Source organism: Phodopus roborovskii, unplaced genomic scaffold (genome assembly GCF_943737965.1).
Source record: "Phodopus roborovskii unplaced genomic scaffold, PHOROB, whole genome shotgun sequence".
NCBI classification, from domain to species: Eukaryota; Metazoa; Chordata; class Mammalia; order Rodentia; family Cricetidae; genus Phodopus; species Phodopus roborovskii.
This window is the reverse complement of record NW_026126599.1, coordinates 4,897,868-4,969,568: the sequence shown is the minus strand read 5'-3', so window position 1 is coordinate 4,969,568 and position 71,701 is coordinate 4,897,868. Positions and strand designations below refer to the sequence as shown.

The 71,701-nt window shown below is 47.6% G+C and overlaps 2 protein-coding genes across 2 annotated transcripts in view; one reads left to right on the top strand and one right to left on the bottom strand.

The window, feature by feature from the left end:
• Positions 1-18,544: 18,544 nt before the first annotated feature.
• On the bottom strand, positions 18,545-52,163 carry Wipi2 (WD repeat domain, phosphoinositide interacting 2). The gene is made up of 12 exons (XM_051205536.1): positions 51,875-52,163; positions 43,460-43,542; positions 31,534-31,703; positions 30,762-30,858; positions 29,817-29,914; positions 29,336-29,428; positions 28,001-28,071; positions 25,470-25,577; positions 23,807-23,971; positions 22,795-22,902; positions 21,996-22,153; positions 18,545-21,357 (listed from the first exon to the last, which is right to left on the bottom strand). Exons 1-12 carry the CDS (start codon positions 51,946-51,948, stop codon positions 21,245-21,247), a joined length of 1,338 nt encoding a protein of 445 aa, XP_051061493.1. The 5' UTR covers positions 51,949-52,163; the 3' UTR covers positions 18,545-21,244.
• Positions 52,164-70,116: 17,953 nt separating this feature from the next.
• The window catches only part of Mmd2 (monocyte to macrophage differentiation associated 2), a 43,838-nt gene continuing 42,253 nt past the window's right edge, over positions 70,117-71,701 (top strand). The window contains exon 1 of the mRNA XM_051205537.1: positions 70,117-70,478. Within this exon, the coding sequence (XP_051061494.1) occupies positions 70,132-70,478 (347 nt within the window). The 5' untranslated portion in view covers positions 70,117-70,131. The remainder of the gene's footprint in view (positions 70,479-71,701) is intronic.

Genomic DNA, 71,701 nt, shown 5'->3' with positions numbered 1-71,701 from the left:
CTCTCTCTCTCTCTCTCTCTCTCTCTCTCTGCTTCCTGACTGGTCTCCTTCATCCCTACCGCCCTCTTTCATGCTGTCCTGCTTTTCCTCAGACCCAAGGCAAAGGAGCCTGCTGAGTCTGGACTGGATTTAATAGGTTTCAGGCTTTCCAAGACAAAGCCCCTTCCCCTTCCCCACTTGAAGTCATTTCCCTCAGGTATTTTGTCACAGTAACCAACACAGGCAGAGGAGAGGCTTGGCCTCAAGATAGATTGCAACAAGAGTCCCAGGTGACCTTCTGTGCCCCAGAGCACACACACTTTCTGGCTTGCAGAACCCTACACCTCCCAGACAGCCTGGCTGTTCTCTTCTGCTTCCAGTGTGCAAGCAGTGAAGAGGAGGGCCGGGGGCTGGGCAGGGAGCTTTGCCCAAAAAGGACTGTCTAGGAGGGTTGGAGGCCCTGTGCTTGGAGTAATGGAGGACTGCCCTGTAGCATGAACCATTCATTCTCAACGCCTTTCTGGGTCAATCAACCATTTCACAGTGGTCACCTAAGACTATCTGAAAATGCAGACATTCACATTATGACTCATAACAGTGGCAAAATTATGTTTTTGGTTGGGGGGGGGTCACCGCAGCATGAGGAACTGTATTAAAGAGTCAGCATCAGGAAGGTTGAGAATCAGTGCTCTAGAATGTTCTTTCGAGGAAACCTAGAGTCTGAGGTTTAGGGGGAACAAGAGTCCGGGAGTTTAGTGGGAAATGGAGATGAATCTATTCTGGTCTCTTTGATCCTTATCTGTATTGTCAATTCCATGACAACAGTAGACAGCGCTTTTATGTCAAGGGTGATTTTTCAAACAATGGCAGATTTTTTAAAAATCTCTGTAGACAGTCCCAAATGCCCCTTTTCTCGGGGTGTGACAGGCACGGCAGTCACTCCAGGGTTTTGATTTCTGGGCCCCTGGGGTAGTGGTTGGACAGGCCACTTTGGATCCTTTCTGTTTCTGCTGCCTCCCGCCATGTCCTTCCTCCTCTCCAGTGGTCTTTTCCTCTTGAAGGACATTTGAGAGCTCCCGAGAGCTTTGTGGGAAAGCATCACCCGGGCTCTCACTGACACTTCAAAGGATCATCTTCAACTTGAGAGGCCACAAACAGTGAGGCAGGCCCCTCACATAAAGCTCAGAGTCACATGGGTACAGAATAGCATACACTGAGTTACACACAGACACACTAACCTAGTTGCAAGCACAAATGACACACAGATACAGGGACACACACTGATTCACATGCATGCAGTCACAGTGACAGATATACACCAGATACGGTGACACATATGTATACAGTGACATGTGTGCACAATGACACACCAATACACACACACACACACATTCACATATACATAAGTCAAACACATGCACAGGAATACAGATTGACTTAAAGGCACATTATCACACATAAATGCACATCGATACAGTTTGATTCATACGCATACATTTTCACACATAATAAATCACATGTACAGACACATGTCTGAATACATTTTTATACATACACACAATCATAAACAGAGTATTGGCTATTCATACAAAAATAGCTCTCCCTCTCACTTCGCACGCAAGGGATACAGGCCTGGGTCCTAGGGTTAGGGTTAGGGGCATCAACCCCCTCCCCCTCCAGAAGCTATTTCTTAGCAAGCTTCCTACTGGCTTCCTGTTGTCACAGGCCTTCTGTCTGCCTTGGCTTGTCACAGCATCTCTTGACCTATGGCCCCTAGGACTCAGAGGCTGTGTGGCCAGATCTGGCCCTATGAAGGATGGGCTCCCTACTGAGCCCTTCAGGGCTGTCACCATTCTGCTGAGCCTTTGATGGAACACAGATTTCCTTCCAGACATCTCAAGTTTCATGACATCAGAGATGTATAGCATTTGTGTGTAATTTTCTGGCAGGTAACTTTTTTTAATTGATTATTTTTATTTTATGTACATTGGTGATTTGCCTGCATTTGCGTCTGTGATGGTGTCACAGAGGATCCCTTGGAACTGGAGTTACAGAGTGTTGTGAGCTGCCATGTGGGTATTGGGAGTTGGACCTGGGTCCCCAGGAGCAACAAGTGCTCTTAAATGCTGGGCCAACTCTCCAGCCCCAGGTAAGTGGTTCTTAGCAGATTTTCTCTCTCATTACTATTTTTTAAAGAGAGAGAGAGAGAGAGAGAGTGTGTGTGTGTGTGTGTGTGTGTGTGTGTGTGTGTGTGTGTACCACAGAGTTCAGAAGAGGGCTTTGGATCCTCTGGAGCTGGAGGAATAGGTAGTTGTGAGTCACCTGATATGGGTTCTGGGATTAAAACTCAGGTCCTGGGGGAATGGGATGGAAGGGTGGTTGGGGGGGGAGGGAGGAAGGGAGGGATATAGGGAAGAAGGGAGGGAGAGGGAACTGGGATTGATATGTAAAATAAGAAAAAAATAAATGGATATGATAAAGAAAGGAAGGAAGAAAGAAAGAAAGAAACAAACAAACAAACAAACCTCAGGTCCTCAGAAAGAGCAACAAGCACTCTTAACATCTGAGCCAATTTTGCAGCCTATCATCATCATCATCATCATCATATCATCTCACCATCATCATCTTCATCTCACCATCATCATCTTCATCTCACCATCATCTTATCATCATAATCTTCATCGTTACCTTCATTATCTTCATTTCATCTTCATCATCATCATCTTGAGACAGGGTCTTACTCTGTAACCCAGGCTGGCCTCCTCCTAACTCAGTCTCCTGAGTGTTTGGATTGTAAGTGTAAGCTCCACATCCAGCTCCTACTGGATTCTCTAAGGGACTCCTGATCCAAAAAGAAGATTGCACAGTTTTGCCTCCCAGGGAGAGAAGGGTTACTGACTGCACAAAAATAACTCCAGTTTTCACAGCCTGAGAGGTGAGAGGGCACAGCCCCAGGGCCAGGCTGGGGCTCTGGACTGTTCCCTGCCAAATTGCTGAATAAACCTGGGTAGGTCTGTCACCCAGGAAATAGGGAAAAGTGTGTGTGTGTGTGTGTGTGTGTGTGTGTGTGTGTGTGTGAGCGTGTAGGTGTGCCCAAATGTGTGTATATGTGTGTGGTGTGTGTGTGGGTATGTGTGTGCATGTATACACCAAAGGTCAACCTTTAGTGTCATCCTCTGGAGCCATTTATCTGATTTTTCCAACAGCCTCTCCCTAAGACCTGGGTTTTGCAAATTCAGCTAGACTGGCTGGCCAGCAAGCCCTAGGATACTCCTGTTTCTGTACCCTAGTTCTGGAATTACAAGTGTGTGCCATCATACTTGGCTTTTTTATGTCATGTGCCATGAGTGTGAATCAAATTCATATCTTCATCCTTCTGTGACAAGGACTTTAAGTCAAAGCCATGTGCACAGCCATCATGGTGATGATAATGATGATTTCACAATTTAATAAATGCACGTGGCACATTTTGGGCTTCTTTCCTGCTACCCCCTCACCCCCTCATATGCCCAGTGAACCCCTCCTTTCTTCCCACCTATCCTCCCTCTCATTTTTACTTATTTTTTATTTTTTATTTTGGTGACCCCTGAGTTTCACTAGGATCACCTACATGAGCGTGGGTGGGGCTATTTAGGAGAGCCTAGGCAACTTGCCAGTGGCTACACCACTGAGGAAAATAACCTCCCTCCCCAGCACCACTAACAGGGAAGAGCAGCTAGGCTGGGCAAGGCCTCATTAGTTCCACTTAGTAAAACAACAGCATTAAGTCCTTCCCTAGGGCATGTGACTCAAGCTGTAGCTGTTGACCAGGGTTTTAAAGGCATGGATTCTCTCCCGTAGAGCAGGCCTCAAGTCCACTCAGGAAGGGGATGGTTACTCTGGCAACAGCCAAGCCACCGTTGTACCAATGGGCACATCTTGCCTGGCAGTTTGGTACTTCACATGGTTCTCATCTAGGTGAGGCAAGATGGTTAGCACCACGAGTGCTAGCCAGCAGGGAGGAAGCTTCTAGCCCAGCTCAAGTGTGATCTCTGCATGTCTTACAATCCAAGTGTGCCCCCCTGGTGTCTCCAAATGATCCCTGGCACATAAAAATTCACTGACACACTACTCTCCACAGTTATATTATCTGCAAACAATGACAAATCTGCCTCCTCATTTACAGTTATTGTTTTAATTGTGGTAAAAGATATGCAACATAAATTTTGCCATTTCAACCATGTTTATGTATATAGTTCAATGGTACCAAGCACATGCACCAGGTGTATCCACCTGGTGACAGAGTATGTCACCATTCCAGACAGCTGAAGGAAAGATGGGTTTACATTGGTTCACAGTCTGAGGATTCACAGTCAATCATGGCGGGTGGGGGGGGGGGGGGAGCATGACGGCAGGACCACGAGGCAGCTGATCACAGGGCATCCACAGTCAGGAAGCAGAGAGGAGGATGCTGGTGCTCAGCTCACTTTCTCCTTTGTATTCCGTCTGGGCTCCCCTCTGTGGAATGGTGCATGCATATGTTCAGGGTGGATTCAGGGTGCATCTTCCCCACTCGTTAACTCTCTCTGGAGACATCCAGAGGTGCTTGCTGCACAAGCGTGAGGATCCGAGGTCAGCACCTACCAATGTGGCTACGTGCAACCTCAGTGTTGTGTGTGTGAGTGGTGGTGTGGCTGGAGACAGGGAAATCACTAGGGCTTGACAGATGCTGGCCAAGTCCCAGGTTCAACAAAGAGACCCTAACTCAGTGGAATAAGGCACAAAGTAACAAAGCAGGACACTTGATGTCCTCCTTGGACCTCTGAGAGCGGCCACCCTACACACTCATGTGTATATTCACCTAAGAGGAGGGGAGGGGAAGGGTGATGTACAATGTCCAATGACAAGTTCAAGTATAAAGTTGAATGACAGCTAAAGAAAACCAGAGGGCCAGAGTTCTGGAGACTTCTGGGTACACGTGCATCCCTTCGCTGGCCTCTTTCTTTTCCCCAGTTTATTTTCAGCACCTCAGAGCATTTGGGTTGCTATTGAGAACCTTCTCTCAGAGATTTTTTGAAGCTAGCCCTCCCCCAGTTTATGCAAATCTCAAGCCCCCACACCCTGCCACTGACAAAGATGGTGAATGCCACAGACCGGTTCTGGGTTTCACAGCCAACAGGAGAGGCAAATGTGGGGCTGGGGGCTGGGTGGGACATGCAGCCTTGCCCGTGATGACTCCATAGTCCTAATCCAGTCATCCAGCGCCTGCTCCTGCAGGGTACGCTCCAGAGACACAGGGTACCCCAGTATGCTTCTTGGCTCTCTTGTTAAACTGAGTGCACTGTGTGGCGATCGCACACACCTTTGATCCCAGCACTCAGGAGGCAGAGGAGGTAGATCTCTGAGTAAAGGCCAGCCTGGTCTACAGAGTGAGCTCCAAGACAGCCAGGGCTACACAGAGAAACCCTGTCTGAAACCCTGCCCCCAAGAAAAAATTAAGAAAGAGAAAATCGGGAGTTGGTGGCACATGCCTGTGGTGCACGCCTTTAATCCCAGCACTTGGGAGGCAGAGGCAGGCGGATCTCTGTGAGTTTGAGGCCAGCCTGGTCTACAGAGCGAGTTCCAGGACAGCCTCCAAAGCAATACAGACATTGCCACATGTGCCCATCTATTGATCCATATCCGTGTCTTCTCCTGCATGTATGTATTGCCCCTCCCTTCAGTTTCTGCCCTGATCTCAACTGTTGTGGCTGTGAGAATGAAGTCATGGTGGCACTCATCCAAATCTAGACCAAATTTGTAAGAATTCTTGCAGCTTCTGCGTCTTCTACTCCTTACAAATGGCCGGTATTTAACTGCTGGCTTGACTAGGTACTGCCTGTAGCACCCACGCTACGATCTGTTCCACGAATTGGGTGAAGGCCTAGAGATTGAAATAAAGAGACAAGACAGCAGTCATTCATGCAATGGCAATGTCGGAATGCCGAATGCCGTTTATTGAGGGGATGGAACAGGCTTAAATACTGACTTACAGCACAGTGGAAAATTACAGGATTTAGGCTTAGCTCCTCCCCACGAGGAGGTGTGTGTTATCAAAACAGGAAGAGTACCAATAACAGTTTGGGGCAAGGAGTCCTGGCTAACAGCTTCAGGCTTGCTCAAGGTGCCTCAGAGGTCCACGCAGAGCCCTACCCCACCATGTTGGAAGGAAGCTGAAGTAGCTGCATGGAGAGGGATACATTTGGGTGTTTCATAGCTATGCTGCCCAAATGAAGCTTTTAAGAAATCATTATGTAGACAGGCAATGGTAGAGCATGCCTTTAATCCTAGTACTGGGAAGGCAGGGGCAGGAGGAGCTCAGTGGGTTCTAGGCCAGTCTGGTCTACAGAGTGAGTTCCAGGGCTGCCCCACCCAACTCCCCCCCAATATAAATCATTGTGTGTGTATGGTGATACATGTGTGCCACAGTGCACTATGGAGGTCAGATGGAGCACTGTGGACTGGTTGTCTTCCATCTTTATATGGGTTCTGGGGACCAAACTCAGGTTGACAGGCTTGAGTGACAAACACCCACTGAGCCATTTCGCTCGTTCCCAAGAACATAATTATTTGTTTGTATTTTGAGACAGAGACTCACGTAGCCCAGGCTGGCCTTGAACTGACTGTGTAACCCAGACTGACCTTGAACTGACTAAGTAGCTCAGGCCAGCCCTGAACCCTCCTCACCCCTCACCCCCACCCCCGTCTCCACATCCCAAGTGTTGGTGTATAGGCATGTACCATCATGCTTAGCTCTACATACTGCATTGAAATAAAGCGTCACTGTTTTCCTGGCTGGGTGTGATCCCTGGTTTCAGGGTCATGGCAAGCTGGGTTTAGATCTTGATGGTGGATCTGTGAGCCAAGTGGCTCTTGGAATCCTGGGTTGAGGCTGTGTCTGGTCAGGGAAAGGATGACTGGTGACCACCTAAGAAGACAGGATAACAGGGACAGCAGAGATGGCTCAGCAGGTAAAGGGTTTGCTATGCAAGGGTGAGGACCATTTAGATCTCTTTCACCTACATAAATGCTGGGTAGGTGTAGCGACCTACCTGAAAACCCAGCGAATGGAAGGCAGAAACAGGATCCCTGGAACATCCTGGCACCTGACTAACTAGCTAAATTGGTGAGCTCTGGATCCAAGTGAGAGGCCCTGTCTCAGTTTGTAAGGTGCAGAGTGATGGAGGAAGATGTTAACTTGAGGCCTCCACATGCAAGTGTACCTGAACAAAGGTATGCATCACACAGGTGTGAATATGCATATATACCACATGTGCAGGCAAAAACAAAAACAAAAGGCAGGACACGGATATACAGGGGGTAGCCACATGGGATAAGAGGTAGAGGTTATTTTGAGATTGCTGTTGGCCAAGAAATGTCTGGAGTCCTCAGAAGTAGGAAAGGATAAGCACGGCAGAACACAGACCTCTGCACCTCTAGTGTGGACTAGAGGCCTCCAGAATGCCTAGAAAGGGAGAGTAAAGGTTTGTTGTTTAAGTCCAATTCATGGTCTTCCTTCCTTCATGAGCCATCTCTCCAGCCCAACCATGCATTTGCTTATAATCAGCCCCAGGACACAGGACACTGACTGACCTAGTTGATTAGTGGTGACAGAGCCCCCATTTGTCACACTAGAGTAGTATGATAGTTACTTCTCTTATTGCTGTGACAAAATACTTAACAAAAGCAACTCAAAGAAAGGAAGGATTTATTTTGGCTCACAGTTTGAGGTACACAGTTCATCATGGCAGCACGGCCATGCACTCAGGAATACGGCATCTGCACTCAGGAAACAGAAAGAGATGGATGCTGGTGCTCAGCTCACTTTCTCATTTCTTTTTAGTCAGGTCCCCAGCCTAGGGGATGCTGCTGCTCATACTTAGGGCATGTTTCTCCCTGTCACTTTCTGGCCGTGTCCTCACAGATGTGCCCAGAGACGTATCTCTCTAGAATCCAGTCAAATTGACAGATGAATTGAAGATGAACACCACAATCTAACACAGTTCCTGCATCCTTCAATGCTAAAAAATAGAATAAAATCTAAAGAGATGGCTCAGCTGGTAAAGTGCTTGGTGTACAAACATGAAGACCTGAGTTTGATCCCCAGCACCCACATAAAAAAGCTGAATGGGGGTGGCTCGTGCTTTAATCCCAGCAGCCAGAGAGAGGGAGACAGACAGATAGATGCCTGGGACTCACTGGCAAACCTAATCGGTGAGACCCAAGTCCAATGAGAGACCATGTCTCAGAAAAACAAGATGGGAGAGCTGGGGAGGAGACTCAGTGGGTAACAGTGCTTGCTCTAGAACTAGAGGTCCTGAATTTGAACCTTCATACCTTGTGAAAACCTGGGCATTGCTGTGTGGGGGGAGGGGCAGAGATGAGTGCATTCTGCAGACTTGCTGACTGCTTAGCCTAGCCTTAGTAATGACTTCTGGTTCAGCAAGATCCTATCTCAAGCCAATAAGACAGAAGGGATAGAAAAATGCTATCTGATGTCCTTCTCTGAGCTCTGTGTGTGTGCACTTGAGCAAAATCCCCCACACATGCACCACACACACACACACACACACACACACACACACACACACACACACACACACCCTGAGAATCAAGCTTTCTTCCTCTGAAGAGTCTTGTGCAAATTTCTCCTCCTTCAAATACTTAAGCATCCACTGTGCAGACGCTGGCCCTGTGGGCCATCCCAGTCACTCTGGCACACGGTGGAGCTGCCCAGGCTGGGAGACAAAGGACAGCCTAGCCATCCAGCCAGGATCCATGTCTGCTGACAGGGAGAAGTGGGGGTAAGGATTGTAGGATGGGTGGATGGCTCAGGCTGGCATCCAGACTGGCTTTTTTCCTCCCACTCGGGGCCAGGTCTAGGCCACAGGGCTGCAGCCTTCCTGCTGTGCCATCAGTGACAAGCAGGTAGCTATGGTCACAGCCGGTGTCTCCCAGGAGGGCCCTGTTAGGTGATGCTTAAGCAAATGATAAATTAGAGGAGATAGGTTTTTATCGACCTGCCCTTGGCCTTGCAAAGAGGAAATTGTCTGATTCTGTTGCCTGCTGGGGTGAGGAAGGGAAGGCAGGGTCTTGTACCCGGAGGGTCATCTCCTAGGAGCTGCTAGCATCCTGACTGCCTGTGAAGGCCCGCTAAGGTCATTGTCGCAGGGGTTGCCTTCTCTGTCTCCACATGATTTGATCAGTGGTTCCAAGCTGTGTGACCAGAACTAAAGCAGTCTTCATTCCTTCACCTTGTGAGAGTTCTGGCCTTGGAGCACCATCCAGGGGGCAGAGATGACTCAGGCATGCCCCCCCCCTGAGGCCCATGTCACATGCTTTTCCTGGGGTGATGTAAACAAATATCTATTCACTCTGGTTAGGCCAACAAGAACAGATTAGGAAATCACTCAACCCAAGGGTAGGTAGCTTGTGAACCAGTGAGTTTACGGGGGGCCTCCCAAGAGATTCTACCCAGGAAGCTGGATGAGGGTTTCCCCACAGAGGCACTGCTTTAGTTCTGGTCACACAGCTTGGAACCACTGATCAAATCATGTGGAGACAGAGAAGGCAACCCCTGCGACAATGACCTTAGCGGGCCTTCACAGGCAGTCAGGATGCTAGCAGCTCCTAGGAGATGACCCTCCGGGTACAAGACTCACTCACAGGAGCTTGAGTGAGGGGTTTCTTCCCCCCCCCCCCAGAGACAGGGTTTCTCTGTATTGCTTTGGAGTCTGTCCTGGAACTAGCTCTGTAGACCAGGCTGGCCTCGAACTCACAGAGATCCGCCTGCCTCTGCATCCTAAGTGCTGGGATAAAAGGCGTGTGCCACCAACACCCAGTGGCCTCAGGCATACCCCACTGCTCAGCCTCCGTCATTTCCAGATCACCTCCTTTTAGTTTGGGTTTTGGCTATCTATCTATCTATCTATCTATCTATCTATCTATCTATCTATCTATCTACTGAGACAGGGTCTCATGCAAGCCCAGACTGGTCTCAAACTCACTTAAGTAGCCAAAGATAACCTTGAGCTTCCGATCCTCCTCTACCGCCCCTTTCTGAGTGCTGGGGCCTCAGGTGTGTGCCTTGCATGCCTTGCACCTGGCTTTAGGCCTTTTTGTCCAATACGTATTTGCTGGAGAGCAGATGGGGGCATGCCTGTAAAATGCTTTCAGCTGGGTGATGGTGGCACAGACCTTTAATCCCAGCACTTGGGAAGCAAAGACAGGTGAATCTCTGAGTTTAAGGCCAGCCTGGTCTACAGAGTGAGTGCAGGACAGCCAGGGCTACATAGAGAAACCCTGTCTCTGGGGGGGGGTGTTGAAAAAAAACTTCCATCAATAATGCAGGGAGACTAGAAGACACCGAGGAGGCTCACGTGGTTAGGAAATCAGTTTATGAATCTGCTTCTGACAGGAAAGCTAACCGGAAGATACACATCGCGGTATTAACTCGTGTCAGCTCTGCTGATGGTGTTTTGGGATAGCCTTTTAGCCCCATCCTTGCTTCTTAACCTCCAGTCCCTTCTTTCTTTTTTTCTCTCCTGGGCCCAGATGTGTTAGCTCAGGCTAGCCTCGAATTCACTACATAGCAGAGGATGACTTTAACTGATCATCCTGCTCCTGTTTCCTGAGTGCTGAAATTTGAACCCAGGACTCTACCGAGTAAGCTACATTCACAGCTACAATGTACACTTTTAAACAAATAGTACATTCACTGCATCGAGCAGCCACCACCTCTACCTGTCCCTAAGCCTTTGTGTCACCTAGAAGAAAACCTTGAAGCCATTGGCATGTCCCCCCACCTGTCTACACTGGTGCCCACTGCCCTGTGGTGGCCTGTGCTATGCTCCTCCAGAGCCACAGAAAACACAGGCTTTGGTGGAGGGCTTTGGCCCTCTGTGTGCACAGTGTACACAGTTCATCTGTTTTGTAGAATGTGTCAAAGCTTCATTCTCTTCTTAAAGCTAAATAATATTTCATCATGTAGATGAACCTCGGGTTTTTTTTGTTTTTTGCTGCTGCCCTGTGACTGTTCAATGCTGCAGAAACATTTGTGTATAAGTCTGAGTTCGGTCCTGTTTCCTGTTCTCTCAGATACACACACAGGGATGGATTTTCCGAGTCTGGTGCACAGGGAGAACGCCACCGTGTCAGCACCACTGTGCGTGGCTCTCCATACCCTTGCCGGCACCTAATGATATGTGCACTTGTTGATTATAGCCATCTCAGAAGGTGGGGAGCACTGTCTACTAAAATGGTAAAGCCGACCCCCCAAAGTCTGGACGTGGGAGGGAGAGATGGCTTAGCAGGTAAAGGCACTTGCCAAGCCACCCTGGTGGCCTGAGTTCCTGCACAAAGTCTGAAGGAGACAATTGACTCTATGGAGTTATCCTCTGACCTTTACATGTACATGGTGGCATGCAGACTCACATACATGAATGCATAGATACAATGCACACTCATAAACACACACACACATACATGTATGTATACATGCATGCTAAAAAACAAAAACAACCCTCCAAACATCTGGACACAGTGTGTGTTTTTGAATCCCAGGGCTCAGGAGCTGGAGACAGGCAAATCCTTGTGACTTGATGGCCAGCCTGTCTAGCCTAGTCAGCAAGGCCCAGGGTCCAGAGAAAGATCCTGTCCCAAAAAAACATTAAACAAACCCAAGGGTGCTCTCTGACCTCCATATGCATACATACATACATGCATCCATACACACACGTGCACACACATACCCATATACATGTAATATAAACACTGTCTTAGCTAGGGTTTCTGTTGCTGTGATGAAGCACCATGACCAAAAGCAAGATGGGAAGGAAAGGCTTTATTTGGCTTAGACTTCAGCATTGCTGTTCATCACAGAAGGAAGTCAGGACAGGAACTCAAGCAAGGCAGGAATCTGGAGGCAGGAGCTGATGCAGGCATCATGGAGCTTGCTCCCCATGGCTTACTCAGTCTGCTTTCTTATAGAACCCGGCACCACCTGCCCAGGGATGACACCACCTCAATAGGCTGGGTTCTTCCCCATCAACCACTAAGAAAATGACCTACAGGCTTGTCTAAAGCCTAATTTTATGGATGTGTTTTCCTTAACTCAGGCTCCCTCCTCTCAGATGACTTTAGTTTGTATCAAGTTGACAAAGGAACTTTGGAGCTGAGAGACTGGGCATGGTGGTGCACACCTATAATCCCAGCACACAGAAGGCAGTGAGAGGCAAGAGGATTGATACAAGTTTGAGGCTAGTCTGGTCTGCATAAAAGGTTCTAGGAAAGCTAGGCCTACATGATGAAAGCTGTCTCAAGAAACAAAAACAGTCCAGTAGAGTGGCGCATGCCTTGAGTTCTAGCACTGGTGGATCTCTGTGAGTTCAAGGCCAGCCTGGTCTACAGAGTGAGTTCCAGGACAGCCAGGGCTACACACAGAGAAACCAGGTTTTCAAAAACAAAACAAAACAACACCAACCAAACAAAAACCCTGCTTTGTAGCCACTGATTAGCACTTAAAACCTGGTGTATCCCCTATCTCCTCCAGATATAGTGGATTTCAGAGATTTGAACTATGTCAGGCTGTGTGGTGTGTTGGCACATATCTGCCATCCCAGCTACTCAGCTGGCACAGGCAGGAGGATCCAAAGTTCAAGGCCTGGTCTGGTATGGTGGCCCACACTTTTAATTTCAGCACTCAGGAGGCAGAGGCAGGCAGATCCCTGTGAGTTCAAGCCCAGCCTGGTCTACAGACTGAGATCCTGTGTGGAAAAACAAAAACAGAAAGAGAGGGAAGGAGGGAGGGAGGAAGGGAGACAGACAGACAGAAAGAAGAGTTTAAGGCATGCCTGAACTACATAATGAGACCAGAAAGGACATTTCAAACCAGGTGGTGGTGGCACACGCCTCTAATCCCAGCGCTCAGGAGGCAGACACATGTTCAAGACCAGCCTGGTCTACAAGGCGAGGTCCAGGATAGCTGGAGCTACATAGAAAGGCCCTGTCTTGGAAAACCAAAACCAAACCAAACAGAACAACAACAAAAGTTCTTAAAAGGTGTTGGGCTTGGGGAGGTGTCTCAGTTGCTCAGTTCTTGTTAGCCTTGCAAGCATGAAGGCCTGAGTTCAGATCCCCAGAACCTGAGTAAAAGGTTCTGCCTGTGCCTCTAGTGATGGGGGATGGGAGGCAGAGACAAGGAGATCTCTGTAAGCTCCTGGGCCGACAGCCAGCCTAGCCTGTGTGGTGAAGACCCAGGCCAGTGAGAGGTCCTATCTCAAACAAAAGGACCAACGCTAGTGGTTGTCCTATGACCTCCGTATATGTGCCATGAATGTGTGCGCCCACGCCTATCCACACACAAACAAAAGAAATACATCAAAAGGACGTCAGGCCGCCCTGGGTTCAGTCCCCAGGATTACACAACAAACAAGCAAACCCATTCTTCCTTGCATGTGGGACCTCCCATCTGTGGGACTCAGATCCCCAGAAGCTGAGCCCTGCCCTAGAGATGAAAGGAAGGGTGGCCCCCTGAACTTGTCCAAGGTACAAGGGAAGAAAGTGAAAAACAAAGGGCCAGGTGTTCCTTAGAACTCAGAACACAGGGCTCGTTAAATAGATCGGGAATAGATCACCCATGGGAAGTGACATCCATCACAGTCCCCCGGCCCTGACTGCTGAGTCCACTTTATGTGAAAGAATGACTTTGCTGGCCACCAAGACACCATATTTCATCTGCCGATGTAATGGAGGGCATAAGTAACGCCTGCTGACAAGAAGCAACCTGAAGGGAGGGGGATGGACACCCGGCACAGCTGAGGCTGTCTTGTGATGGTCATGTCCCTTCCAGGAGCTATTTGTCAGCTTGGTCCTAAGAGTGGTGTTGCAGATGGCTCTGGGCCAGTGTGGGTGATATGTCAACAGTGGGAGGTAGTTCTACAGTCACATCGAGGGGCAGGATGATTCCAGCAAGGGTTTGGCTTCCTCCTGCACCCACTATGGTCCACATTCCAGGATGGCAGCCTCGGAGACCTGACAGAGGCTTTCCCCCAGCCTCCACCACTGTCCTGGGCAATGGGTGTTTAGACTCAAGCCTCCCAAACATTGCGCTTAGAGCGCCACTTAGTAACTGCCTTTGTTTCCTTGCCTAGGAAGGGACCTCACAATTCCACCACTTCTGTCAACAGCTGGGGACCAAATGTTGAGTCTGTTGGGACATTTCATACTACAAGCACTGCCACTGGTTTCCTTGTCTCCCTGGAGGACAACGTAGCCCAGAAACACAGCCTTGACAGCACCCAAGGTGAGTGCTGATGTTATGGAGACCCCTTCTCACCATGTCAGAAGCACAGATAGCTGTTTTTGAGGGCTGCGGTGCCTGGTCCCCATATACATCATACACACACCAAATAAATACGTATAAAAAACCCCAAAGAATTGCTTTGCGCTATATTTGTCTTTGGGATTTTTAGACCAGCCCCCACTAAGGTTCCAGGAGTCCAAGAGTCTGTTTAGCTTCAAGGATGCCCTTCCCTGGCCAGAGAACCCCTAATGAGCAATTCACTTAAGCCCCACAGACACGGCAGTCATGAGACTTGTGCCACCTAGTGGCTGTGAGGACAGGAAGCCAGTCCACTGCTCTTTTTTTTTTTTTTTTTTTTTTTATTTATTTATTTTTACTTTATGTGCATGTTTGTTGGGTCCCCCTGGAATTGAAATTACAGACAGTTGTGAGCTGCCATGTGGGTGCTGGGAATTGAACCCAGGTCCTCTGGAAGAGCAGTCGGTGCTCTTAACCACTGAGCGGTCTCTCCAGCTCCAGTCCATTGTTCTTGAGACAGTCTGACTTGGGGCACTTGCGTTCACAGGTTGTCTCCTGCAGTGTATCTAGTGACTGGGGTGGCTCCTCTGACTTCAGGAGTCAGCTACAGTCAATAAGGGGGGCTACCTGCACAGAACCCCAAGGATGTGCTATGATGAGCATACATGTCCCCTAGCCTGGGATGTCTCTATTTCCAGATGTATGTTTGCTTTTTATTTTTCAAGACAGAGTTTCTCTGTGTAGCTTTGTAGACCTCAAACTCACAGAGGTCCACCTGCCTCTGGCTCCTGAGTGCTGGGACTGAAGGTGTGTGCCACCACCACCTGGTCACATTAGTGTGTTTTAATTATTCAAACTTTTATGACATTTGTGTGTGCATGTCACGACAGAGATGTCAGAGAGCAATGCTCAGGACTTGATTCTTTTATTTTCATGTGTGTTTGGACTTGGTTCACCAGTTTTGATGCCTTGACCTACTGAGCCATCTCACTCCCCTTATTTCTTAATGTTTTGTTTGATGTGTGTGTTTTGTCTGTATGTATGTCTGTTCACCACTTGCATGCAGTGCTCAGGGAAGCCAGAAGAGGGCACCAAATACTCTAGAACCAAAGTTACAGTTTGCCACCAAGGTGTTGGGAGCTGAACCCCGGGTCCTCTGTAAGACCAACAAATGCTCTAAACCACCAACCCACCTCTTCAGCTTTAAAAAAAAAAAAAAAAAAAAAAACAACTTATTTGTATACATGTCTATGGAGTATGTGCACACGTGACCTTCATAGCTGTCACTCTACCATCCCCTCTATATGAGAGGCCTTGTGTTGAACATGGATGAGCTCTGAGACACAGGTGGACTGCAAGACCTTCCTGGAACAGCTGGGAGGGGGCACACAGGAAGTAAGTGTTCTAGTCCAAAGGCAATGGCTAGAGATCGTCAGTGTTATTGCAGGCTCTTCCTAGATAGTTCAGGCACTCCCAGAAGCTTCCAGGGTCTTTAGTACTATTCTTTTGAGTGAACCCCTGGCCTCACACACGCTAGGTATGACCTTACCAGAAGTATATCCCAGCCTTTTCATATCCTCAATAGTGACTTTTAATTATGCGTGTATGTATGTGGTGTATAGGTCTGTGTGGGTGAGTGCAGGTGGCCTTGGGGTTCAGAAGAGGATACCGGATCCCGGCAGCTGGAATTACAGGTGGTTGTGAACTACCTGACATGAATGCTGGGAACCAAACTCTGGTCCTCTGCAAGAGCAGCAAGCACCCTTAACCACCCAGCCAGCTCTAGCCTCGCCTTTTCATTTTGTGAGACAGGGATCACTAGGTTGCACAGGCAGGCTTTAAACTTCGGTATTCCTGCCTCCACCTCCCAAGTACCTGGAGTTACAGGTGTACACCCTAGGTCCAGCTAATTATTGGTTTGCCTTTTTAAACATTAAAACGTGTGTGAGTGTGTGTGTGTGTGTGTGTAGTGTGTGTACACACAGGCCCCGGGGACACATATGATTGCTAGAGGACAGCTTGGCAGCAGTCACTTCTTTCCTGCCTTGTGGAAATTAGGGACCAAATTCAAGTTGCCAGGCCTGCCTGCCTGCCTGCAAAAGCATCTACTTGCTGAGCCAGCTCAATGGCCCTGGTTTGGTTTTTGGAGACAGGACCTTGAATACAGTACATTAGCCTACAGTGGCCTTGATTTAAAAAATACTTGAGGTGTATGAATGTTTTGCTTGCATGTATGTCTGTGTATCACGTGTGCAGTGCCAGTGGAGTGCAGAAGAGGGTGTTAGATTCTCGGGGCCTTGAGTTACATACAGGCGACTGAGAGTTGACTGAAGTGGGTACTGGGAACAGAAACGCAGTACTCTTAAAAAGCAGTATGCATTTTTTTTTGTTTGTTTGGTTTTTTGACAGGGTTGCTCTGTATTGCTTTGTTGGAGCCTGTCCTGGAACTAGCTCTGTAGAACAGGCTGGCCTTGAACTCCCAGAGATCCACCTGCCTTTGCCTCCCTCCCAGTGCTGAGATTAAAGGCGTGTGCCACCAATATCTGGCTCCGTATGCACTCCTAACCACTGAGCCATCATCTCTCCAGTCCTGCTTTGTCCATTTTCGAGACGGTGTTTGTTGAGTATAGGTGTTTGCGCCTACAGGTATGTATGTGTACTACATTAGTGCCTGGTACCAACCAACAGAGAACTTAGATCCCCTGGAATTGGGTTTGTAGATAGTTGTGAGTCACCATGGGGATACTGGGAACTGAACCTGGGTCCTCTGGAAAGGCAGACAGTGCTACTAACCTGAGTCATCTCCAGCCATTAAGACAGCTTCCCCCACTCTGCCCCCCCCAACAGGGTTTGTGTAAAACAGGCTGTCTTTGAACTCACAGAGATCACCTACCTCTGCTTCCTGAGTGCAGTGCTGTGATTAAAGGAGATGAGGTCATAATGTGGTACAGGCTGCTGTCTGATCCTCCTGACTCCACCTCCCTAGTGATCTTAGGCATGCACCACACCTTCCAGCTGATACAGGGATTTGTAATCACTATGGCTTGGACAAAGGCACACACAGGTACAGACACACCGTGCTAGCACCTGTAACAGTTTTCCCTTAGAAGGAAATGTTTTTTAAAAAATGAGTATTTTTAAGTATCTCAGTACAGAATGAGACAGAGGTGAGGGTCAGGACCGTTCCGTTAAACTGAGCTTTAAAAGGTTTATTTATTTTTTTTCAAAATTAGGGGATTGTCCTTGTCAGATCCCAGAGGAGAGCTGATCATACCTCTAAACCCAGAGCAGTTGTTACTTTTTCCTCCTTTGTGCTTCTCAAAACTCAGAATGCACATGGTGTATGTAAGATGCCAAGGGGCAAGAACCCCAACAGCAGAAAAATCCATGTGCTGGGCAAGCAGCTTTCAGTGTGCATTTCCAAGGAACTTCATCCCCCAGCAGACTTCCCACACAGGCTACCACTGGCTTGGACCAGCCCTCTTCACACCTGGGAAATCACAGGACAGGAACCAGATGTTCAGAACAAGTGATCTGGCCATTCCCAGCATGCTGAGGGCAGGAGTCAGTAGGACCATGCATCTTTATGTCAGCATCATGGTGAAAGCTTGGCCGAGGCAGGCAGATATGCTGGCTTGTGCCTGTAACCCCGGGAGATGGGAGGAAGACGCAGGGTGCTTGAGTCCGAGTGCAGCCTGGGCTACACTGTAAAATCATCTCAAAGATAAACAAAAAGCACCACGGAGAGTGGAGTTGAGCAAGGAGTACATTTCTCATCTCAGCTGAGCTGTGACCAAAATATTCTAGTCTTTTCCAAGCAGCCCACCTGCTGTCGAGTCTTGTCTCCAAGTCAAACTGTGAGAATGAAGTTACTAAGCTCGACTTGGTGCGAGTTGCAGCCTTGAAGCTCCGGGGTCCACAAGAGGGGCAGAATGGGGTAGCTCCAGGTGGAGGGAGTTCTACCTGACTGGGCAGGGAATCTGCTGCTGCAGGGGGATGAAGGCCCTGGGCCCCTGCAGTGTATGGTCCATGCCTGATGCCCAGCAAGGGGGTCTCCACACCACCAAACCCCCAAGACTGATTATACTTATCTTTATACTAAGGAGCAAGGCAGGCTAGGACAAACATCCACACACATCCTCCAATGTGACACTGTTTCTGTTTCCCACCTAGCTTTGTAAGCAGAGGGCAGAGCTAAACAAAAACCATGCACTTTACTCTGAAGCATTTCCGTTTTAGTGTTTATTGGAGTCCATTGCTGGCCAGGCCCAGTGCTGGGGCTCCCCTCACACACCTCACAACAGCCCTGTGAGGTAGGGTTCTTCTTGTACAATCCAACCCGAGGCACCCCCCCCCCAGACCTGCCCCTTGTGCATACCATTAGTGTAGGCAGAACAAGGGACTCCAACTTTTGCTTTCACTGTTTTAGAATACAAAAGCTTTGGTCCAAATCCACACAAAATCTTAAAAATTTGGGGGGTTTTAAACTCTCATTCCATTTTTTTTTTTTTTTAAGTCATCATCCTTTGGTTTTTTTGAGACAGGTTCTCATTCTGTAGGCCAGGCTTGCCCAGAACTATAGTCTAGGTTGGCCTCAAACACACAGCAATCCTCCTGCCTCACTCTCCTGACTTCTGGGATTACAGGTACCATACCCGATTCCAAACTTTTAACTTTGGAAAATTAAAAATTAAAAAATGACCATTAGCGTGAGGCCTGGGGGCCAGCAACCACTCAAATGTGTATTCTATTGATTAGGTCCCTTAATTGGCTCCCTCCACTCCCTGCCTCAAGCCTGAGGCCTGCAGGTGGAGTGCAGTTGCCTCTTAGAGGTCAGTAGAGACTGACTGTGTCTATCCAGCCTATAAGACCACTGAGTGAAGGCAGAGAGCCCTGGATACCAGAAGATACCTTTTCTGACCAAAATTTCAAGTGAGGAAACAGGTCAAAAGGGAGAAGCAAATTCCAACCTGTTTTTGGAACACTAAGTTCCAAGAGAAGAAATCGTAGCCGTTGGAGCTGAGTTCCAAACCTACACAGCGTTCAGTTCCAGGGTCAGCACACAGTCACACATGAATCCAGACATTCACTCTTTGGTTCCAGGAAACCCCAGCTCCCAGTCAACCCTGTGCGCTTCTGGTCTTTTCTAGTCAGTGCCTCCCTGGCTGTACCTGGTCCTGCATAGGCCTGGTCTATTCTCCCAGAGAAGCACCCCTTGTGCCAGACCACAGGGCTGGGGTCCCATGTTATCAGGGGTCAGGACAGTCACACACAGTTTAAAGTTCAACAGCCTCATCTTTACCCCTGTCTTATAAAATACACATAGTTGGCTACTCAGATACTTCAGGGCACAGGAGCAGCCAACAGCCAGATCTAGCTGTGGGCATCCTTGTGCCCAACCCATTCAATTAGCTACCCTGGGAGCAGCAAGAGTGGGGGACACCAGGTCTGTCTAGCCACTGGCACTCTACCAGACTTAACCAGACAGCTCCCTATGTTCCTCCTGTCTAGAAGCCTGGCCAGGCTGGTAGAACCTGGTGCCCTGATATTACCCTTATTCCCTGCTTCCACCTAAAGCCATGCTTTTGCAGAAGCAACACCCCAACCTCCAAAGCCCCACTGCTAAGGTCTGTGTTTAGAATGCAGATCTGAGGACCTGAACTCTTCATTCCATAGAGCTGAGAAAGGAGCTAGGCACAGTGGTACCTGTAATCCGAGCTCTCAGGGAGTTGAGGCAGAGAGACTGCTCTAAGTTTGAGGCCAGCGCAGACCAGATAGTGAGCTCCAGGGCAGCCTGGGCTATAATGGTAATCTGTACTTCCCCCAAAGTCACCAAAAAGTCAAAAGCAAACAGAAGTGAGGGCAGCCCTGAAACCTGACATCACTTTCCTGCACTTGAAGACCAAGATAGAAAAGGCACATCACCCCAGGGAGGGAGCTGTCTCCCTGGGGCCTCTCTACCTGTCCCTGCTAACTCTGGGGATGGGAGAGGAGCCTGTGGCAGACAGTCCAGCTCCAGTCCCGACTGATGTCTGATGTAGCATCTTACACCTCTGTGCTTTCTTGGGCATGGGAGTAGCTATAGACTCTCCTTTCAAAACAAAACAAAACAAAAACCCCAAGTCACAGTTATCGAACGGGGACAGTAGGAGACAAGAGCATTTAATGACACAAACGAGATTGCCTTCCTTGGCTCCAGGCTGCCCTGGCACATTGCCAAGTTCACCTGCCGGAAGAGAAGGCACAGAGCAGAAATGGCCTCTCTCCCTCTCATCCCCACGGAGAATGACTGCAAATGACAGTCTCCCATGGAGGAAGCTAGTCCCAGAATGATCCAATCTGGAAAGAGGATAATAAATGGAGGGAAAATGGTCCAGGTGGGGCTGTAGGGCAAGAGGGCCCCTGACAGAGGCCACTGTCCACTGGCTCCCTGCTGGTCTCAGTAGGCGGATGGCCCTGTCCTTGCAGAATCGCTGCACACAGAGCCTTCTTCATTCATGCCCTGCCATGAGACCTGCCGACTGTGGTTTGCTATGGAGTGACCACTAGCTCTCCTATGCTGGCTTGGCACATCATGCATGCAAAGCAAGGGGACTCCACAGACTTCACCAAACAGTTAATTTTGGCAAAAGAAAAAAAGAAAAATAAAAAATAAAAAAAAAAAAAAAAAAAAAAAAAAAAAAATTTAAAAAATAAAATAAAGAGTGAGAGAAAATAAAAAGCTAAAATTCATAAGCAGGATTGAAGTCACTGAATTGAAAACAGTGTATTTTCTCAACAGTATGGATAGACTAGAACTACAATCTCTTTGTTTCAAAGTCTCTGCCATCCTCTCCCTCAATTCAGGTCAAAGTTCATAGCAGCAATGCACAAGTCCTCTGCCAGGTCAGTGTTCTCTTCGTCCAGGCCAGAGTTCACAGGTCAGGATCAGTCAGTCCGGAGAATCATGGGAGGATGTTCACTGTCTTCATCCAGGCGCAGGGCGCTGGCTTCATCCTCCAGGCATGTGCCCCCCACGGCACCCAGGTCATCTGTGTAGGCTGTGAAGAGATAAGAGTGCTGTCTTCACAGCGCCAGTCCAGTTACTGTCCCTGGGCACCAACGATAGGCTGCATCCAGGACATGGCCTCACTTACGAGCTGAGGCCACACTAAGACCTTCCCACCCTGGTCAGAAGAGCGAGGCCTCTACAGCCGCAGCCAGAGCCAAACGATGGCACCCATTTTCCAGTATGCAACAGCACAGCACAAGCCCTGTAAAAAGTGCTAACTAAATGCATAGGATCAAGGCGACTTTAAGGGACTCTAGCTGGAGACACAGTCATGTGCCATGGCTGAGGGGTGCTTTACAACATGGGAGCTAGCACAACCGGTCTTGCAAGAAAACCCCTTGAGTTTAGGGAAAGTCAGCCACAGGGATGGAGAGGGCCATGTCTGAGTGACCTCAGATGTCAGCAGATGATGCATGAAGGACATGCTACTTACAGAGAGGGGTGGTGTGCTGGGTGGGCTCACACACAGCCTGAGTCACTGGCCACAATGACTGCCTTTTCCCCCAAAGCAAGGAATAGAAATTCACATTCACAAGCCTTGGAAGGAAGCTCTGTCCTATGGCTCAGCAGGAAGCGGCAACTCAGTGGCAACATGGTATGGAAGACCTGGGAGCTATGATCAATTACCTTCTAAGTTGGCGTCCTGTCCTTTAGCAAGTCTTGTTGGGGACGAGGGCACATAGGCACCTTTGGCAGCTGCTGCGCCGTACGTCTGTGTTACTAAAGGGCAGTCATGAGATGCAGAGTCTACAATTTCACTGGTCGTCTCCATACTGCCATCAAGCCTGAAGACAGTAAATCAACAGGGTCAGACTCACTGTTCAAGTCGGGTGTGCTGGCTCACACTCAAAGTCCCAGTACTTGGAAGTTGAGGCAGGAGGATTCCCCTTAGTTTGAGGTTACAGAGCAGGATCCATCTCAAGCGTTCCAGAAGACAGATGGACATAGTATGTATAGCACATCCTGGGGCCTGATGTGCTGGTCAAGGAGAGAGTGCCACAGCCATCTACTTCCTTCCACCTGATAGAACACGTCCACCAACACTAAGAATCTGGGATTTCCGCACAGTGATTTTACCATAGTCTGATAAAGCCACACACATCCCAACCACCAACTGCAAATTCCCCACTTGCATCCTAAGGTGAGGTGGCAGGCTCCTTCCTTTCTGTGAGGACACCTTACTGTAAACCCTGAGCCTCAGCAAGGGCCTGGGGGCCACCCAATCGTCATACACATAGCATCATAGCCTCAGGCGCCTTTCCTCCTGGCCAGCAAGGGAAAGTAGAGGTTCTTAGCACCAGAAAAGTGAATTTCAATGGGGAGATGATGCTTGCCAATGACACAGGCTAGCACATCAGCCCTAAGCAGAAGAGAGCACAGACCTACCCCAATGCCCACAGCTGCGGACTGCACAGAGCAGCCTCACCTGTGCTGACGCATCAGAGCACACTCGCCACCTTCCTGCGGGTCCAGGTTGTACATGTATAAATAGCCATCTGATGCTCCTACCAGTAGCCGAGGGATCTTCTGAATTCTAAAGAAAAGCAGCCATATTTTAGAAGGAAAACTTTTTTTCTTCACAAAAGGCATCCAACTAAGTCTACATCTCAACCGAGCTAGGAAGAAACATGCCAGCACTAGATGAAGACAATGCCCGAGGCTCCTCAGGGTGAAACTGGCAAGGCCTATGTGTGAGCACACACTGAATCCCAAAGAGCACATGGTAAAGCAGGGTAGCTGTCAGTTTCTTGGGTCACTAAGGGAGGGTATTTTCTCATATTTTTCCTGTGTGTGTATACATGCACTCATGTACACATGTGTGTGGGGAAGCTAGACGGGGACTGAGTTGTCCTGCTCTGCCACTCTGAGCTTTTTTTTACTGAGCTAGGTGCAGGCTGGAGGCCAGCAGGTCCCAGTGACCACTGTCTCTGCCTCCTTTGTGCCGGGAACAGGTGCACGCGGCGACACCTGGCTTCTATGTGGGTGCCGAGGACAGAGGTGATGCCACTGAGCACTTCCTTTGAGCACCTCCCAAGGGCAGGCATATTCACAAGCTTTCACACATGCTTAGCTTGCTGTAGCAGAGTACTAAACTATACAGTCTTTTAGCTATTCAAGCCAGAGTTGTGATACCACTCATTCTTGTAGACAAGCTTCCCAGTGCTCCATGCCTGACAATCTCAACTGCACAAACAGGATCTGTGTGCTCCCGGACACCGTCACTAAATAGTGTCAATTTCCTAGTGTGACTTAATGTTTCCTATCAACACAAACACCTTGCAAAATGCAAAGGATATTCTGTGGTGAGAATTCCAGAAGACACCCAGGTCCTGGGCCCGGGGGTCTTCCCACTCCAGGCAGTACCTGACACCCAGGCCTGGACAGGCTGCACAGGGTCACACACACCTCTGCAACAAGCACTGTGACTCTGTACTCACGTGGTTAATGAGCAGATGTTTTTATGGCCACAGAATGGTAGGCGGACGGTGGCAAAGGCCCTGCCCTGGTTGAACATTTCTGTTACTTGTGAGGGCAGGTAGCTGGTAGATGCCATCAGCACCTTCCCGAAGTATCCAGTCCAGGTGGTGGGCTCTTCTGGAGGTCTGGAAAGAAGCAGCATCATACAGGTGAGGCTGGATCCTCACTGAGACCTACAGAGCCAGCCCTCCACCACTGATCAACTCTCTACACTTCACAAAGATCAGCTGGGCAGAGCAGAGCACTGTTTTTTCCCCTGCCCAGTGCTGTGGCTGTAACAGTGTTTCACTGGGGGTGTATTCTGGAGCAGCAGCTTCAAAACCATAAGCACACACCCCAGACTCACTCAAGTTCCCACCACGTGTTTCTTTAGCATGTGCAATCGAGAGTATGATGAGGTCAGGACTACTTATGAGTCCTGGGGGTTGCACTCAAGGTGTCTTGCTGGCTGCTGCATACCCCTCTGTTGTGTATCTTGTACATGCTTTTGATGACAGACCCTTGGATGGAACATAAGCTCCCATCAATACTGCCCCCAATGGGATGCTCTTGAACATGATGAGGGAAGAGACAAGTCTCTCTACCATACATCTGTCACAGGGACTTAAAAGTTTAAGATGGAAGCACCCACCTCCTTGATGACTGTGAGCAAGTCAGAGTTGTGATATTCATTCCAGTGGCTGGCTGCTCCCAGGTGCCCCAGTACAGAGGGTGTGGAGTAGGGACACACAGGCACCGATCAGAAGCCAACCTTGGGACCCTGATTCCTGGCCTCAGACCTTAGCACCTTGGCACACCACCACATCTCCTGAGCAGAGATCTCATGCTAAAGCTAGGCTTGGTGTTGTCATCCTCATGCTACAGCCAGACCACATCTGCACCCAGAAACAGTGCCATAGAGTGTCCCTGTGCCATGCTTTTCTAGTGACCATGGACAGGTTATAATTTTGTATACATTTTTTATTTAAAAAATTATTTAAAGATTTTTATTTATCATGTATAAAGTAGTCTGTCTGCATGTATGCCTGCAGGCCAGAAAAAGGTGCCAGATCTTATTACAGATGGTTATGAGTTATGCTGGGAATTTAACTCAGGACCTCCAGAAGAGCAGCCAAGACTCTTAACTGCTGAGCCATCTCTCCAGTCCTTTATAATTTTAAATTAATTACAAATTTTGTTAGGTGTAGTGCACATGCTTGAGTATGCTTGTGGAGGCCAGAGGACAATGTACAGAGTATACTCTCTCTTACCACCTCTTGGTTCCCAGGGATGGAACTCATATTGTCAGGTTTGACACATTTACCCACTGAGCCATCTTATCAACCCTTAAGAGTAGAGACCAGCTAGCACAGTGGCAGCATATTGCTGTAACACTGTTGAGACCAGACCCTAGGTTTGATCCTCAGTGCCTCCCACCCCCAACAAAACATATTAGAAAAGCTCGTTTTTAGCTGAGCAGTGATGACACAATCCTTTAATCCTACACTCAGGAAGTAGAGGTCAGCCTGGTCTATAGAGAGAGAGAGTTCTAGGACAGCTAGGGCTACATAGAGAAACCCTGTTTTGAAACTTCCCCGCCTAAAAAGCAAAAGACAGAAAGACAAACTTGTCTTTGCAACTCACTTTTCCCTCACGGCTTCAAGTTTGAAGATGTGTACAGTTTCTGTGTTGCTGGATGCAGAGAGGAACATGCCATCCATGCTGAAGGCCAGGGAGCAGATGCTCACACACCTGAGGAACAGGGACTGTGAGAGAGGGCCCAGCTCTACCCCCAACAGAACACACTAGCAACAGTTGGGGGTAGGGGCTCAACAGTGCTTTCTAACTGTGGCCAGAGGAGACATTCATGTCAGAGACATACTTGGTCCTATAGAAGACTCTTCTGTTCTCAGGACAGAGAACCTGCTTGTGATAAAACCAGTAAGAACAAAAGAATAAAAGAATTATGTGTTTTCTGAGACAGAGTCTTACTGTGTAATCCTGGCTGGCCTGGCTTTGAAATTGTAATCACTTAAGCTGGGCATTGGTGGCACATGCCTTTAATTCCAGCACTAGGGAGGCAGGGACAGGCAAATCTGTGAGTCCAAGGCCAGCCTGGTCTACAAATCATGTTCCAGAACAGCCAGGCTACACAGAGAAACCCTGTCTCATTCCTCTGCCTCTGCCTCCAAGTGGGACCAGATTACCCCATTCCCCTCTGTAGCCCCTGCCCCTTGAGGCAGGGTCTCATTAAATAGCCCTGGAGTCCTTGAACTCACAGATATTTTCCAGTGTCTGTCTCCCAGTTACTGGGACAAAGTGAGCCACTACACTTCACTGAAAACACACAACAAATAACCAAGACTGTATGGCTGTACGCCTGCAGGTCAAGATCCGTCTCCAGCACCGTGTCCACCAGCACACTGCCACACTTCCCATCATGACAATAACAGACTGAACCTCTGAACCATAAACAGCCCCAATTAAATGTTTTCCTTTGTAAGAGTTGCTGTGGTCATGGAGTCTCTTCACAGCAATGGAACACTAAGACAGTGGGTTAGAACGCAACTGTATCGACTGACCAGGCAGGTCAGTCAGCAGTGCTGGGGATGTTTTAGGGCAATCCCCCAGCACGTGCCTCCGAGGTCACTAAATATTACACAGCCTAAACAAACAAATTTCCCCTTAATCCTTCAAGGTGGGTTAGTACATCCAGTGTGTTTCCACCAGCCCCATATTGATGGAGTGTATGCAGCAAGGGGCACATTCTGGGTTGTCTGAGTGAGTGCCTGCCAATGGGCAGGGGTGCCAGGTCTACCCCAGGAGGGCTGGGCCCCATGTCAGTAGCACACAGAGATGGCATGATTAGGAAGGATGTTGGGGCACAATGAGGGTACAGACCAGAGAGGCTCCTGGCAGACACTGACATGTGACAACACAAAGGCACACACGAGGACCACCTAGCTGTGTGACAGAAGGAAGACACAGATGGAGACTGCAGCATCTGGGCTGTGACTTCTCTCCAGGAGCTAACGTTGAGAGAGTCTTACTGCACAACCCAGGCTAGGTAACCCCGCTACACAGTCCTCCTCAGTCTCCCCAGTGCTGGAAAGAAAGGGGACACCGAGACATGTCTACTTATCTCTGAGGACATAAAAAGGGCAGTGACAACAGACAGTGGCAAATCCTCCAGAGAGGACAGCCAAACATCCCTAAACACTCCTCAGAGTTCCCCATGCAGCTTTAGGGAGGCAGTTAACTCTACTGTGTTCCCATTAGAGAGGAGGAAGATGAGATCCACAGGCTAAGGGGCATGCTCCTGCTTTGTCATAGTCACCATGATGGCTCAGGGGCCTGAACCAAGCCAGCAGGTACCACAGCCCCATCCTGTCCTACTGCGTTCCAGCATCTGCCTTATAGAGCAGTAAAGGAGGAGTGTTAGGCACAGATGCAGGAGGCTGTGGGCAGGCAGGCCACAGAGGGAACTCCTGACCCTAACAACAGCCAAGGTATCTATGTGCCAGGGAAGGGGAATTGGGTAGGTGTTGAGAAATTTAAGTACTTGTCCCTCACAATTCTCTTCCTCCCCACCCAGATGTAGAACTCCTGCGCTCTCAAGGTTGATCAAACAAGGTTGTTCTCATAACTTTCTGGTGTGCAGTGCCTGTGCCTTGGCCCCAGATGTGGGTGATGCATGATTTCTTCCTATGCTTAACCCATCCCCTGGCTTGGGTATATAAGCCCATTACTCTCTAATAAACAGTGGTGGCAGCAGCTTCTTAACTTCTCGTGGTGGTCTGTTAAGTGTTTTCAATCCGACACCCTCTACCAATCTTGGTCCCAGGCCGTGCGGGTGTAGCAGGTAGGAAGGACCTCAGGAGCAGGAGCAGAGAGGAGGGGGAGCCCAGCAGCTGAGGCTGCTGTCCCACACCCTGAAATCTCCTGGTGCTTGGATTCCAAGCCTCCCTTTGGTTCAGACAGGATCACAAACTTGTGAAGCCAAGCAGCTTTCAGTGCAATGCTTTGTCCTGTCCTCCCGTGACCAGTTCAGGAAGTGCTGGGACTGAGCTGCTGGCCTTCCCAGGCATCCTCCAAACCTCCCCTTGCTTGACCACAGGCAATGGAACTGAAGCCCACAGGGATACCCTGTAACCACCCAGGAACTGCGTACTCACCTCTTCACTCCTCTCCGGAACTCGAACAGCTTTTGTCCTTCTGGAATGGAAAATACCCGGATCACAGTCCCCTGGGTCAGACAGAGGAAAAAGAGGGAAGAAAACAAAATTTTAGATAACAAAATAAATAAAAAGTAGACCTTTGTGCTTTTTTTTTTTTCACATCATTCTACATACGAGCAAGCCATGTGGTCTGTTCCCAGGGGAACTGGGCTGAAGGAGAGCTCTGGCCTCCCCTGAGCTTCACTCTGAAGTAGCACACACCCTGCCGCCGCAGGTCAGAACATTCTACCCTATTCTTGCTCACCACCACAGCAGTGCTTAAAGTCAGCCTACTGATCCACACACATGCAGCCTTGAAGCCAGACATGGGAACACTAAAGACCTGCCCCTTCATCTTACTGGAATCACGTGTTAATAATCAGACACATGTTCTTGGGATTTGCACTTAACTTAAACACAACATTACCCAGAATAATATGCAAGAGACAACATCAATGTTTTAAAACAGTGACGCTTACAAATATTACAGCCATTAAAATGTATTTTTTTGAGACAGGGTTTCTCTGTGTAACAGCCTTGGGCTGTCCTAGAACTCTGTTTGTAGACCAGGTGGCCTCAGAGATCTGTCTTAGAGTGTTGGAATTAAACACTTGTGCCACCACACCTGGCCATTGTTGTTTTTAAGACAGGGTCCCACTATGTCCCTGGTTAGCCTAGAACTTACTATGTAGACCAGACTGGCTCTGAATTCAGAGACCCACCTGTTTCTTGAGTCACTACCATGTCCAATGTTTTCCCATTTTATGCCACAAACAAGCACCTTTTTTTTTTTTTTTTTGTAATTATGCTTTTGTGTGTGTGTGTGTATGTTTGTGAGTACACGTATGTATCTCAGTGCACATGAGCCAGACGACAGCCTACAGGAGTCAGTTTTCTCCTACCATGTTTCAGGGACTGAACTCAGGTCATGTCAGCCTCTGTCCTTCTCCACATATGTACATGCACCTGTACATATATGAACATGTATACAAGCACCAACATGTATACTTGCTGAACAATTTCACTGACCCCTGCAGTATGTCAAACAATGGCACACTGCACAGTCTCAAGGTCCCAGCCTGTGGCACTAATGAACATAGTGGAACCTTCAACAGGTAAGGCCTAGAGGAAGTTCATCTAGTCTCTGTTAGAGTGCCCTTAAAGGTAATATGGAGGAACCCCTGAGCCCCCCCACCTCCCCACTCCTGACTACCAAATAACACTGTGTGAACAGCATGAGCGGGGCTTGTGGACACCACTGACCCATGTTTCCTCCAGCCACAGTAGACATACCTTCTCAGAAGCAGTGGCAAGCTTGGTCCCACTTGCATCAAAAGCCAGGGCTGCTAAGGGACTGTCATGAGCCGGGATCATGTTTGCAGCTCTCTGAAAAGGGGAAATCAAGAAACCATGACTCTCACATGACAAGAGTCTTGTCCCCATACTACCACTGGGCTGGCCATCAGGAGGAAGAGGCTATAGGAACACCATTACTAAGGTCAACGTGAGTAGTGTAGCCACGTGGTGGGCAGGCCGTGGAAACACTGCTCAGACTGCAACAAGCAGGGCAGTCGACCCCATTTGCTGGGTTTTGCCAACAAGCACACCCTGCAGCTCAGCACTGTGTGAGTGCTGGTAAGACACAGGCAGCTTAGCCAGACCTACTCTGCCACCTAAGGAGAGCACCAGGAAAGCCATGCTGCTGGGCCAAGGATGCACTCACTGCATGCCTTCCCAGCAAAACACATCTGACAGAGCCTCGCAAGGACCTCACCAAATTAATGGTGTCGAAGACCTGCACCTCTCCAATGGTCGCACTCCCTGGATACGCCAAGTAGCAGTTGTCATTGTTTATTGACAGTGCACACAAGCCTGTGGAAACACATGACAACTGAATGCACATTGAGTCTAGAAGGACACCTTTTAGTGTTAAGAGTGGAGTTAACATTTCTGGAACAAAAACAGAAAGTAGCAGCTAAACCTTCTCTTCACTCTCTCTAAGTCCTGCACCCCAGTTCACCCTGTCTAACAGTTCTGATCAGAGATGAAAAACCTTTGGTTTGGAATTAGTAGGACTGGACCAGGAGGGTAGTTTACAAACTTTATACCTGCCTCATGTGTGTGGACCAGAGAGGATACTCCCACGAAGGGCTATCTTTATTACATTTGTTTATTAAGCATGTATGCACATGTGCCAAGATGTCTGTATTAGTCAGAGGACAACATGAAGGAGTTGAGTCTCTCCTTCCAGCATGTATGTTCTAGGAGTGGCACTTGGGTCCTTCCTTGGGCTTGGCGGAAAGTGCCCATTTACTTCCTGAGCCACCTCATTGGCCCACAGTTATCTTTAAAAGCCTCCCAAAGAAACCAGGGTCTTCTTTTTAAAAAAATAAATTGTAGGGGGGCTGGAGAGCTGGCTCAGCGGTTAAGAGCACAGACTGCTCTTCCAGAGGACTCAGGTTCAATGCCCTGGATCCACATGGTTGATCACAGCTGTTTGTAACTCCAGTTCCAGGGGACCCAACACCTTCACCCAGATACCCCTGCAGGCAAAACACCAACGTATAGAAAATTAAAAAAAAAAAAAAAAAAAAAAAAAAAAAAAAAAAAAAAAAATTGTATGTGGAAGTTGTAGGAGTCAAACTGAGGCAGCCAGGCGACAAGTGCCTTTACCTGTCAAGCCATCACACCACTAAGGATCTTCTTAGCAACGGCTTACCTGCAGGGTTTGGGGGTGTCTCTCGGATGGTATGAAGTACCTTCATGTCCCGGATGTTGTGTATATAGAGCGACTCTTCCAGACACACAATGAGCCTCTAGAAACAGTGAGAACAAAGACCACCTAGCATGAAAAAACACTAAGACAGCATGTGTGTTCCAACTGAGCTGATGCCTGGATCAAGATGCTCTCCACCCCTAGGGCACCACACAGGCTGGAGTACACAGCTCAAGTGTGTGCAGCTGCCTTTCCACTGTCAATCAGGTTCTAGAGCCATTTGCATCAGTTCACATAACTGCATATGCCAAGTATACTACAAATTCTAACATGATGACTTAATTCAGTTCCTTGTGAAGGCTGATTGGGGGGGGGGAGATCTATAAAGGCCAACTGCTTAGAAAACTATGGTGAGGGCCAGGGAGATGGCTCAGTGGGAAATAGCAATTATTGTGTGATGACAGGAATTCAGACCCTCAGGTGTGCAGTGTCATTACAGCAAGATGGAAGTTGGAGATGGTTAATTCCCTGGAAGATGATTAGCAAATGAGCCTGGTGTACATAGTGGCAAGCAAGATACCCTGTCTCAAATAAGGTAGAAAGCTCGTACTGACACCCAAGGCTATGCTTTGGCCTCTACATATTATCTCTCTCTGTCTCTCTCTCACACATACATACCAAAACAAAACCAAACAGCAACATATAGTACCCAGAACTCAAATGTATGGTGGATACTCTACCAACTGAGCAGCTTACAGCACAAGGTGCCACTCACCTGCCTGTTTAGCTTCACAGCCAATATGGTGTTGGAGTAGCTGTAGTTGCAAATCTCAGTTCCTTTCTTAAAGTGGCAAACTTTCAGCTTCCTGGGAGCTTTGAGGCTGACGATAGCCACCAAGCTGCTTGAGAACAATCTCTCTACAATGCACACATCTTCAGTGTCAGCTGGAATGAGAAGAAAAACACATGCATACATCTCTGTAAGGGACACGTGGCCTACATATCCCCAAGAATCACAGGACAGCAGGGGGGATGGAAAGTCTCATCATCTGCAGCCATGGCTGCTGTCACTATAAATACAGATCACACCCTATGTGCAAACTCAGATGCTAAAGAGGAATCATGAAAGCGTGTCTTTAAATACACTCTGCTGCTGGCAGGACTTCAAACACACTCGATACATTTATTTGTTGGTTTATTTATATATTTTTTTTGCGGGTGTGCATGTGTGCCATGAAAAATGTGGAGGTCAAAGGAAAATTTGTGGAAGTCTGTTCTCTCTTCCTACTATGTGCATTCTTGGGTTCCAACTCAGGTTGTCAGGCTTGGCAGCAAATGTCTTTATGCACTGGGCTATCTCACTGGCCCAACTTATTCAAATAGGGCCAAGGAACATGATATTGCAAGGGGGCACAGGCTAAACCTACACTGTATCTGCTGTGGTACTGGGCAGTGACCCACAGCTCATAATCAGTCCCATGATCACAAGGGGAAGGAGCTGTGCTGTTCAGTGAGGTGGGGTGATAAATGCAGCTCTATTTGCAACTGTGTAAGTCAAAGAGCTTTTGTGTTTCTAGTTAAGTACATGGTTTCATCATGCCTGCCTGATCTGAAAGGCAAATGTCCACTAACACACTAGACGTAAGCTAGAACCAGACACACCCCTTTTTGTTAAAAGTGAGAGAATGTGCTGTTACCCACACTGGAAAATCAAGGCATGATCTTATTAAGGTTTTTACAGTTTATTCATGGACATTTTTGGCCAGATGACACAAATCATATTTGTGTCATATTTCCAGAGCAGCAAGCAAGCTTTCATTTCAAAGATCAAAACACAAGTGGCTGCTACCATTGGGGAACGGGCTAGGCAGGTGGGAGCCAGGAGGTGGGTCCTATGCTGCAGAGGCTTTGTCTAGCAGCATCCTAGCTTAGGTGCCAAACCCTGCCCAGATGCGACTGGCAACAAAGGGCACAGATGACACTGCTGGCTCTTGGAGGCAGAGACATTGCAGATGACAAACACTCGAGACAGCCAACCAAGTTGGGCAGACAGACCTAAGACCCAGAACGTCAACTATCTATAGCACGAAGAGCCTCCCTCAAGAAATCCCAAGGACATCTATCATGATAAACTTCTAGGCAGGAAGAGCATTGCCAGTGTGTACCTTAGGTACACACTGCCCTGGGTTGATTTCTAGCAACACAAACTGGGCAAGGTATATATACCTATAATCACATCACTCAGAATGCAGAAGAGTGGATCCATTCACAGTTGCCGAGAATGGTGACACACACCTTTAGTCCTAGCACTCAGGAGGCACAGGCAGGTAGATCTCTTGTGACTTTGAGACTAGCCTAGCTTACATAGAGTTCTAGCCAGCCAGTCACATAGTGAGACCAAGTCTTAAAAACACAAAAACAAATGCTGGGGCTGAGAGGTTGGCTCAGCAGTGAAGAGCTTCTTGTAGAGGACCTGAGTTCAGTTCCCAGCACCCACAACTCTAATTCCATCTCCAGGGGATCTGATGCCCTCTTTTGACCTCTGATGCCATCTGCATTCCTGAGCATGTAACACATCTTTAAAGTGGCAAAAATAAATATTTTAAAAAAGAAATGCTTGTTGCAAAAGCATGAAAACCTGATCTCCAGCTCCCATGTACAAAGCAGGGCATGTATTGGGGAGGCAGGCACACAAGGGCCTAGACAGTAATATGCTTAGCTAGTGCAGAAGTGTTAAATTGTCAAGTTGGTCTCTACATGACCACCTCCCCCAACATACACACACAAATTAGTTTTAAAAGGAAAGCCTGCTGTAGTGGCACTAGAAGCAAGAGGATTTCTGTACATTTGAGGGCATACTGGTATACATAGTAAGTTCAAGCCAGCTCTGAATAGCTGTCTCCTCTTGGCTCTTGCTGTCAGTAATGATAAGGACTGGCTTCAATAGCCTCAAAGATGCAGGAAGGACTAGACTACAGCCAGTAACTGCTGTTTTACCTTTTCTGTCTAAGGTACCTGATTGGTCTAGTAAAAAGCTGAATGGCCAATAGTGAGGGAGGAGGTACAGGTGAAACTTGCAGGCAGGGAAAGTAGGAGGAGGAGGAATTTAGGTGTGTGTGTTGCGGGGGGAGATGGCAGGGGAGAAAGAAAGATGCCAGAGAGACATCAGTGGCTAGCCAGACAGATGAAGCAGGAAAGTAGATATACAGAATGAAAGAAAGGTAAAAAGCTCCAAGGCAAAATGTAGATAAATAGAAACAGGTTAGATTAAGTTAAAAGGGTTAGTAGGATAACCCTAAGCTGAGGCTGAGCATTCATAATTAATAAGTCTCCTTGTTATAGAAAAGCCCAGTCTATATAAATCTGGCTGTGTATGTACATATGTATGTCTACGTACATTCATGTGGGTATAGGGACTGGTCATGGCATGCTTGGGGAGTCAACTTCAAGCTCTGGTTATCCCAAATCTCATTTGTTTGAGTTCCCATATTCCTGGCTTGGGGACAGGTCCTTTTTGCCTGTGTCCTGTGGATCAAAACTCAGGTCCTCAGGCTTGGAAGGCAAATACTTTATCAGTGACTTAGTCATTTTCTTGTGACAAATGATCTGTTAAGTGAATTTTATGTAACTCCACATTGGCCCTTTCAATTAAAGCATGGGTGAAATAACTTTAACAACTTTTCTACAAGCAGCTGTGTGTCACCCTTCACAGATTCGGAATTTGAGAAGCTTCCCGATGCCAATGTTTTAATTCCAGCCCCTGGGGATTTTACTTCACATTTATAGCCATTGCTCGACAGGTAGAATGGTGGAGGGAGCATAATCCTTGTCTTCTGCACATATCCCTAGTGAGGGAAAGTGTGAAAGGGAGGTGAGGGAGTGGAGAAGGACCTGCAGGATGCTCCTGAGGGTCTGTTTCCAAGAACAGACCTGTTTCTCAGAGGAGACCCTCTGTGCTAACTCAACCTGCACTTCAGTAGACACAGGGTCATCAAAGTACAGGGCCATGCCACTTAGTAATAGCAGGAGCAATATAATCCATCAAGATTAATTTTAAACTGTGGGAATCTCTACCCCCTTCTTCCTGAGGAGGGAGGATCCCAGCCAGGTCCAGAGGCCAGTAGGAGGTCAGGTCATCTGGAGCTCCCTGCTGTGAGCACAAAACCCTCTCTGGAACAAGGGTCACCACCAGCTTTGAGGGCAGGGCAGAGGTGGGAGGTTTCCTAAGTGCAAGCCAGCACGTTAACAGAATAGAGAGCCAGCAGCAGGCACAGGAGAGATCCAGGACATCACAGTCAGGGGTGCAAACTCAGTCAACTGGAGGAAAACCACACCAGTGCTACAGAGGCAAACAAAACAACCAGTGTTCAGGCTGCTTGTGATGGCTCACCACTACAGTTGGCACTTTGGAGGCCGAGGCAGGAGGACTGCTACATGTTTGAAGTCAGTCACAACTAACTACACAGTGAAACTGTTTAAAAAAAAAAAAAAAAAGTGGCAGGTGAGGTAGCATAACCTTTAACTCCAGCACTCACAAGGCAGAGGCAGGTGGATCTCTGAGTTTGAGGCCAGCCTGATCTAGAGAGTTCCAGTGCAGGCAGGGCTACAAAGAGAAACCCTATCTCAAAAAAATAGTGTCACACATCTTTAATTCCAGCACTTGTGAGGCAGAGGCAGGTAGATCTCTGTTGAGTTTTAGGTCAGCTTAGTCTACATAGTGAGCTCCAGCATAGCCAGGGCTACACAGAGAAAGATGCTGCCTCAAAAACACCATAAAGAAAAATCTCTAACACCATCTTCAATGGTGGAAATCATAGTTTGCCCTTGGGGACTAGACACAGGACATAAGGCCCCTGCTTCATTCACTGCACATCCCTGTAACAGATCCCACCTGGATCCAAGTCTTTTAGATTGAGGATGCTTTCCCTGCAGAGGGATTAGTCATACCTTATATTCAGTCCAACACCTTCCCTAAGATGCTAATAGTGTTTAGCCCCACAGTAGGGTGGGACATAGGGTCAACTTTCCAAATTACTGCCCTATGTCCTACCTAAATTCATTAATCTGCTAAATAAACAAACCCAAACCAGAAACACCAGACCTGAGCCCAGTATGGGGTGAGCATACCTTGGCTATGGGCAGAGTGGCCAGTATTCATCTGTTAACCCTACCTTTCCAATGTCAGGAAGCTACCTAACAGCTTTATTCACCAGTGGCCAAGGCCATGTTCCTCAGTCAGTCATTTATAGCTATTCTATGAATGGGAACAGGCACCCATACTTCTGCTTGCACACCAATGTGTAGAACAGAGCTATTCACAACAGTCAAGAATGCAAATAGCCCATGTGTGCACGAATAAGTGGATGAACCAAACAGGACAGCTGGAGAGTATAACAGTACTCAGCAATAATACAAAGGAAGGCCTGATACATGGGAGAACAGGAAAGAGCTATAAAAACATTCCATGTGAACAGAGCCAGCCATACTTAGCCGTATTTATCTGCAAAGCCCAGACAGCAAATCTATAGATGCAGAAAGGAGATGAGTGGCTGAGCTGGGCTGGGCTGGGCTGGGCAGAGAGGGAATGAGGAGTGACTGCTAATGGACTCAGGCTTTAACAGATGATAAAAACATTTGGAAATTCCATGGTGGTAGGCTGTTCTCAACTTAGCAAATGCACTGTAAGTCACTCAACTGGATACTTTAAGCAGATTTATGGGCCATAAAGATATAGAAACTATATCCCAAAGAGACTGTTTAAATCACGCTAAAACCCATCTCAGGTAGCCTAGTGCAGCCTCAGGCAGCCCATGAACTTTGGCTGATGTATTAAGACACAAAGCAAGAGGTTACTGACACAAGTGGTAGGGGGCCTCAATACAGGTCACATCACCTGGGAAAAGTGGGCCTTGGGGACAAGACAGAAGCTAAATATAGGCAGACCTTCCAGACTCCAGTCCTTCAGGCAATAGGCACTAGTGTGGCTGTGGGATGTCTCTTAAAACACTGAAGAGATCCAACTGCCACTGGGTTTTCTGGGAGCAACTTTCTATATGTACTTTTTATCTGACTTCCATAGGGGCCAGGAACCAGGAAAAGGGTTTAGCCCTTTGCAAATGGCAGGGGATCATCCTCTACAGTCTCTGACTGACCAGCAGAGCTGACTTTGTATAGACATGTGCTTGTGTGTTGAGTGTGGGCAGGCCAAACAAAGGTCGTTGACAGATACCTTTCTCTGCTGGTCTTACACTCTCTCCCAGTGATGCCAGCCAAAGAGCCGCTCCACCACAGAAGAGAAGTGACTCAGTTACTGGGAAACCTCACAAAATTACTATTCTGACAGGTGCATGGCCCGTCACTGGGAAAAGCATCATTTCTCAGACCTCAGGACATAGGACTATGGTCCATAAGGTGCTCTGTGTTTAGGGAAGGTTCTCCAGCTACCGGGGTTCCAGACACCACTGAGCTACACATGACTTCACTTGGTGGTCTTTGGGAAGTACACATTTTATGAGGTGTGCTGGCCCCATTCTCAGGCTTTTGACCCCACATGACATCTGGAGAAGCTCATTCTAAACTCTGACATTTTACAAAGATCTTTAATGTATTTTATGTGGCAGTGGACACTGTTGTTGCAGTGGCATTTAAGAGAAGAAAGCCATGTATATGTGCATTATGAACTTTGCAACAGTGAGGCATGCCTATGGAAAATGCATGAAAACACATGGGGCACAAACAACAGGCAGAGGACTCGAGTTTTCACAACTTTCCTTACGTTTGAGATCAATTGGGAAAGTGTCTCAGTGGTTAGAATATTTGCCTAGCATTCAGGAAGCCCTGGCTCCACCCCCCAGATCTACATCTAAACCAGTGTAGTGGTGTACTCGGGAGGCAGAGACAGAAGGAGCACAAATTCAAGGTCCAGGTGGTGGTGTTGCATGCCTTTAATCCCAGCATTAGGGAGGCAAAGGTAGGCTGAGATCTGAAGTTCAAAGCCAGTCTGGTCTACAGAGTGAGATCCAGGACAGCCAGAGCTACACAGAGATCCTATCTCAGGAGAAACAAACAAACAAAAAACCCTGAACCAAATCAAACAAACAAAAAGAAGTTCATGGTCATCTCAATCAATAACATTGTGAGTTGGAGGCCAGCCTGGTCTACATAACAAGACACTGTGTGGGAGGGGGCATTGAGAGACTGAGTTTAAAATAATGGAAGGTGTGTTAGCATACACCAGTAATCATAGCATTCAGGAATCTAAAGTGCATGAATTCCAGGCCAGCCTGGGCTACGTAATAAGACTCTATCTCAAATATGAAAATAAGTGAAAAGTCTGTAATTACAACAGCATTGTCAGTAAAGATCCAACAATGTTGCTGGGCAAGGCTTTTGCCTTTTTTGTTTGCTTTATAGAAACAAGCAGTGGTTGGTCTTGTTCCCCAGGACCTGCCTTGGCTCATTCTTTGATAAAACATCAGGGGCTGATGCAAAGATTTGATTTTATGATGGACTGCTAGGAGTCACGAGTGTGCAAGATCTCAAAGTGAAGTCATAAAAAGTAAGATTCTCCACTACTTGCAGAAAGAAGAATGCTAGACAACTTTGACAGCCACTCGGAGATGAACCGGTTTTCCCAGGAGTCATCTGCTCCCATGTGACAGGAGAGGTGACAGCACCTTAGGGACAGAACTCCCCAGCAGCTTCTGGATAGAAGAGTAACTAACTCAATGGAGCAGGACAGATGGCTCAGCAGGAAAAGCTGCTGCACAGGCCTGGAGACCTGCGTTTGATCTTCACAGGCCACACGAAGGTGGAAGGACTGAACAGGCTCCAAGACACTATCCTCTGACCTCCTACATGTGCCCCAGCATACACAAGCTTGAGCACACATGTCATAAATAGAACAAGCTACAAAGCATGAACTGGAATGTTCTGTCTGCTTCACAGTTCACTAAGGGGACACACAAGCTGGCACTACCTTCCTCACTCACAAGATGCTCTGTTCCCACCAGAAGACAGTCAGGAAGTTGCAACAGAGGCAAGTGAGGGCTGCGTTTTGACATTCGTCCTCAGTCTACACACCAAGGAGAACCATGATTCCCACACAGCAGCCAACAGTCACAAGCAAACAGCGCAGGCGAGGCACTCCACTCACTAGAGAACTGATCACAACTTTAGCGACTGGTAAACACTAAGGGATCCTTTTCCTGATGGGCTATCCTTCTGGGGGAGGAGTCCTGCTTCAGATGCCAGGAATGCTGGCCCGCACTCGACATCAGAGATCACTGGGTGATGTCTGCTTTTGTCCCTAGGTCCCATCTCAGCAAGGCCAGAGGACACTGGGGGAGCAGGGAAGAGGAGAGCATGAAGACAGAAAAGACAGGGCAGAGGGATCAGGACCAGGGAGGGGGTCTAACCCTGGAGCCACTCTCCTAGTGGGTGATCACTTTTGAGGCAGTAACAACCAAGGCAACACTGAAGGGTCCATTCTGGAGTCAAGGGCACCTGCAAGATGACTTCGAGCAGGACGAGGGCCCTCTACTCTCCTGGTGAGCAGGACTCTAGAACTCCAATACGGAAACTTCAGTGTCCTCCTTACCGTATGCCAAGGGCTGGGTGGTTGTTAACTGTTTGTTCATTGACTTCCCAGCCTCATGCTTGTTACTTCTGGGCACCTCTATTTAGAAGCGGCTGTCACTAGGCACCTACCATTCCTCTTCAGCAATCAGAATAGTCTTCAAGACTGAATGTTGCTTCAAGGTAGAGAACAGGCAATTTAGGGCCATTCTTGACTTCACAGTAAGTTCAAGGCCACCCTGAGCTACCCGAGACTGGTTTTAAAAGAAGAATGGGCAAAAGCTGAGGGTAAGGAATATTGAACTGCAGCCTCAGCCCTTGGAAGATAGGAGAGTCGAGGCTAGCCTACCTCAAAAACCAAAAGCAAAGTCAGGTTTAGTGGATACATTTTAATAAGAGGCACTAGGAGGAAGAAGCAGGCAGGTCTGTGAGTCTGAGGCCAGCTTGGTCTACATAGAGAGTTCTAGGACAGCCAGGGCTACACAGATTCTGTCTCAACCCTAAAAGCAAAACTGAAAAAGGTGTTCAACACCACCAACCTGAAGGAAACACAAATTAAAACCATGAGACAGCACCATACTGCACATATCACAACAGGCAAGGGGAAAAGTGTACAGTGCAGCTAAGCATGTACAACTCCTCACATTACTGAGAGTGAGGCACAGACAGACACACAGGAAGTCTGTCTGTTCTGTTGCTGCAGATGTAATCTAGTCTGGGCTCAAATCCACTCTCCAGCTGAGCATGAAACTGAACTTCTTCATTCTGCCCTGCCTTCCAAGCCTCGAGATCACAGGTACACCTACCCCACATTTCTTGAAAACCACCACCAAAAACCCCAACCAGCCAACAAACAAACAAAAAACTACACATGTAGTTGCCAAACAAACAACTGTACTCTGGGCACTTACCTCCAAGAAATGAAAATTTATATCCACACAAAAAGCCACCATAGATGTTCACAGCCACTTTACTTGTACTAGTCCAGACCTAGACTCACTGTATCCTTCCATGGGTTAACAGTTACGCTGTGAACTACTGCTCATTAACAAAAAAAAAAAGAGTATACTGTCACAGCTGGTTAACTTCAACCAATCATCAGGCTTTGGCAATGGCTCAACTGGTAAAGCATCTGTTTCAAGTGTGAGGACCTCAGTTTGAATTCCCAGAACCTATGCAAAAGTTCTGCTCTCCAGGAGCTGGGTTTGACTCCTGGTTCTCATTCCACACCTCAGAACCAGCTGTAATATCAGTCCAGGGGATCTGATACCCTGCCCTCACATGCTTACAGGTGCAGCAAAAACAAAGAAAAACCTGTTATTAGGGTTGTGCCCACACCCAGTCTCCTAAACCAACCTAAATAAGTTTGTTCTTACTAGTTAGTTGGGTTTCAGGAAGCTCACTGTAGTGACCACAGAAACAGCCTGACGGATACAACTTTTTTTTTTTTTTTTTTTTTTTTTTTTGGAGACAGGGTTTCTCTATGGTTGTCCTGAAACTCAATTTGTAGACCAGGCTGGCCTCAAACTCACACAGATCCACCAGCCTCTGCCTCCCGAGTGCTGGGATTAAAGGCGAGTGCTACCACTGCCTGGCCTGATACAACTTTCAAACCTGACATGCCTAGCACTCAAGAAGCGGAAGCAGGAAGACTCAAGAACTGGAGGCAGATCAGTGGCTGCCAGGGTCAGACAGTGGGCAGGAAGAAGCAGGGAGGAAGGGTTGTCAACATGAAGGGTTTGTATTTATTAGTTAATTATTATTTTGCCTTTTTCTAGACAAGGTCTCACTCTGCACCCAGGCTGATAGAGAATAACCTCCCCAAGTCCTGGGATCACAGATGGGCCTCTGTGCCTGACTTCAACCTCAAGAGCTTTTCCAGGGCAGCAGTTCTCAACCTGTGGGTGAAGGCCCTTTCGTAGGGTCACCTAAGACCATAGGAAAGCACTGATATTTACATGATGACTCATAGCAGTAGCCAAACTCCAAATATGAAGCAGCAATGAAAATAATGTTCTGGTTGGGGGTCTGTATTAAAGGGTTGCAGTGTTAGGAAGGTTGAGGGCCACTGCCCTCGGGCAGGATAGTGGTGGATACAGGACTCTCCATAGGTGTTCACACATCACACAAGAGGATACAAGTGAAACTAGAGACATGTGAAGAAAGATGAGTAGCAATGCTCTGACTGTGGTATGTGACAGAGGGGCTGCCTCTTAGGGATTGAGGCTGAATGTCAATTTCACAATGATTTCCCCTTAGCGATGACATACAGAGGGTGGGGCTACAAGAAGCTCAACAGGCACTTGCCACCACCATCCCAATCCCTGAAGCCACATGGCACAGAGAACCAATACCTCCAGGTTGTATTCTGACCTCTATACTTTACCCCAATACACAACATTTTTGTAGTGGTTTTTTGTTTGTTTGTCTTTGCTTTTCTGAGACAGGGTCTCATCATGTAACCTTGGCTGGCCTTGAACTCAGAGATCCGAATGCCTCAGCTGGGTTTACAGGTATACGCCCCACACATGGTCACAATGTTTTTTAATGTAGTAAAAAGCATTTTAAAAATGGGTATTGTGTGTGTGCCTGCCCACAGAAAATAGAAAGAACTGTTAGAGCACCTGGAGGTGGAGTTACAGGCAACTGTGAGCCTCCTGATGTGGAACAGTAAGTTTTTTAAATTACTGAGCCATCTTTCCAGGGAGCCTCCCTCCACCTTTTAAAATATAATTTATGGGCTGGTAAGATGGCACAGTGGGTACCAAACCTGTGTTTGACCTGGGACCCAAATGGTGGAAAGAGAAAAAGACTATCAGTTATTCTCTGACCCCCCACACTTAAGTGGTGGTACATGCACACATTCAAAATCATACACACTAAATACAATGTAATAAACCTTGTCTTTTAATAGCACATAGGGGTTGGGGACATAGCTCAGTGGTAAAGTACTTGCCAGGTAGGCAAGAGGATCTGAGTTCAGATCCCCAGACTGATATAAAAAGTTGGGTGTTAGATCATGCCTGTAATTCCAGCATGGGAAGCCAGACAGAGATAGGAGGGCACTTAGAACTCACTCATCAGTCAATCTAACCCTGCTAGCAAGTTCCACATTCAGTGAGAGACCCTGTCTCACTGCCCCCAAAACAAAAAACAAACCAAAAAAACAAAACAAACAAACACACAAAAAACCTATGATGGCCAGGCAGTAGTGGTTCAAGACATTAATCCCAGCACTTGAGAGGCAGAGGCAGGTGGATCTCTGAGTTTGAGGCTAGCCTGGTCCATGACGACTAGGGCTATACCCATCTCGAAAAACCAAAAGTGTGTCAAGTATTTGAAAAAGACTGTTTGTCATCTCTGACCTCCACACCCACACAAACACACCACTCATACACACAAATTATTTTTATCTTTAAAAATGTACTCAATTTTACTTGTATAGTGTTTCACCTGCACTTGCATGCCTGTGTACCATGTATGTGTCTGGTGCCTGTGTTAGAAGAGGGTGTCAGACTTCCTACTGGACTTACAGATGGTTGTGAGCTGTCATATGGGTCCTAGGAACTAAACTTGAGTCCTCTGGACGAGCACAAGTGTGCTGAACCACTTAGCCATCCATCTCTCCAGTCCCAAATGATGTGTTTTACAGTCATTAACTTCCAATCCTGACTACATACAACAAACAGGCATTACCCATTTCTCAGAAGCCTCAGCTTGTAGCCTTTCTGCTATTCCAATTCACAGGCCACTTAGATTTCATCAAATGACAACAAAGGGAAAACATTACTATAAGTTTCTAGGACACCTTTATGGCAGTAGCCTTGTCTACATGGTATTAAGGAGGGAGGGGATGGTAAAAAATGGTACATTATATATGGTAAGATACCAGGTCCTGAAAGCTGGGAAACCCTAAATTCACATGTATTATATGCAAATACCCAGAGATCTGGAAGGACACCCAGGTCAGTCCCTAGTTGTGACTTCCTGAGGAGGCTAGGGTAGAAGACTGGTCCAAGGCTGTGTGGACTCCAACTGCCCAATATTGGGGTAGTGGAGGACTGCATTCCAATTCCAGTCCAACAAGTCTACTTTAACAAGGGGAAAATAAAGCAAGCACTTACTGCATTCATAGATCTGTTCCAGCTTATCCACAGAAGAGAGCGAAAAGAACTTATATCCGGACTTACTACCAACAGCTAGGGACCTGCAAAAAAGCCAAATCAAAAGTAAGAGCTAAGGCATGCAGACAGTGACCATGTATAAACCAGTGCCCACCTTACCCCCCCACTGACCAGGGTTTCTGCCAGGAATCACCAGCATGTTCCGAATTATCTCACAGGTCTTATCAGACATATGGAAGAGGGTATTATAGGCCAGAAGTCTGTAAGGCATATGGCACCGTCATGACAGTTAACAGTGTTGGGCCCTGATGCACTACTGTCATCACATACAAAACCCAAGTACAAGTATGTTAGGTGACCGTGTGTGTGTGTGTGTGTGTGTGTGTGTGTGTGTGTGTGTGTGTGTGTGTGTGTGTGAGAGAGAGAGAGAGAGAGAGAGAGAGAGAGACTGACAGACAGATGGCAGGGGATGGGGTGGGAGGTATGTACGCAAGTACATGCCATGGTGCACAAATGGAGTTGAGACAGCCTGAGGTGTTGGTCCTCTCCGTTCACTTTGTTTGAGACAGGGATTTTATCACAGCCACATACATCAGGCTAGCTAGCCTCCAATGGTCCGGGAATCCTCTTGTGTTGCTTCCCACCCAACCTTAGGAGGATTGAGGTTACAGATGTGCAGCACCACATCTGGATTGATGTATGTTCTTCAGATCCGAACTCCCCCTCACACTTTGCACAGCACGTGCTTTTTACCCTCTTAGCCATCTCCCAAGCTCAAAGGTCACACACTCCATGTATATGTGTAGGAGGGTACCCTTCTGCAGACCTTAAATATATTCAGGTTTGCTACTTATCCCTCAATAAAGCTTGGAAAAAGATTAAAATAAAAGTAGTGAAAATAAATGAGCAAACCTCATAAAACTCTAATGAGACCTAAATGAATTATCAGCTGTCAAATAGTGGCTGTAGACACACACGACTGTTTTGGCGTTTCCTTTGAGAGCCTTGCTGCATTCTACACTCTGCACAATGACACTTACAACCCAGGCTTGCTATCCATTCTCATTTCGGGACTGCCTTCAGCACTCCCTGTACTGTGCCTGAGAGGTAGGGTAGGAATGACACGCACTAAGGAACTAGTTAGACACTGGTAGGCAAAGACTACCTTTGCTGAGTGGACAGAAAAGTGAGGGGTTCTTTTTGATGGCTTATATTTGACAGACAAAACTCCCAGCTTTAGCTAAAAGGCTTGGCGCATAGAATCTTTGTGACACCAAATGACAGGGTTCCTGATCAGAAAATTCCATCTCCAGGATGCAAATGACCAAGGAATCAAGAGCAAGCAGCACTCATAACCTTCACTAGCACAAAGGAAGATGGAAGAGATAGGGCTGTTTTTGGTCTTAAAGTCTTGGAGAACAAACGGACAGAGAGACAGACGCACGTATGCATGCATGCATGCGCACACAGGGCACAGCAGAGGACTTTCACCTGATTTGTATTCATAGACATTTGAGGCTACTTTAACAACCAGCCCATCTACTGAATACTTGACATTTCCAGCCCGCCCACAGAGAAGTGGAATACATTCTTAGATGCTGGGGATGGTAGGTAACACACATCTACAATCCCAGCATCTGGGAGGCAGAGGCTGGAAGATCAGAAGTTTGGGTCCTCCTTGGCCACAGACCAAGTTCAAAGGCAGGCTAGACTATATGAGGCTCTGATTCAAATCACCAAGGGTGGGGGACACTCCCAGAGGCTCTATGGCTCTGTGAGCATGCTGAAACCTCAGTAGAATGAGCTTATCTTACAGTATTGAAGACCACAAACTTTCCCTACCAGATGGTAGGATTTGTCTTTGTAATACTTCACTACACTTTTGATCTTTCATCCAAATAATCAGGTCTAGGTATCTGCATACACTGGGCAGTAACAGGTGGTATATATACACTTTTAATCCCAGAACTCTAGAGTCCAGGCTGGTCTACAAGGCCAGGCAAGTGCCATGTCTCAAAAAAAAAAAAAAAAAAAAAATCAATAAAAGAAGCAACAAAACAATTCTCCAGCAAGGTTGAAAAATAAAATTAAGAACTTCTGGAAAACTGGTGTTCAAGAGAATATTTTCCAGACAAATCAGGCTTGCTATTTTAAGCAAATTTTAATCTCTCTTACTTCAACTATTTCTGAACTTAAAACGCAAACCACCCTGGCAACTTGGGAGGAAGAAACGGGAGGATCATGAGTTCAGGCCCAGCCTGGGCTATATATGTGAGTCCCTGCCTCATAGTAAAAATGAAACACCCAAAATACCAAGAGCAAAACGAAAATAAGACAAAAATCATTCTTAAATTGTGTATTTTCCCGTGTGTTTCAAAGATTTTTATTATTTGAGTATATCTATGTGAACATGGGCTACATATGTGGGGTATCCTCAGGTGAAGTTAACTGGCAGCTGTGGGCTGTAGCTGCTCTGGTTCTCTGGAAGGACAAGGGCTCTTAGCTACTGAGCCACCTTTCCAGACCCCCAAAGAAATGTTCCTGTGTTCTTAAAGCAGAAGGACACTTTTTTTTTTTTTTTTTTTTTAAATTTGAAATAGAATCTTCCTAAGTAGGTAAGGCTGGCCTGGAACTTTTAATTCTCCTGCCTCGCCTTCCAATGTATGGGGATAGACATGAACCAATATACCTGCTTCAGCAAATTCTTTTGGGTTCAGGGTTTTGTGTCTTTCACATAGGAGGGGCAGACCACGTGAGATACACATATGTAATTCCATATGAATGTATGTATGTACACTACATGTGTACGGGAGTTAGAACTCTCCTCATACAGGAGTAACAGGTGATCAAAGAAGCAGTGTGTGGATGCTAGGAACCAAATCTGCATCCTCTGCAACACTAAGTGCTTTTAACTGCTTGAGCCATCTCTCCAGCTCCCTGTCCATAATAATTCAAAGGTATTTTCTGGAGCTCTTAGCATGTGTTAGGCTCAGGATTCAATCTCCATCATAAAAAACAAAACAAAACAAAAGCCTACCTTTATAGACAGCTGTCAGTTTTCTTCATGACCACCCTATCATCACCACCCCTTTTTCATTTCTTGTTCATTTAGAAGTCACAAAATAAGCTTAAGGAGGCCCTTGCCTGCAAGCACTAGAAGTAGGCTTGTGGGTTCCAGAGGGCTTGGTTCCCAACAGTGTTCCCCATGGGCAGACTTTTTTTTTTTTTTTTTTTTTTTTGTGGTTTTTCTAGACAGTTTCTTGGTGTAGTTCTGGCTGTCCTGGAACTTGCTTTGTAGACCAGCCTGACCTCAGACTTACAGAGGCCCACTGTCCTCTACCTCTTCGGTGCTGGGATTAAAGGCGTGTGCCACCACCACCTGGCCAGGCACAATCTTTTTGATGTCCTAGATACACAGAACTGCTTAGACTATTAAATACCTGGGCTAACATTTTAATGCCAAGTCTTCTAAACTGATCATGCCCTTTTATGAGTAAGAAACAGAAGTTAAAAATTTTACCAGGGGAGGGTAAGTAAATAAATGACATTGTAAATAGTTTTAGGTGCAGCACATCAGAGTACCTGCTGGGCATGACTGTGGCCTTGGGTCTCAGGGTAAGTGTTTAACATTTTCATTACAACTCCAACAACCAGATTCACTTACCCCCCTCTTTGGTAGGTTCTCTTAACAGAAAATGCAAACATAATCATGAAAAAAAAAAAGGCATAACTACATATTGTCAGAGGGGAATATGAACAGCAAGGAATGATGGGCAGGACACTTGGGAGGAGGATCAGGAGGACCTCCAGTTCAAGTCCAACTGAGGCTGCAAAAAAGAGAGTATCTCAAAAAATAAAGGTGTAAAGAGTAGTGGTGTCCAGTTCTAACTCTGACACTAGGGAGGTAAATGCAGGAGGAAGCTCTGAAGTTCACAGCCACATGGCACAGGGAAGTTCAAGGCCCACACTGACCTTGAGCCACAAGAGACCCAGTCACAAACAAAAAGACACATTTACTTGGGCTGGAGAGATGGCTCACTGGTAAGAGCATGCATTTTTTTTTTTCTTGCAGAGGATCTGAGCTTGATTCTCAGCACTCACACAGGCAAGTCACATGCCTGTAACTCCAGCATAAGGGGATCTGACACACCTCTGACCTCCTAGGTATATACATGTACTCCCTTCTCATCTTCCCCTCCCACGAGTCATCTGTCACAACATCCTTTTGCTATTTTATGAGGGAAGGAGCTCTCACCTTGACATGATATCTCTGTTACTGAATTTGAAGACTAACTTGAACCATCTAAAAGGCAGACCTTCTGCTTCACTATGAAGTGCAGCAGGCATACCCCTCAGCTCCCAGGCATCAGTCCATAGCGGCCTTCCCCTGTCATTACCTTCCCCAGGAAAAGGTCACACTTGATTATGTGGGTGAGTGGGACAAGCCACCATGGTAAACAGGAAGCAGACTGCCCCATGGCCACAGTGACCTGACAGGTGCTATGCCTCACTTAGGACAACAACCAGGCTAAGTTCATGGAGAACCCAGCCCAGAACTGCACCAGAAGCTCTGAGGCCTGTCAAGAGTATCAAAAGCAAAGCTCTTGCCTCGGCCAGTTTCCTAGGGTGCTAATAATGCTCCCCAAGAAACACCAGACCAGGGAACTAGGTTGCCCTCGAAGATATGCCATGGGTTCCATGGGTCACTATCCACTCACCCTCTGCAGTAATCCCATTCTCGGACTGTCTGCTATGAAAAGCAGGCAGAGGGGACAGCCACGTCGAGGCTAAAGGAGCTTTGGAAACCCCCTGCAATTTGCAGGCAAATACAGAGCAGGGAGTAGTGCCTTCCAGAATGGTGCCTGGTGTCTGGAAATGGAGAAAGCTCAGTGGGAGAAAGCAAGAAATATTTTTAGAGCTGTCTAACCTTGTGGGTGGAGCAGGGGGCAGTCCCTTTACTCTAGGCCTCTGGGAAAGGAGGCTTAGAACAGACACACCCACCTCTCCAACTTCCCAAAATCTACCAGAAAAAATTAGTCCTGATGATTCCATGTGAGAATCCAGTAACCTTATACCAGTTATTCACTGGTCAAGTTCTACTTTGAAAAGCTAGAGTGATCCCACACAAGCCCGTCACTCTGAGAAAAACACAGGTGGGACTCAGTCAGAGTAAGTCAGACTACCAGGATAGGCTGCTCCTCCTGTCCTTTTCATTGTTCTCCTTTAAAAACAAAAACAGATGGTAAAAAGCAGATCATACTGTAGTCACGGTTAGGACTACACACAAAAAGAAAAACCCTTCAATATTTGAAATCTTATTACTAGTAGGAGGAGAAAAGAAGAAACTGACATAGTTTGGAGTATAATAAATGTGTGAGCATTTAAAAGAGGCATTGAAATGACTACAGAATGGACACTCCCTTAATGTCCAGTGGCCCCCATCTATCCCTGAACACAGTAAATGGGATTCCACACAAAGTTCTACACCTTGCCAGAAACTTTAAAATTATGTGTAGTATTTGTTTACAGCATCTCTGCACACTCACATGCATGTCTGTGTGCATGTGGAGGCTACAGAACAAGTTGGAAATCTTCCTCTACTGTACTCCATCTTGCTCAGTTGAGACAGGGTCTCTTACCTAACCTGGAGATGACACTGGATAGACTGGCTGGCCAGTGAGCTCTGAGGATGAGCAACCTATCTCTGTTCCTGTGTCTATACAAGCCCTAGGGTTGCAGATGGTCTCCACTCTGCCTGGCTTTTACATGGGCACTAAGAAGCCAAATTCAAACCCACATACTCCAGCCCCATGGTCTTTAAAAACAACAACAATAACAACAAAAAAACCACGCAAACACACACACACATAAACACACACACAAAAACCCCGCATCTTTCTATTTCAGTGATTCTCAACCTTCCTAATGCTGCAACCCTTTAATACAATTTCTGATGTTGTGGTGACCCCCAACTGTAAAATTATTATTATTTTAATTTTTCAAGACAGAGTTTCCATGTAGCTTTGGAGCCTGTCCTCCTGGAACTCTGTAGATCAGGCTGGCCTTGAACTCACAGAGATCCCCCTGCCTCTGCCTCCTGAGTGCTGGGATTAAAGGAATGTATCATCACAGCCCGGCCTTAAAACTATTTCTGTTGTTACATATAACTGTAATTTTGTTAGTTATGAATTGTAACTATTTGATGTGACCCCAAAGGGGTTGTTACCCACAGGTTGAGAAGCACTGCTGTATTTAGTCCTGGCTAAAAACTCGATATGTACATCAGACTGGCCTTGAACTCAAAGAGATCCTTCTGCCTCTGTGTCCCAAGTGCTGGGGCTAAAGGCTTGCACCATCACACTGGGCTCCTGTTCCTCTTTTAAGATGCAGAAGCCCTTCCACTGAACCATTCCTATTTCTTTCACCTGTAGCTTTAACAATCATGTCAGTCCACTGAACTCCAATACATCCCTAACCTGGAATTCCTTTCAACTCTATGTTTCAAGGTCTCTTTGACATGTCAAAAATGACACAGCAAGTCTTGTTCTGAACTAATAACTTCATGAGCTAGTAGGTTCAGGGCTAAGGAGGGGTATGGAAAGGTCCAGTTCAGGCTAGTGTGACATTTTTATTATAACACAGGGAACTCAGCAGATGTAGAAACTGTTCTTAAAATTCTCTATTTCAAGCAAGACATAAAACCTTGTAATACAGATAGGCGGGCACAGTGGCACATGCCTTTAATCCCACCCAGCACTCAGAAGGCAGAGGCAGACAGCACTTTGAGTTCAAGGCCAGCCTGGTCTACATGGTGAATTCCAAGACAGACAGAGACACCTTGTATTATTAGCATTTCCTACTAGTCCCTAAATCCTAATGGTACAGAAGCCAAATTGCTACTGGTTGGGACTGCTTTCCTCCCACCAGATAGCACTGCTTATTCACTAGACAAACTGCAACAGGTTGTCCTGATAGTGTTTGCTGTGTTGGTTTTAGGGCATACACAACACAGCATTTAGCAGCCTGAAGGTGTGTGTATGTATTTTTGTGAGGTCACACTTAAGTGCCAGTGTATACACACTTGTATGGCATGTCTTCCTCTATTTCCCCACTTTATTTACTTACTTACATAGGGTCTCTCCATGAACCCTAGATTTCACTGACCCTACTAATTTAACTAGCCAGGGATCTCCTGTCTCCACATCAGGTATGCTGAGACTATAGATAGCTTCCTAAGCTTTTCTGTGGGTGCTGGGATCCCAACTCTGGTCCTCATTGCTGTGTGACAAGCACTTTATCCATTGGGTCATCTCTCTAGTGCCTTGGTAGCTTTAACGTTTACAGATCCACTATACTTCTAGACTCAATATCTTTAGACTTCTGTTTGGCAGGTAGAAAAGACCCAGTGTGGCAGAAGAGAAAGAACACTAGGAGAGAGAGCTCGGAGACAAAACCCCACTCCAGCTCCATCCTACTATTAACCAACCATAAGATCCAGAAAGGCACCAGACCTTTCTGGACTTCACTGTCTCATCTGCGGCTGGAGCAGGTGGACAGCTCGCTGATCTTGAGAGCAGTGAGAAAAGTCCAACTGAGCACCTGCTGCACCTCCATTCAGGTGCTGCCATTCCCCAATTAACTTTTAATTGAGGAAAAACAAAAACCCCAATCTCTGCCTTGCTACTGCTATTCTGCCAGTGGCTGCCAACTACTGAGTGTGATGCCAAGTGACCCATTCCTTCTCCTCTTACATCACTTCCTCTTACTCACTTCCCAAGATGGCTCTTCTCCCTTCCAGCCCCATAACTCATCCTTCCTTCCTCAGAAACCTCATCTATTAACCACCTCACAGGTATGCCAACCAGGAGGTCTTGAGGAACCAGACTGGGACCTATAGCAGATCAGCCTGGCAAAACAGGGGGGCGCACGAAGGTTCTCTTCTGCCTCAGGAATAGCCCCTTACCCCTTGGAGCACTCAGACCCCTTGAGGACAAAGTCTCTCTAAAACGAAGGCTTGGGTTCTGTTTGATTCTTACTTGGAGGAGGCAAAATTATCTGCCAGGAAGAACAGCAGACAAGAAACGAGGGGGAAAAAAAAGAATAGAAAAACCATGAAAAGCGGGAGAAGAAGCACTTAAGATGCAGAGAAATAGGGAGGCGGGCGATGCCCAGGGCGGCCGAGAAACCTATTCTGGGTGACAGGCACAAGCCGGCATGCACAGTTCCCTCCCAACTCTGCGAAAGGCCAGGTCTGAGGACAGGTGGACGGGAACACCTCGAGTTCCATCACCCTCCCCCAGCCCAGGAGGCAGCAGCGCTCGAGCGGCCGCGCGGGCCCAGGGCCCCCCTTAGACACCCCCAACCTGGTCCAAGCCCTGACCTCTGACCCGTCCCCGTCTCCAAACCCGGCCTTACGTGTTATCCTGGTTGAAGTTGGCGAACAGCAGCTGGCCGGCGCCGGCCTCCCCGCTCTGGCTCGCCAGGTTCATGGCTGCGCGCGCGCGCGACGGGCTCGGACCCCCCTTCGCGGGAGCGCGCGCGGCGCAACTCGGGCGGCCCGCGGGAGCGCACTACACTCAGGACCTGCGCCCGGTCCGGCTCGTAGCTTCGCTCGCCGCCTCTCGCTGCGCGGGGACCAACCGCCGCCTCATCCCGTCCCCACTCTTGTTTATGCTCCAGAGCCGGGACAGGCTGCGCGCTTGCGCGGCCCCGCCCACCCTCGCGACGCACGGAAACGTATGGCGCAGGCCCGCTGCGTAGGCCCCGCCCCTTCACCGCAGGCTCCAGTGGGGATTTCCGGTCGCTTGCGCATGCCTAAAGGTACGCTGGCGGGCGCGCCTGCGCGTGGCGGAGAGTGGGTTGGTGCTTACTGTGTGCGGACACGGGGTTACCTCGTTGGTCTAGCTTGTTCTTGGGACCTCTCCGCATCGCCTGGCTGGTTGAGAATCTCCGTTTTACAGATTTGAAAAGCGAGGCTCAGAACTGTAAACAATTTGCCAAATGTTGGATCTGAGACTGGAAACGATTTCTCCACGGCGCGTGCGGCCAAGGTCCTTGGGATAGGATTCTACTTTAAATGTTTTCATGCAACAGTTTGTAGGAAGCATCTTTCTCCCCTCCCTCCCTCTTCCCCTCGCGCCCTTCCCCCAAGAGGATGGAAATACCCGGGTTGGCAAAGGTCCTGGAGAAGAGCGAAGCTTTTTTGTTCAGCATGGGTTTGGGTGAGAAGACAAAAGATTGGAAGAACAGCAGAGGCGGGTCTCCTGGACACTTAAAACTGAACCTCTAGGCAAGAGGCTGATGACTCCCAAGTTCAGTGGGTGGTCCTGGGGAGGGGGCAAGGACTGTAGATAAGGGATAAATGGCACAGTCCCTCCCTCGAGCCCTCCTTGTTTTGTTTTTTTGAAATCCTATGTATCCTAGACTGGCTTTGAACTTTGTAGCCGAGGTTGACCTTGATTTCCTGATCTTTCATCATCTACCTCTTAAAAAGTCACAGGCATGTACCACCATACTTGGTGAAAGTAGTCCTTTTTCAAATTTTGGTTTTGGCCTTCGGAGGCCTTAGCTGGCCTGGAACTTAACCTTGTAGACGAGGCTTTCCCTCTGCTCATAGAGCTCCCTCTGCCTCCTGAGTCCAGGAATTAAATATGCTACCTTGCCTGGCTTTTCGTTTTAGAAATTAATTCATTTGAGAGTTTCCTACATCTGGGCGGTGGTGGTGCACGCAGTTAATCCCAGCACTTGGGAGGCAGAGGTAGGCGGATCTCTACAAAGCTACACAGATTAAACACTGTCTCAAAAAAAAAAAAAAAAAAAAAAAACAAAACAAAACCAGAGTGTCCTACATGCATTTTGATCATAGTTAGCCTCTCCACTTTTCTTCCCTAGCCACCTAACTTTGTGTCATTTTCTTTCTTTCTTAAACCCATCAAGTCCATTTTGTGCTATCTATATGTTTTTGGACCTATAGTCTTTAACTGGAGTGTGGTCGACCTATCAGGGTTCATACCCTTGAAGAAAATAGACTCCCCTGTTCCCAGAAGCTATCAATTGCCAATAGATTCTTAGCTAGGGGTGGGGCTTCATGCTTATCTCTCAGATTCATAATGAGGTTCTGTCTGGCTTGACTTACATGTGTCTTGTGCATGCTGCCACAACTGCTCTGAGTTACCGTGTATAGTTGTCCTGCTTGTCCTACTGTTTTCTTGTAGTCATCACTGTCTCAGGCTCCTACAGTCTTTTTGAGTCCTCTTCTGCAATGGTCCCTGAGCATTGGGAGGAAGGGGTGTGATAGATATGTCCCATTCAGGGCTGAGCAGTCCCATCCTCAGTCTCTTATTCTCTGCATTTTGATCAGTGGTGGGTCTCTGTTAATCACCATCTTTAGCAAATAGTAACTTCTCTGATGAGAGCTGAGAGGTGCACTATTCTATGGATGTAACAATAGGCAATAGGGGTCAGTTTAACATTGCACATTAAGCAGAATAGTGATGGGAGACTACTCTCCCCTAGGGCTTAAGACCTGTCTGCCCACAGGTTCTTGACTCTGAGAATGGTATTGGGTATGGGCCTTAAATCCAATCAACATTGTTGGCACGAGGAAAGACTTTCTGAACAGGACCCCAGTAACCCAGTCATTCAGACCAACAATTAATTAATGGAATTTCATGAGACTAACAAACTTCTTTACTGCAAAGGACATCATCATTTGAGGGAAGGAGGCTACAGGATGGGGGGGGGAATCTTTAGAAGTTATACATCTGACAGGATTACTACCTAGAGTATGCAAAGAACTGAAAACAAAAACCAAACATCAAGAAAATAACCCAATTAAACCCATGGAGTCAGGCATGGTGGTGCATAGCTTTCATCCCAGCCCTCAGGAGACAGAAGCAGGTGAATCTCTGAGTTGGAGCCCAGCCTGGTTTACAGATTAAGTTCCAGGACAGTCAAGGCTACACAGGGAAACTCTGTCTTTAAAACAACAACTCACACCCCAAAATGGGGCATGGAACTAAACATAAAGTTCCTAAAAGATGAAACAAAGACAGCTAAGAAACATTTTTTTTTTTTTTTTTGAAGTTCTACACCCTTAACCATCAGGGAAATGCACCACCATCACCCAGCTGGAAATAATCATTCTAAGTCACCCAGGCTCCAAAAACAAACATCACATTTTCTCTCATTTGTGGATGTTATCTTCAAATCTTTAGATATGTGTGTTTTGTTTGGAATACCCACAGAAATGAGGAAATTGGTAAGGTGCCATGGGCAGGGGCTTTCGTGGGAAAAGATATCAAATGTAGTGGTATAAAGAAGTAAAGGGGAATAATGGAGCAGGAAGGGTTAAATGGGGTGGGGGATGAGAGTAGTTCAGGGTAGAGGAGGAACTATGGGGAGGGCTAAGACTAAAGATTTCAGAAAAAGCTGTATGGAAACTCACTACTGTAGGAGCTAACCCCCACTATACAGATATACACATATAAAAAGAGTTAAATGGAGTTAGTTACCCTGTAACAGGGCAACAAAGCCCTAGCCCAGTGCTGGGAATGAGTCACTTTTTTCAGAGTTGTTGGATGGTGAGGTCAAAAGGCCACCAATCATGACAGGCTATTGCCAATGGTTACCCTCCAGAGACTGATGGGTTAGTCAGCTATTATAGCTTGGAAGAGTCAAGCTATTATGTTGCTGACCTGGAAGGTTCATCCCTGCTGGCTAGCTTGCACAAAGTTGGAAGGGCCTGCGCACACTAGTAGATGAGTAGTCATCAGTCTTCCCCAGTTGAGAACTCTACAAGCTCTAATAGTGAAAGGCATGGCAAAGCAGGCTCCCCCTGCATCAAGGCTGGGCGAGGCATCCCAGAATGGGGAATAGGTTCCAAAGACCCATCTCATGTACCAGGGACAGGTCCTGATCCCACTGTTAAGGGCCCCCAAACAGACCAAGCCTAGGTTGGTCCCATGCAGGATCCCTAGCTGTCAGATCAGAGTCTGTGAGCTCAGGTCAGCTATCTCTGTGGGTTTTCCCCATCATGATTTTGACCACCCCCTTGCTTGCACAATCCCTCCTCCCTCACTTCAACAGGACTCCAGGAGCACAGCCCGTGATTGGCTGTGGATCTCTGCATCTGCTTCTATCAGTTACTGGATGAAGGCTTTCTGATGACAATCAGTCTGATGTAATCTGATGTATTCAGTCCCCAATTTGATTACAGGAGAAGGCCAGTTCAGGCACCCTCTCCACTAGGAGTCTTAGCTGCAGTTATTCTTGTGGATTCCTGGGAGTTTCCCTGGCACCAGGTTTGTCCCTAACCCTGAAATGGCCCCTTCTATCAAGATACCTCTTTCATTACTCCCCCGCTTCATCTGCGCCCCCCCCCCACAGCTTACCCGGGAGATGGCCTTTTCAATAAAAGGAATGAATTCCTCCACCTAACACAGCACCTGGAAATTATTTGAAGCAAGCGTAACTACTGTGCAGGGATTGACCTAACTAGTGTGTTGAGGGGTAAAAGAGGTGACAAACACATGGACACAAAGAAGCTGGAATTAGTTCTGGAATCTCTGATGGAGAAGCTGCAGCACTCAGGAAGCTCAGCAGATTTATTACACAGACAGCCTTGAACATGCCTTCCTCCCATCTCTGTCTCAAGTGGTGCTGGGGTTGTAGGCCTGCACCACTTGCCCAGCCACATTTTATTTCAATTAAACAATCCATTCACTTATTTACTGTGGGACAGGGTCTTATTATATTGTCCAGACTGGCCTGGAACTCACTGTGTAAACAAAGCTGGTCTTCAACTCACAGACATCTGTCTTTCTGTCTCTGGAGTGCTAGGATTCAAGGCCTGTGCCATCACACAGGGCTGCTATTTTGAGAAAATAACTTCAGTTATTGTCTGATTGCCTCCAATGCACTATGTAGATAAAAATGATGGTGAAATCCTCATTGTCTTGCCTCCACTGGACTGCGACTATAGGTGTGAACCACTACACCCACTTTTATGAGTTCATGTGGTGCTGGGAATGAAACCCAGGGCTATGAGCAAGCTAGCCAGGGCAGGTGCTGGGCTGCCTCTCCAGGCCTCCAGGGTTTTCCTTGATGATGCAATTGAAAAGTAAACTTTTTTTTTTTAAGTTTTATGTTCAAAGTTGGTTTCCCCCCTTTTCTTTTCCTTTCTTCTCCTCCCTCCTTCTCTCTTTTCCTCCCTCCCTCCTTTCTTTTTCGAAGGCAGGGATCTTGCCATGTAGCCCAGACTGGCCTTGAATTCCTGATTCATGTGATTCAGCCTGATGAGTCTGGAATTACAGACATACACTGCCACACCTGGTTAATGAGGTGATGGGAATGAAAGTCAGGCTTCATACATGTTAGGCAAGTGCTCCACTCACTGAGAGCTTCCCCCCCTCTGTTGCAGAATTTCTACACAGTTTCTCTGTGTAGCCCTGGCTGTCCTGGAACTCCATCTATATAGACCAGGATGGCCTTGAACTCACAGAGATCTGCCTGCCTCTGCCTCCGAAGTACTGGGATCAAAGGCGTGTGCTACCACAACCCCACTAGGTGTTACTATCTTTAAGCCTAGCTGTCATCTGGGTGTGGTGGCTCAGGTCTATAATCCAAGCAGCCATAGATAGGGCTGAGGCAAGAGCATGTGCCTCATTGTAACTTTGAGTCCAGCCTGGGCTACATGAGATTCTGTCTCAATAGACCAGTGGGTCTATTGAAACAAAGCAACAAACAAATTTAGAGATGAGGAATACACATTTAGGCCAACCTTGGTACTTGAGATCCTGCCTCAAAACAAAACAAAAACAAACAAACAAACAAAACCACTAAAAATAGTCTGGCTTCCTAGCATATGTTTTTGGGCCAAAATGCTCTTTTGGAGTTAGTCCAAGTTTTTGTTAGTTTGTTTTGTGTTTTTTGTTTTTTAAGACAGGGTTTCTCTGTGTAGCCCTGGATGGCTTGAAACTCATCCTGTAGGCCAGTCTGGTCTCATAGGTGTGCACCACCACCCTAGCTTAGTCAAAGTTTTAAAATCTGTCCCATCATTTCATTGAGGCAGGACCAAGTCACCTCTCCACCCTCCATGCCCCTGTGTCTAGGCTGGGCAAGGTATCTCTCCATACAGAATGGGCTCCATTAAGTCAGTCTGTGTATTAGTGTTAGATTGGCCACTGCTTTTTTTGAATTTGTTTTGTTTTGAATGTATCTGTATTTTATTGATTGATTTATGATGTCTGTGGAGGTCAGAGTTACAGATGGTGTGAGTGGCCTTGTGGGTTCTGGGAAGGTGCATCCTGTCCTCTGTAAGAGCAACAAGTGCTGATAACCTCTCAGCCAGCTCTCAAGCCCTGTGACCTTGAACTGAGTCTATCTGTACCTCTAAGGTTCTGGGGTTGCAGGTGTATGCCATGTACACTGAGACTCACCTTGAACTTGCTGATCCCAGCCGACTGATCTTGAAGTCACTGTCCTCTTGCTTCAGCCTCTGGAATTCTGGAATTAAAGATGAGTGCCACCATGCTGTGTTTGGCCTTGAGCTTCTGATCTTCCTGCCCTCAGTGCTGGGATTACAAGCTTGTAGCTCCCTGCCTGGGGAGGGAACTCAGGGGCTCCTGCATACTCGGCCCTGAGCTATGGCCACTTCTTATTGAACGTATTCTTTCTGTCTCTTGCCTGCTATTCCACTATACAGATACGCTCCTGTGTTTAAAAATAGCATTTCCCAGGGGATAAGCTTCCTTAGTGCCCATTTCCCAGTTTCCCACAGCTCAGACATCATACTTCCTCTCCACTGATTCCCTAGGGAGCAAGTTTGATCCTGTGGCTTTAAATTCCATCTCTGTTATTTATTACTCCAAAGTAGCAGAACAACATTATTCAAAAGGAAGCAGTAGCATGGGTCAGAGAGAAAGATTCTTTCAATCAAACTTCACAGCCAGGAGTACTGGGGACAGGGCTCCTGTTCTGGGATTAAGAACACAAGCTGCTCCATTCCAACTTCCTTTCCCGGCACCCAGGTCAAGCAGCTCACAACCATCTCTAACTTCAGCTCCATAGGGTCAGACACCCTCTTCTGACCTCCTTGAGTACCTGCACTCATGTGCACCCACACACCCGTGCACTCCCACATAAACACAGAAACACACATATTAACTCCCCCCAGGTCACGTGAGTACTTGGGGGCCACCTGGGTGCCACCATGGTGTTTTTGGTTCTCACTTGTCTCCTTTCTGTCCATTTGAGTCCCTTGAGCTGCAGAATGTTTCAGCTCACTCAACCTGAGTCCTACCTGGCACTCTGACCTCCCCTACCTGGTATGTGAGCTTGCCACAGGAGCCTGGAGGCCTGAGTTTGGTCCCTCGAACCTGTGTAAAGGTGGAGGAGAGAATGGACTCCTCACAATTGTCTTCTGATCTTCATAGGTGTGCTGTGGCAATGCACCCCCACCGGCTCCCTTCCCACCTCTCCATCCCTTCATGTCCCCACCACCACCTCCAGAGTCAGGGCAGCAAGATGGTTTGGTAAAGGACCTTGCTTTTAGCCTGGCCTGAGTTAATTTCCCAGCATTCACTTGTTGGAGGGACAGAACAGACTCCACCCAGCAGGTTGTCCTCTGACCTCCACAAGTGCATTGTGGCATACACACCAGGCACACATACATAGATAAATGTCATAACATTTATTTAAAAAAATAATTTAAAAGTAATAAAAACCTATAGCATCTCCACTTTACAAAAACCTAAAGTAGGTGTTTGGGTTCCCCCACATCTCCTCAAACCCTTGCCAGCCTAGCCAGCCTTCTCTTCCCCCTCCCTCTCCCCTCTCCTCCCCCTCCCTTTTCTTCCCTTCCCTTCTCTTCCCTTCCCTTTCCTTTATGTAGCAGAGGCTGGCTATGTACTTCTGCCCTGACTCACACATATGGAAATGTGCACAAGCAATAGACATTTTTTCAAAGCTTGCTGTAAGGACTACCTTACAGCCTGGTAGAATGGTAGGTAGGCAGTAGAATAGGAAAGCTTTTGGGAGACAAAAAGGGCTCAAATGAATGCTGATTGGACATTATGGGAGCAGGGAAGCTGGGTGTGGCCTAATTGAAGCTGGGGATCCTAAAGAGGGCTTTGTGATGGCTGGGTGCAATCTCAGCGCTCAGGAAGCTGAGGCAGGAGGATCATCATGGGTTAGAGGCAGTCTGAGTACATAGTGATTTCTAGGTGGAGGATTTATCTCAGTGACAGAGTACTTGTCTAGCTGTGTGGAGCCCTGGGCTTGATTTGTAGCATTGATTTTAAAAATAGAAATAGAGCTCAGGAGACAGAGTGCTTGCCTAGCACGCACAAAGCCCCTGGTTCCATCCTCATCATCATATAAACTGGGGCTGGCAGTGCAGGTCTATAACTCCAGCATTTGGGAGGGGGAGGCAAAAGTCATGAGTAGGGAGTTCAAGGCCAGCTGGGGCTATCTGAGAACATCTTAATAAAGAAATATATAACTATTGTGTGGTATGATAATTAAATTCATCAATATGAGCATTTTGATGGTTGCTTCCTGAAGGTGACAGTCCTGTGGATTCTATAAGCCAGTGGTTCTCAACCTCCTTGATACTACAAATGACCCTTTAACACAGTTCCTTATGTCATGGTGACCCCCTTCAACCATAAAATTATTCCTATTGCTACTTCATAGCTGTAATTTTGCTACTGTTATGATTAATAATGTAAGTACCTGGTATGTGACTCCTGTGAAAGGGCCTCACTACCCACAGGTTGAGAAACACTGCTCTAAATAAACTATGGGCCTATTCTGTATCTATAATCATTGTAGTGTGATTTTTTTATCACTGGCCACCAGAGGGCACCATGGTCCAGCATATTGTGACTTCCCTCCTAGACTAGGATTTGTTCTAGACAGCCAGCTAGCTGCTCAAGCCCCTCACTCAGCACATCCAGGCAGGAGCTCCGAGGAGGGATGAATGTTGGGTCTCAGGGTCAGTTCCCAGAATTTTAAGGACTGAATATTTTTAAAGGTTTTATTTATTTTCATTTGCCTGAATGTATATTTGTGTACAGTGTGTGAGCCTGCAGCTCTTGGAGACCAGAAGAGGATATTAGATGCCCTGAAACTGGAATTTTGGGTGTTTCAGAGCCAACATGTGGGTGCTGGGAAACAAACCCAGTGCTCTTTAGTGCTGAGCAATGGCTCCAACGTGGATCACAGCACAGCAGGAACTAAGACATGGTACAGGCCCAGAATCATAGGTAAGGCAGAAGGTGGAGACAGGACCTGGTTCTGCTGGTTTTGCAAAGTGAGTTCAAGGCCAGTCTGAGCAACACAGTGAGACCCTGACTCAAAATCAAATAAATAGCCCTCCCTCCTTTTAAATAAGATGGGTAAAGGGAGGGGAGGAAAGTGGACCTACATGCATGCCTGGCATGGTGGCTCAAGGCTATAATCCCAGCATTTGGGCATCTGAGGAAGGAGGATTTCCAGTTCAAGGCCAGCCTGGGCTACATAGTGACACTATGTTTCAGAAAAAGAAAGATGGGCTGAGTAGGTAGCTTGGTTAGTAGAATGCTTAGCTAGCATTCATGCAGCCAGGCAAAATTGGGAAATCCCAATATTTTAGAGGTAGAAACAGGAATATCAGGGGTTCAAGGTCATCCTTGGCCACATAGGGAATTAGGGGCCATTCTGGGCTTCGTGAGACCCTATCTCAAAAAACAAACAAACAAACAAACAAAACATGTCTGGCTGAGTCAACAAGTTCTGTCTCCAGGCCCCACATCATGAAAGAAGATAACAGGGGCCTACAAGTTGTCTTCTAACCCCCTACCCACAACAAATAACTAATTGTAATAAAAAGTTAAAAATATATTCCACAGTAGATCACTGAAACATCAAGGGCAGCCTGAGCTGTATAATGTGTTCAAGGCTGGTTAGGGCTACACAGTGAGATCCCATCCCCAAAAGAAAACAAGCTGCCAGTGAGAAGGGCCGGCAGAATAAAGGTGCTTGCTGCCAAATCCAAAGCTACCTGAATTTAATTTCTGGAACTCATCTGGTGGAGAGAGAGAGAGAGAAAGAGAGAGAGAGAGAGAGAGAGCTGACTCTTGAATGGTGTCTTCTGGTCTCTACATTCATTCCATAGCACACACATGCAAAATGTGTGTGCCATGATGTGGTGACTGGAGCCTGTAACCCATCTCTTGAAAAGCTGAGGCAGGAGGACTGCTGATGTTAGTTTGAGGGCAACTGTGGAGGATGTGGAGTAAGTTCTAGTCTAGGGAATCTGTCCTTCTACCCTTGTCAATAATACCCATTCACCCAGAATGTCAACCCCTCCTCACACAGTCACTCAGCTTCACCTCTCCTCACACATTCACTCAGGATTCATCTCTCCTCACACATTCATTCAGGCTTCACCTCTCCTCACACATTCACTCAGCTTCACCTCTCCTCACACATTCACTCAGGCTTCATCTCTCCTCACACAGTCACTCAGGCTTCCATCCTCTCCTCACACATTCACTCAGGCTTCCATCCTCTCCTCACACAGTCACTCAGGCTTCCATCCTCTCCTCACACAGTCACTCAGGCTTCCATCCTCTCCTCACACAGTCACTCAGGATTCATCTCTCCTCACACATTCACTCAGGATTCATCTCTCCACACATTCACTCAGGCTTCCATCCTCTCCTCACACATTCACTCAGGCTTCCATCCTCTCCTCACACATTCACTCAGGCTTCCATCCTCTCCTCACACATTCACTCAGGATTCATCTCTCCACACATTCACTCAGGCTTCCATCCTCTCCTCACACAGTCACTCAGGATTCATCTCTCCTCACACATTCACTCAGGCTTCCATCCTCTCCTCACACATTCACTCAGGCTTCCATCCTCTCCTCACACATTCACTCAGGCTTCCATCCTCTCCTCACACATTCACTCAGGCTTCCATCCTCTCCTCACACATTCACTCAGGATTCATCTCTCCACACATTCACTCAGGCTTCCATCCTCTCCTCACACAGTCACTCAGGATTCATCTCTCCTCACACATTCACTCAGGCTTCCATCCTCTCCTCACACATTCACTCAGGCTTCCATCCTCTCCTCACACAGTCACTCAGGCTTCCATCCTCTCCTCACACATTTACTCAGGACTTCATCCGCCTTTGACACTTTCACTCACAGCTTTTTTGGTTCCCAAAGCAAATAAATAAAAATGTGAGAATAATTGTAAGACTCATAATAAAATATTAGCAATCGACTTCTTTCTTCCTAACTAGATATTTCCTAGTCTGAGTCTATTTTCCTGTGTTTCATTATCTGTCTTCCCACTTCCTCTGCCACCCTGGCTGGCTTTGTCCTCTTGCTATATCTCCTCCTCACTTGAATGCTGTCCTCCTTTTCCCAGGCTGGCTTCTCGCCCCCCCCCCCCGTCCACTCAGTGCACCCCACTTCTATCCTGCTTGCTTCAGGTCTGTTTCTTCATCTTGCTGCCTCTTCCCAACCTGGGTAGCTTTCTTAGAAAACTAGGCAGAGAAACCTGCCATCCAGCATTCCTGGGCCCTCCCTCCCTCTCTTCGTCCTTCTTTCCTTTCTCCCCCATCTCTCCTTCCCTCCTTCCTTTCCTCCCTCCCTCCCTCCTCTCATCTCTCACCACCCAGGCCAGCCCCAACAAAAAAGTTCTTGATGGAACCCCAGCTAGGTTCCTATGAGTTCCCTCCCCATCCTGGCCTCAGTCTGGGTCTCACAGAAACACCCAGTTCATTGGCCATATCCTGGGGTGACCCGGGTACTCTGAAAGGGCTTATCAGAGAGAGATCAAGGATGTCAAAGAACTCAGTTTGTTCCATCCCGCAGGGACAGTAGTCACCAATACTAATAAGACTTTAGCAGACCAATAGCTCTTCCAGCCTCAGTTTCCTTCCCTGATCCCATGAAGCCTCCTCCCAGCTCTTTCCCTGTGGTTCATTTTTTTCTTTCCATTTCTTCTTTAAAAACAACTTTTTTTTTTTTAAGAGGAGATCTCATATAGTCCACATATTAACCTTAAACTTACTGTAGCATCGAGGCTGGCTAGCTGGGCATGGTGGCTCACACTTTTGATCCCAGCACTCTGGAGACAGAGGGAGGAAGAGTTTAAGTACCAGGGAGCCTGAGCTACATAGTAAGACTGGGTACATAGTAAGAAAGACTGGGTCTTGGAAAACAAGGGCTAGAGGAACAGGTTGGTAGTAGGGTGTTAAAGGACCTGGTTTCACTCTCAGCTCTGCAAAAACAAATGGATGAAAAAGGTAAGGGTGGAGAAGATGGTTGGGTCCACAAAGTACTTGCTGCGCATGTGTGAGCACATGAGTTCTAGGCCCCATGTAAACAAAGAAAACTGTGATAGCCAACGCTCCTAACACTAGCTCTATAGAGGCAGAGACAGGAGGATACCTGGGACTTCTTGCTCAGCCAGACTAGCTGAATTGCCTGATTCCATGATAGTGAGAAATCCTGACTCAAAAACCAAGATAGGGCAAGACGGCTCCATGGGTAAAGGTGTTTGCCATCAAGGCTAATGATCTGAGTTTGAACCCTGGAACCCGCACTGTGGAAAGAGGGAATCAGCTCCCATAAGCTGTTCTCTGACCTCCACACCTGGGCTCTGGTTTGCTAGCCTTGTTTGGATTCTAAGCACACACACACACACACACACACACACACACACACACACACACACACACCTTTCTAGGTACCTCTGTCCAAATCCAAATTGAGTTCAGTTCTTGCTGGACTTCACTGATATAGTGGTTGCCAATGATTAAAATCTGTGCTGACCACACTGGTTTTGTTTATCTTTGATACCGTCCTCCCCCTCTTCAGACCTGTGTGTGCCCCTGGGTGGTGACTCCCATCATCTTTGACTCTCTGACCCACCTGTGAGTCCCACAGGAAGGGAACCCTGCCCAGATGGAGACCTTGCCCACATAAAGAGGCTGAGGCACTGGAAGAGGACTCTGGAGCCTGCAGGAGGTGAGACATGAAGCCTGGGGTGAGCCATGGCTCTCCTTTACTGTCATCAGCTTCTGGGTTTGTCTTTTGATCAATAACATCATTATTTGCTGAAATAACACGTGAACTAAATGTCTATAGACAGCCAGACAAATACTTGAGGGATTGTTAGAGCACCTGCCTAGAATCCCCCCAGTGAGGGGCTGGGTGTGGCTCAGTGGTAGAGCACCTGCCTAGAATCAGCCAATGAAAAGCTGGTTTCCATTCCCAGTACTGAAATAAATAAGTAAATAAATACGTGAATGAATAAGTGAATACTTTAAAAATAATAAAAAGAAGCCACATAAGTGACCGGCACTTAAATCTATTGGTTGAGCCAAGGGCAATCAGTTTGTAATTGCCCCAGTTACAGCATATGTTGTGAGGCAAATCTTGTTGCCAGGCTTGGGTACAACTGTGTGGCACAGCCCTCGCCGAACATACAGGACACCTTGGGTTTCATGCCCAAACTTCCAACCAAATCTTCCTTGTAAGGTGTCCTCGGGAAACCAGGCTCCATGAGGTCAGCACCAGCAGAGCCCTTTCCCTGTTTTGCCAGGTCTCTCTGACCCTAAAGCCACCTGTGCTGTTCAGTAGACACGGATTCCCCACTGAGTGCTCTGACTTAGGGAGGTAAAGTGGGGACTCAGGGGTCCCACCACCCTGGCTTTTCTAACCTTTCCCTGGGGGCCCTGCCATGTCCTTTGCATATTCTCAGGAGGCCAGACTCTGCCATCCTGGGACTTCATGATACCCTGTGGCCTGCTGCTTTTCTTCCTCATGGTGGCTTTGGTTCCCAACCCGCAGGTTGTAAATGGGCGAGGGCAGCCAGGAAGAGGTACAGTGATGGCCATCTATAATCTAGATCTAGGATGAAGGAAAGGATGGGGACCAGGCATGGTCCCATGTGCTTGTAACCCTGGCATTCAGCGGGCTGAAGTGGCAATTCAAGTTGAGGTCATCTCAGGTTGCATAGGGAAACCCTGACTCGAAATCAAAATATAAAGACCATACGGCAGTTGCAAAGAGTTTGTTCATTGGTTCAGTTAGTAAGCTTCAGTGCCTGTCTCTTACTGGCTGTTTGTGTTTGTTTGGCTGTTTTGAGGGTGGAGTCCAGGGTCTGGTGCATGATTGGCAAGCACTCTTCCACTGAGCCACACCCCAGCCCCTCACTGGGGGATTCTAGGCAGGTGCTGTACCACTGAGCCACACCCCAGCCCCTCACTGGGGGATTCTAGGCAGGGCTCTACCACTGAGCCAGAATTCCTCTTGCAGCACTCTAGCCTCCCTGTGTCAGTGCTTATGCAGCATTTGTAAGTCCTGGGTTCAATCTGCAACACTGCAAAAGTATGAAAAAGAAAGGGAAGGGAGGAGGGAATGAAGAAAAGGAGGGAGGGAGGGAGGGAACGAGGGAGGGAGAAAGTAGAGCGGTGAGGAACTATGATGATGTAGTTTTGGTGTCCAAGAGTCCCTGAGATGTGTAAAGGACTCACCTGTGGTCCTCAGACTTTTCTCCCTGCTGCTGACCCCACCAGCCACCTCCTTCCCCTTCTCCCTCAAGCATAGCCCCCACCTTGGAGCAAGAGCAAGAGTCAGGCCCTCTGTTGCCATAACAACCATATCCCAGCAGTAAAAATAGTAACTTATTTTTTTATTCAACTTCTTTAGCTGATGGTGGGGGAAATATACATTTCTTGACATGCGTGTTATTTCTGGGTCCCCTGCTAGTATCCACAGAGCCCACTGCCAAGACCTGCCTGAAGGTGGACAGCAGCATGAGTGGACAAATAGCCCAGGGCAAGGTGGAGGACACAGCCTTGGAGAGGCCTGAGCCCAGCCTCCTATGAGCTGTGCTACTAGTGGTCACTTAGGACCTGGCCTGGATTCTCTGGGGAGGAAGGTGACCAGGGAGGGTCAGGCCATGTTCAGCAGAAACCTTGTGAGCTGAGGTGGAGGGCTGGGAAGATACTGCTGGCAGACAGACAGGGGTTAATGTAACTGGTGAAGAGCCCTGGGTCTGCAGGTCAGCTCGGGGCTGTGCAATGTGAGGCCTAACCTTCCCTGTGTCTGTTGGGTTTTGTCTCCCGGAGATCTGTAGAAGTTACTAGAGTTTCTGGGAGTTGTGCTTCACAGTGAACTCAGGGTGTAGAGATTCAAATGTGCATACAGCCAAGCCCCATGAGCTGTGATCCTTAGGAATGTCCCCATGAGCTGTGTCCCTTAGGAGTGTCTTCGCCCCCCTGGATTCCAGTATCCCCCATTCACATCATACCACTCTGACCACATAACTGTGGCTCACTCTGTGTGTGTGTGTGTGTGTGTGTGTGTGTGTGTGTGTGTGTGTGTGTGCGTGTGTGTGTGCGTGCTTGCGCACATGAAGGTCACAAGTCAAAACTGGGTGTCCTCCTCTAGAGCAGAGGTTCTCAGCCTTCATAACACTGTGACCCCTTAATACAGTTCTTCATGTTGTGGTGACCCCCAACCATAAAACTATCTTCCTTGCTACTTCATACTTCACACTCTTCATACTTCATGCTTGCTACTTTATAACTGTAATTTTGCCACTGTTATGAATTGTCACGTAAAATCTGATACACACATGGTCTTGGGTGACCCTTGTGATCCACAGGTTGAGAATCACTGCTCTAATACTTTGTATCTTCTTTTTTAAATATATTTTTCTTTTCAATTTATTATTTTTATTTCATATATTTGAGTATGCTGTCTGCATGTACATATGTGCACTTGCATGTATGTCTTGTGTCCACAGAGTTCAGAAGAGGTTGTCAGATACCCTAGAGTTAAGTAAGGGTGGTCATAAATCAGTATGTGGTTATTGAGAACCAACTGAGGCCCTCTGCAAGAACAGCAAGTGCTCTTAACCGCTGAGCCATCTCCAGCCCCTGGAGCTCATCCAATCTGGAGTTTACCCACGGGGCTAGGCTGGCTGACCAGAAAGCTCCCAGGGCCCCACTGTCTCTGTATTTTCAGAACTGGGGTTGTAGATGCATGCCACTCTACCCAGATGATATATGGGTACTGGGGATCCAAACTCAGGTCCTCATACTTGCATGGCAAGAACTTTACCCATCAGATTGTCCCTCCAGCCCCTCATTCTGGGTTTTTGTTCCTCCTACTGTACCTTTGTGGTTGTCCTTGTCTTAGTATGCAGTTCAGTCTGGCCTCCAATGCAAGGCCCTCATGCTTCAGCCTTACAAATGCTGGAATTACAGACTTTAACTACCATATCTGGCCTTGTCCCTCAATTTTCTATGAGTTGCAAATGAACACCTATCTTCATCCCAACTAGAATACATAAATTTGTATCTGGACATGCCTTCCACTCACCTGTGCAAAGGCCTTCTAGCAAACCCCTTTTTAAATTTGTTTTTAAAGTTACCACAAAGAACAAAGAGTTTTTGTTAATTCTCTCTCTCTCTCTCTCTCTCTCTCTCTCTCTCTCTCTCTCTCTCTCTCTGGAACTGAATTCGGGCTCTCATTCATGGCTAGGTGGACTCTCTATTAATAAGCCATGTTCCTGGCCCCTCACTGGGGGATTCTAGGTCGGTGCTCTACCATTGAGCCACACCCCAGCCCCTCATGGGGGGATTTGAGGCAGGTGCTCTAATGGAGTAATATGCCCTGCTTTCTTTTGATTTCTTCTTCTCTGAGATAAGATCTTACTAAATGGTCCAGGATGGCTTCAACTTGAGCCTCTCGTGCCATTGTATCCCAAGTGCTGGGATGACTATGTTAGACATCTTCTTGAACTTCTAAGCTAACATCTGAGGCTGATTGGCCTTACTTCCTACCCCAGGGCCTTTCCTTTTGCCTCTCCCTCTGGCATTCTCATTCTCCGCTGCCCTCTTTCCACTTGCTGCTAATCCTGCCACGATTTCCTCCCCACCATCTACTTGTAGCCCTCTGGTCTTGCCTCGCCAGGGTCTAGCGTGTGCACTCTGGGCCCAGCATTTGGAAAGCAGAGGTGAATCAGGCAGTCTTTTGTCAATTTATTTCTTGTTCTAGCTCCCTTGAAGCAGAGGCGTGGGTGGCATTTTCTCAGCAACCGATAGGACAGCAAACAAACATTGTTCTAAGAAGAACGAGGCCACTAGGGAGGCTGAAGGTGGAAGAGTTGCAAGTTCAAGGTCAGCCTGGGCTACAGTGTGAGTTCAAGGCCAGCTTGAGCTGATTAGCCAGACTGCCTCAAAATAAAAAATTAAAAAGGGACTGGGGATGTAGCTTAGCTGTAGAGTGTTCTAGTATGTGCTGAGGCTGGGGTTCACTCTCTAGTACTGGGTAAAAATAATTAATTAAAAGGATCAGGAAGCTGTGGGTCCCAGGAAGCCATGCAATGGAGGAGGAGAGGACTTCCCAACAACTTGGGGACCCATCATCTACAGTGATCAAGAAGCAGAGAGATGCCAGGCAATGGAGGTATACACCTTTGATCCCTGTGCTTGGGAGGCAGAAGCAGGTGGATCTTTGAGTTGGAAGCCAGCCTGGTCTACAGAGTAAGTCCCAGGAGAGTCTGGGCCACATGGAGAACTTCTGTCTCTTGAAAAAAACAAAAACAACAAAAAGAAGCCAAGAGACAGGAATGCTGGCACTAAGTTGAAATTCTCGAATTCAAGGTTATCCCTTAGCCCAGGGAAAGGCCCAGCCCACATTTAGGGTGGTCCTTCCCATCTCAGCCTAAGGAATATGATTCCTCACAGACATGCTCAGAGGTTGTGTCTTTGGTGATCCCAGATCCCATCAAGTGGACGTCAGTAGCTGTCATAAACATCAAAGACCATCGTAACTCTAGCAGCTACCTCAGCAGTGTTCAAATTTCCCCAGACAGATTGTATTTCTGAGTCCTCCAAACAAGGTCCCCTAAAGCAGAAAGCTGAATTTGGGGCTGGTGAGCTGGTTCAACAGGAAAAGGTGCTTGCCACCGAGCCTGAAGACCTGAGTTTTGGTCCCAGGTTGTACATGGTATAAGGACAAAACCAACTCCTGCAAGTTGTCCTCTGACTTCCACATGCATCATAAATATATGAATGTAGGAGGCTGGAGAGATGGCCCAGCGGTTAAAAAGTGCTTGCAGCTGGTCCAGAGGGTTGGAGTTCGATTCCCAGCACCCACTTCACAATTCCAGTAGCCCCAGCTCCAGGGGATCCCACACTTAGGATTTCCAGGCACTGCACATACCCCTACATATATACATACAGATTCAAAATTAAACAAATGTTAAAAATATTAAAATGGAATAAAATAATAACAAAAAGAAAGTTGGAGTGTGAAGATTGAGGATGGATTTAGGGGTGAAGATCTTAGACATGCTGGAGTGTTCCCATCTTGGGGCTGGCCGTTTTGGGTAGCAGATGATTCCTAGAGTCACAGAGTCCTGGTTGGTAGGGAGGATTAAGTATTGGCAGGCTTCTCAGAGGTGCACAAGGTAAGAGCCAGCAACAAGTAGACTGAGGGAGGGTGCCACCTGGTCCGGTCCCCAAGCGTCCCCTGTGGCTTGCAGCGCTGCCTGGCTGATAAGCGGTGACAGAGGCGGTTCAGTCTAGTCCAAGCTGTCTTCTGCTGGCTGGAAAAGCGATGGGGTGGAGGGGACACGGGTAGATGCTAACAGGAGGGAGGGGACCTCCTAGCTCAGCGATTGGCAGCTTGCGCCTGAGTCGTCCCCCTCACCCCGCATATCCCGCCCCAGCCCCGCCCCCGCCACCATCTGCTCAGGATTTTGCTATCCCGAGACTCCAGGCTCGGGGGCTTCGGGCTCCGGAGGCAGCCGATCAGGTCTGCTTAGGGCCCTGGAGCTGCCCAAGGATCCGGCGCCCTTCCAACCTGCTGCGCCTCCCGCAGCGGCTCCCTGCGTTCCCGCGTCCCAGCCCCGGGCCGGGCGCTGATGGAACCGCGGCGATGTTCACTTTGGCCAGGCTGCTGGATTTCCAGAAAACCAAATATGCAAGGTGAGCAGCGGAGCTGGGGGTGGTAGACAAGGGTCAGGGCCTTGAAGCCCCTCTTTCTTGTCCCCTCTGCCTGGAGAACTGGGCCTAATGCACAGACCCCATTGCCCGGGGCTAGAACAACCCAGGAACCAGACAGCATCGTCTTCATAATGGAGTGGAAATTGTCATCCCGCTTTTGCGCTCAGCGCAGCGGATTCTCCGCGTTTCCTTTCTCCCTTGGGCGAGGAGCTTCATCAGTCCAGAGCACAGTTTGCCCATTTGCGACCGGGTGAAAGACGGAGAGTCCCTACCATTAGGGACCACGGGAGGATTAAATGAGATGATCCTTAGAAAGCACTTTGCGATGCCAGCAGGGAGGGGGAACAGCTCCATCCCTGTGGGGCTCCGTGGGTAACATTTAAAAAGGGTTTTGCATGCACCTGCTGTCTACTCTCAAGGCAAGGAAGACGAATAGATAGGCCTCTTTTTAGGTGGAGAAACTGAGGCCCAGAACTCAGGAGGAGCTGACTGTGTAACCAAGTCTCTGGGGTCATCGCTGAGCTCTGCTTTCTTTTTTCTTTTTCTGTTTTGTTTTGTTTGAGACAGGTCTTACTATGGTAGCCCTGGCTGGCCTGGAATCTTCTGTAGACCAGGGTGTTCTTTGACCTCGTAGAAATCTGTCTGGCTCTGGAGCACTGGTCATTCTTTATCATTTTTTGAGACAGTTTTGCTGTGTATCCCAGGGTGGCCTTGAACTTAATTCTCCAGTCTCAGCTTCCTAAATGCTGGAATTAGGGCTGGGTGTCCCTGCACCTCACAAGAGTATATTTTAATTAATGCTTTATATACATGATTTCAGAATGTGGTCCCTTCTGAACACATCATTTGGGAGGCATTTTGTGTTTTGTTTTTGTTTTTTTTTTTTTTTTAAATCTGAAGTCTTCAATATCTGGTGTGCATTTTGATTTGATTTGATTGCCTTGAAAGATTATTATGTCTATTATTTTTATTGTGTGTGGGTTTGTGTGCCAGCTCACATGTGGAGGCCAGGCAACATTGTGGAATTGGTTTTCTCCTTCCAACTTTGTGTGAGTCCCGAGGGTTGAACTCAGGACTCTGTGCTTCTCTGGCAATCTGGCAAGCTCCTTGAACTGCTGAGCCATCTTGTCATGCCCTCCGTGCCTTTTTTTTTTTTTAAAGAAAGTGTCTCATGTGGCCACATGTGGAAACTTGATGGCCCCTGT

Bases quoted from the DNA above. Each gene is read 5' to 3' on its own strand.
- Wipi2 (XM_051205536.1), bottom strand. From the start codon at position 51,948: ATGAACCTGGCGAGCCAGAGCGGGGAGGCCGGCGCCGGCCAGCTGCTG. The intron at 30,859-31,533 runs GTGAGTGGCACC...CACTGTTTCTAG, and splicing joins CTGTGAAGCTAAACAGGCAG to AGGCTCATTGTGTGTCTGGA. The intron at 21,358-21,995 runs GTAATTGATCAT...ATCTCTTCACAG, and splicing joins ACAGGACGCCAACTTAGAAG to CCTACACAGATGACCTGGGT.